General features: G+C 43.8%; 1 protein-coding gene and 3 long non-coding RNA genes across 10 annotated transcripts; 1 reads left to right on the forward strand and 3 right to left on the reverse strand.

Annotated features, from left to right (window-relative positions):
- Positions 1–8,158: 8,158 nt before the first annotated feature.
- On the reverse strand, positions 8,159–49,589 carry LOC135260458 (galactose-binding lectin l-1-like). Of its 7 annotated transcripts, none has more exons than XM_064345679.1 (5): positions 49,452–49,568; positions 29,708–29,753; positions 15,609–15,688; positions 15,329–15,500; positions 8,159–8,542 (listed from the first exon to the last, which is right to left on the reverse strand). In XM_064345679.1, exons 2-5 carry the CDS (start codon positions 29,711–29,713, stop codon positions 8,396–8,398), a joined length of 405 nt encoding a protein of 134 aa, XP_064201749.1. In that variant the 5' UTR covers positions 29,714–29,753; positions 49,452–49,568; the 3' UTR covers positions 8,159–8,395. The 7 variants fall into 7 exon arrangements, with proteins under 7 accessions (XP_064201749.1, XP_064201747.1, XP_064201750.1 ...); XM_064345677.1 differs by lacking the exons at positions 15,329–15,500; positions 15,609–15,688 and adding exons at positions 29,000–29,171; positions 29,280–29,359; XM_064345680.1 differs by lacking the exon at positions 49,452–49,568 and adding an exon at positions 30,312–30,409.
- On the forward strand, positions 21,069–36,162 carry LOC135260461 (uncharacterized). Its single transcript, XR_010331578.1, has 3 exons — positions 21,069–21,324; positions 34,720–34,923; positions 35,449–36,162. It is a non-coding gene; the product is annotated as an uncharacterized LOC135260461 (long non-coding RNA).
- Positions 41,433–43,343, reverse strand: LOC135260457 (uncharacterized). Its single transcript, XR_010331576.1, has 2 exons — positions 42,850–43,343; positions 41,433–42,803 (listed from the first exon to the last, which is right to left on the reverse strand). It is a non-coding gene; the product is annotated as an uncharacterized LOC135260457 (long non-coding RNA).
- Positions 47,129–48,269, reverse strand: LOC135260460 (uncharacterized). The gene is made up of 2 exons (XR_010331577.1): positions 48,132–48,269; positions 47,129–47,515 (listed from the first exon to the last, which is right to left on the reverse strand). It is a non-coding gene; the product is annotated as an uncharacterized LOC135260460 (long non-coding RNA).
- Positions 49,590–72,089: the final 22,500 nt, after the last annotated feature.

The raw sequence follows: 72,089 nt of genomic DNA on the forward strand, positions 1-72,089 counted from the left end.
TAAACATTAAAAAGCTTACCCTTTTTAAATAGCTAAATGCATTCTGTAGTCAGGAGGAAACAGACAGGAAGAAATAACTACTCTACTCCAGCCAACACATTTGAATGCAACATGCATTAATACTTCATCTCTGGAACACTTAACGGCTTTAACCATGTTGAGGATGATTATTCCTTTTCCAGATGCAGACCCGTTCTCGCCTTGGGCTGCGGTGAATACAGCCGTGGAATCACGCGCGGTGTACAGCGGAAGCCCGCGGAAACCCGCGGAAGCACGGCGGAGTTCGCGCTGTACCGCTGCTCCTGAAATGTCAAAAACAGACCCACAACCACCCGAGTGCGACGCACAGTAAAACAGCTTCTCAGCTTGGCCATTTCATTTCCGCATTTTCTGTCCAATTCCGTGCGCAGCTGGAAAAGTGTGTATCTGGGTGTAGTGTCCGTGTCTTCGTCCCATGCAGGAGTTCAGCTAGCTGTGATTGTGAAGACGAGCAGGGGCTGGTGTAACATTCACAATCTGCCAAGGGGTTTGTGGAGGGATTAAAACCACGATCTCCCTGCGCGCCAAACCGTACTCCTGAAAAAGCACGTTAGCACGTTAGCCCATCCAGCTAAAGACACCTGTCCCACCGCTGAGGGGCTAGCGATGCTTTTCGGGCCAGGGGGGCTGACTCAGAGCCGGACCCAGGGATTTGCTGGTCTAAAAGAGGAATGTCGTTGTGGCCCCAAAGTTGTCCAACATAAATCTCACCCACCACTTAACCCTGAGCTGTGTGGCGCAGGGAGAGCTGTGGCCGTGAGCGCCTGAGTGTTTACGCCAGCGGCCGGCTCTGACGTGACATAGCTCAGGAGGTAAGACCGATTGTCTGGCAGTCGGAGGGTTGCCGGTCAGGACACTCGCTTGGGCGCTTATCGAGTCCTTGAGCAGACACCTACGCCCTAACTGCTTTGGCGAATGAGAGCATCTTAAAGCGCTGATAAGCTATAAATGCGTCTTACCCAGAAGTCATTTGACGCAGCCTACGCCTTACTGCTGAACGCAATGCGCTCCACAGCGCCAGCACAGATCTGTTGACTCCTGAGCTCCGCGTGCACCTGAATGCAAGCGGATAGGACCGCTCTGTAGCAATTTAGTATACACAGGCTTGCTCCTGTGTGGGTCTAGGCCAGGGTTGTCTGTGAAGCGTATTGTGACAATTGCTGTGAAATATGCTATATAAATAAAATTTGACTGATTGAATGATTGATACTGTGAAGTGGCTCAGAAGGTTTGTTTCCAATCTGTTACCTTAATCCATGAACTCTTAGCTCTCCAGATGTGAGTGATTTCCTGCTGTCCTACCTTCAGGCCCTGTATTTCAACACTGCTTCACAGGGACAGATTTACTGTTTTTTCAGCTTCTGAATCCTCTCCTAACAGCAACACTTGGGACCTGAGGTCTTCAGGCTTCAGGCTAAATCAGTATAAAACAACAGTATGGCTGCAGTGGAGTATAATGGGTAATACAGAGGATTGATACCCAGGTAGGACACTGCAGTTGTACCCTTGAGCAAGCTACTTAACCTGCACAGCTTCAGTGTATATCCAGCTGTATGGATGGATGCAGTGTAAATGTTGTGTAAAAAGTTGTGTAAGTCGCTGTGGATAAGAGCGTCTGCTGAACGCCTGTAATGTGACGTAATGTTCTCCTGTGCAAAGCACTCTGTAAACGAGCGTTAACGAGCAGGTTAATTAAATGACCGGAGGCCCGTTTCCCCCTCCACAGCTGAGGGCTGTGTAGCAGAAAGAAAACACTGGCTCACGCAGCTCGTTCTGCCAGCGTCTCGCCATCCGTCTCTGCAAATTACCGGCCGCGTGTCGCTCGCCGACCTGAGCTCGAATTCGCGGGCTGGAAACCTCCGTTTTGTTTTGTTACGCTTTTCCCGGCCAAAGAAAATACAAAATTTAAAAAATCACAACCGATCCCGTTTATAGAAAGCTACCATCTGATTTTGTGGGAAAGCCATACTCAACCAAAAGTAAACAAAATCTACAAAATGTCTATGTTCTAACCATGGCCCTGGTACCGTTTCAATGTTATGATCTTTGGTATAAAATTAGGGGAGGAACCCTCTGCTTCTACAAAATGGGTTTCTTCTGTTTTCGTAAGCGGCAATTTCAGAATCTGTTCTACAGCTCAAAGCCGTTTTAGCCTGACTGAGCGTTTAATGATAGAGCAAGCCCTGGACAGCGCTGGACCGCGCGTGTGTGCCGCTGAAATGTGCGTGTATTTCTCATGTGAAATCAGAGAGAAATGTCAAACAATCACACACAGATTTGCTGCGAGACCACAATGAGTGCTCTCTCCAAAAGAAGGGGAAAAAAACTTCAAATTTACTATGCCATTTCATAAACGGTATATCATCATATATTTTATGAAAACAACTTTTTTTTTTAACTTGACATTTTTACTGTTTGACTTGACTCATTTCCACAAGACTTTCCTCAAGAAATGAAGAGTCCCATATTCAGTTATCCAAAATATATGCAATTGGAGAAATAAGAAAATGCACGCCCTTCAAACATAACTATGCTTATTGTACTGATGGTTTGATTTCATGTGGCAAGGACTAACAAACTAACATGCTGTGATTATAAATTCAGATTAGAATTTATATAAAAATTGGGATTAAATTCCACACTATGCACTGTAGGACACTTTGGTGCAGCAGACTGGAAAATAATAAAGGGCATGATTAAGTGTGAACAGGAAGTGTGAAGTGTGGCAGCACTGTTCGAGGACAGCAGGCTTCAGTTAGTGTGGTACCTCATTTCTCACTGCGCACCAGTGCCCCCTTCTGGTTAATTAAATTACTGCATGCTCTGCTGGCAACAGCTGCCTTGCAAGAAAAGCTTTTACCATCTTGAAGGAAGTTTATAACTATATGGTATTTATATCATAGACACTTTTTTCAAAATGTCTAAAACAACAATATTTGCTTAGAAATAATAAGATGTTAAATTGGGACTGATGAAGTCTGATCTTGTTTACTCTTACAAGCTGTTTAATAATTTAACTTCTTTGTAGCCACAAAAAATCGAAATCTATGATAAAGTAATAATAATCATAGTAATAATAATAATTATTATTAGTATTATTCATATTTTTTCAATAAATAAGCCCCTTTTACATAGAGCTACACCCCCACCTCTCTTACTGAATCTATCCTTCCTAATGAGTTTGTACACTTCTATACTATATTCATCCCCATCCTCATCCACAAGCCATGTCTCTGTAATCCCAACTATATCATAAACCACCTATGTATAGCAGCCTCAAGTATTTTTTGATACTTATAGCATTTAAACAAAGACATTTCAGATTATTACTTCTACACATGCTCTCCCGTTCCCTCACCCCCTGCTGTCCCAAGCCACCCTTACCACAACTTTGCTTTAAAAAGACTTCATTAGCATTCACACTGTTATAGGAAGCCTTGACAGCTTCCATCCTGGCAGTCTGCACCTCTCTACCCTTTTCACTTTCTGACCTCCCTGCCCCATAATTCCCTAGTTTAAATAATCCTGTGCTACCCTGAGCATACGATGGCCCAGTGCAGCAGTACCCTTCAGGTTCAGGTGCAGCTTGTCGCACTTGTACAAGTCACCCCTGTCCCAGAAGTAGTCCCAGTGCCCCATAAACCAGTACCCCATAAACCTGTTTCATACACCAGGTCTGTAGTCAAGGGTATTAAAAAAAAAAAAAAATGTTGCTTTCCTCTACTTGCACGTGGTACCAGTTGTATTCTAGAAAAAAAACTACTGTGGAGGTTATGCTCCTAATCTTTTCTGCTAGCTCCACAAATTTGTCCTGCAGAACCTCAAGCCTACCCTTACCTATGTCATTGGTTCCTAATAATAATAATACATTTATTTTATATAGCGCTTTTCATGGACTCAAAAACGCTTTACAATAAGTGGTACATACATACATACAATGAAATGAACAATGAATCACCTATGTGAACCATGACCACTGGATCCCTCCTCACTCTGGCCAGAAGCTTGGTCCGGACGCTCCAGGAGATCTCCTACCTGGGCACCAGGCAGGCAACATACCGTACAAGACTGACTCCTTTTCATGCGAACAGACTATGCTGTCTACCCCCTAATAACTGAATCCCCACTATCAATAACTCCCTTTTCTGGGAGGATGTGGCCACCTGGGTGCCCATTGGCTCCTCAGCCCTCCCACTCTCAGGGTTAAGAGCCAGATGCAATTCCTGCAAGGGCTGGAATCGGTTGGACACCACAACCGCTGGAGATGTCGCCCCTGTGTGGTGTGCATGCCCTTTTCTGCGGCTGCGCCCCACTGTCACCCAACTATCTCTGTCTTCTCTGGGTTCACCCCCCTTCCCAGCTGTGGCGTGCACACTAAACCCTCAGAGGACAAGCTACTCAGTTCCTGGAACTCTGCTAATTGCGAACTGTGGAGTCCAGCAAGCTGGCCCTCAAGATCTAAAATCTTGCTCTACCCGTTGGCAACGGTGGCAGACGAACTCGCCCTGGAAATTGCTTTCCAGACGCGCGATCATCCCGCAACCCTCATACAGCTTTGGCCACATTTTTAGCCCCAAACTATCACCCTATCTCTCCCTATGTCTAGAGTAAGTTACTGCCGAAAATGGAAGCATCAAGACCACACTTTAAAAAACGTGAGGGAGGCTCCGGACAACTATCTGCAGAAACCGGACAGTAAAAATGAGTGAATGAATGAATGAATGAATGAATGAAGGCACTTTTATCTAAAAGTTAAGTGTTGAATACGTAACAAGAAACAAAACTACTCAGATTGGAATCACTCCAATTATAATCCAACTAGCTAGCTTTATACTAAATAGCAATGACTGAAGGAACACTTGTATTAGGAAATAATTTGTTGATCTCAGAACAGAATACAACCAAAATTGAAATGATAAATGGACGGCATTTATATAGCGCTTTTATCCAAAGCGCTTTACAATTGATGCCTCTCATTCACCAGAGCAGTTAGGGATTAGGTGTCTTGCTCAGGGACACTTCGAAACGCAGGGCGGGGATCGAACCGGCAACCCTCCGACTGCCAGACAACCACTCTTACCTCCTGAGCTATGTCGGAATCAGATCAATAATGTTCGAACAACAGATAATGTTAGCATGCAACAATAAGGAAAAAACCATCTAACTACAATAATATTTTCTCATGGGAGGTTGAAAAACCACACAAAAACCTCAGCAAGACAGAGGCCAAATGATCTAACCGGCTAGTTTGACAGCCGAGTGCATAACGGAGAGAAACAGAGGAAAAGCCCTCCTGTCCCCTAACGGCAACAAGATTTTCACCTTAGGAGCAAAACAGTCTTACCTTACTTGTAATATGGAGTTTAGAAAAAAACAAAAAAACATATCAAATACACACTTGAAAGCACGATACAACCCTGTAACAAACTTCTTCAAACAGCCCTCACTCTTTCCACCACAAACAGGAAGTGCGTGACAGACACGAGCAAGAGAGCAATCAGATCGCCTACAGCCTACAGATCGCCTATTGCCAACAGTAATACGGCAGATTCTTCGGAAATCATTCAGAATAACAGTCCGCTTTCGCAAACGTGAGAAATGCGCATCTCTAAGTTTGTTTTCAAACCTAGCGACGTTTTGACATGTAAAAATACTCATTCGTTATAATCATAATCCCATTTTCTTTTCTAGAGTGACGATTACGCGTAAAAGCCATAAATGTGAAATACCAAGATCACTCTGTTTTAGGAGCATATAAAACTGATTCCAACATCTTTGTCACAATTAACAGGTCATGTTACTTCTGAGGTGTTCTTACAACTCTAGATATGCTAGTTTATCCTTTAACACTTAGCCAGTAGGCTATGTGGCGTGGGTCTAACTATGGTGTGATGCAGTGGGCATGAGTAATGTACTATATATGCCCAGTGCTATGAAAATGAATTGTGTATATCATGTATACATCATCAGAAAATTCTGTGGATACAGAATAACGTCATTCTGATTTCCTAAGACTTTCTACCACATAGAACTTCATTGAAAATGAGATATCAATATATCATGACAAATGATTGCCAGTTTTTCAACAATTCTATAGAATACTAATTAGGTCAATTAAGTCCCCGATGCTTGATAAATGCACCCGGAATCTGGGGAGGCTGTAGATCAGAGGAGCAGCAGTGTTGTGGAGGAGCTGCAGGGGTCTGATAGTGGAGGCAGGGAGGCCAGCGAGGAGGGAGGTGCAGGAGTCCAGATGGGAGGTGATCAGCGCCTGGACTAAGAGCTGGGCTGAGTAGGTGGTGAGGAAGGGGCGGATTCTCTGGATGTATTACACAAAGAATGTGCACGCCATACAAACTGCCATGATGTTCTCAGAGAGGGACAGTCTGTTGTCCAGTGCCACTCAGATTCCTAACAGATGAGGAGGGTGACACTGTGGAGCCATCCAGGGTGAAGGACAGGTACAGCAGGGGGAGGACTTGTATTTATAGGAGATTCTTGAACAGTCTCTCATGGAAGAATGGTGCTGTATCCTTCCTGAAGAACTGCAGATACAGCTGGACTCTATGCTGTGGCAGGTATATATGAATATGTATATTTGTGCTTACACCTTTTTGGCCACTGCTTTTAACTACAGAATGGGAACCTGGTTATAAACAAAGCCAGAATAATGAAAGTGATGATTCCACGAAATGATTGAAATGAAGAATGAGGCAGCTCTTCGTTAGGACTGTTTTCCTCATCAAACAAAAAGGGTGACAACAAAAGCCCAGAACCCAGGTTGTGAATGCGGAGGTGCTCACCACTGAATGATGGTGAGTCAAGGCTGACATCTAGTGGTGCTTCTAGTGAAATGCAGCAGAGCAAAGAGCAGCGGGGGTGATTTCAGAAACCACAGAGCAGTGGTTCAGTCTCGGCAAAGAGCCTCTCTGTCTTCCCATTGGTTCTCTGTCGCTCTGGGTCTTCTCATTGGCCATAATATTTGCGTGCGTGTGATCTCATTTTTTTAACCATATAAATGTGGAAGTTAGAAACATAATTCGTAGACAAGGAAAGAGTCCAATCTGCCAAAGAAATATTTATTTATGAATGAATATATTTTCCATAGAGTATGTTTGATAAACACAGAATGACTTTTCTTGAGTGGCTCAGATACTGAAAGCACTCACTCCAAGAGCAAGATGACCCACTGTGAGTCTGACAGGACAACCAGGCTTTCTTTAACCACTTTTGGAGCCACTTTCTTAAACTGTTATTAAGCCAAAAGATGAAGATGGACATTTACTTTTTTCCAAATTAAAAAGAAGAAATAATTATTATCACATTATATAAGCCAAATTATTCTTTTTCTGTGCATGTCCGTGTGGCCACTAGTTAGGGAATTGCAGTTGTGAGGTGCACGTTCAGTGAGGTGAAAGTTCAGGTTCCAGGTCCCTCAACATCACCTCCTTTTATGGAAAAACCTGACCTGAATGTCCTCAGATAACATCCAGCTGAGTTAATGAAGAATGTGTGAAATGTAATCGGTATTAAAGATCCAGAATAAACACCATTAACTAGCCTAAAAAATACTGTAAACCATGTTTATCCTGTTCTGACTGAAGGGTGAATTTGAGACAGTCACATGCCGATGTTTCACCCCTGGGAGCAAGATGCAGCAGTTCTGGGTTTGCACCGTCGTTTGCCGCTTGGAGAGAGAGAGAGCGCTCCCATACCAACGCAAAAAATTCATAAACACCTTCACCCTTCCCTCTCACGGGTTCTGAGCGAAATCAATGAACTAAAACAATAAAAACAATTACAAAGACAAAACAAAAACAGCTTTTCAGCTGACCAGATCCACTAGCTTTTTTGAAGAAGCGAAAACTTAGAAACATGCTCTCTCAGTGTGTACTCCCAGTCGCGACCCCAAACTGTAGAGAGGAACACACCTTTAAGCACCTGGGCTGATTGGTTAACGCAGCCCAGGTGCATGTGCTCTCTCCACCAGCCAGTGGGGCTGAGACCAATCCGTTCCACTGGACCTAATGCTACAGTGACCCTTAAAGTGTGTTGATGCACAAGATCTGTAGTAAGAACTGGACCCCCCTCCCCCCAAAGAACAGCCACACACGATGAGTAAATTTGCTCATGAGAGATTTATTATTGATGCTGGAATGATTCTCATACTCAGTGAGTTTGGACAGACGCCAGAGGGGGTCTGTTAAATGTTGCAGAGAAGCACAAGATTAAAGGCACTGATGTCTGGGAGAGACAAAGTGCAGTCATAGCACAGCTGTAGGAAGGAAGCAGGAAGCAGAAGCAGATCAGCAAATCAGGAGCCAAAAAGGGATGGCTAGCAGCTCCTGATTGGTCTTTAGTTCACATGTATGCGTTTGACTGTGACATCTCCTTCAATCCAAATGTAATCATATTCTTTGTCACCCGGACGGTTGGGGAACTGCACCACATGGCCATTATGTTGATTAATGTAAAATTTGTCATCGGCGAAGATAATGGTCACCTGGAAGAGAGGAGGAGAGATCATAGGAAAGTTAAAATGAGGCTGGGGAGAGTAGCAGGAGAGTTAAGTTACCAAAGAAGAAACAGTCCCGTTCACATAGAACTCACTACAACTGCAGTATAAAACAATTAAACAAGCCAATGAGTGATCTAAGTATAAATATTGTGGCGTGGATCGGGGCATGCCCCCGCAGTGCCCCTCCCAGCCGGATGGTCATCAGCTCAAACCTACCACTAGGCTCGCAGTTCAGGACCCAGGACAGCACCACTCTGCGAAGCCCAGCCACAGGACCCTGGAGAGCGGCAACCGGGAAATTCCCCAACTCCCTCATTGGCATTCATCACACCTGAAGTCAATGAGGCCACACAGCTGCCGCTACTCCAGGGAAACGAGCTGGGAGCTTAAGAGGAGGCCTTTGTCTCCCTTGAGCAGAGGGGGTTTTCGGGCGAGAACAGAGCGGTGAAATATCTGTTTGTAAATTTGCACTTGTTTTTACAGAGCCAGCGGAGACGCGGGACCACATCCCTCTTCGCGCTTCAAAGAGGGATCCCCTAAGCTGTCTCCGGGTCGTCACTACTTTAATTTCAGTTATTTTACTTTACTTTAATTTAATTTAAAGAAGAAACTTTTGTTGTTGAGTACGGCTGTGAGTTGCGTGCTTAATTTGGTTTGATTAAAGAGCCCTGTTGGGCTATTTTTCCCCAAACCTCCGGTCTGTGTATTTCTGTGCCGCCCCGCCTGCACCGTCACACCCAGTACGGTGCCACAGTGGTGGAGAATGCGGGCATAGGCACGGAGTAATAGCAGACTGCAGCTAACTACCCCGAGCTCGAGTATTACACTCGTTCTCGCGGTAGAGTTAAAAAAAAAAAAAAAAAAAAAAAATTTTTTTTTTTTTTTTGGTTTGTTTGTTTCTTCCCCCCCCCCCCTTTCATTAGTCTTGTGTTCCCCAATTTAGCTGCGACATGGAGGACCTCTTACGGGCGCTCGTGGAGGCTAACCTGGGACAACAACATGCTGCCCAGGTCATGGCTGAACAGGTCATCCGGCTCACCGAGGTGGTCCAGGCCCACAGCGCATCGGCCGTACCGCTCCCGGGTAGCAGGACGAAGGCTAAGGATGTCCTGACAAAAATGACTGAAGCCGACGACGTGGAGGCCTACCTCCACACCTTTGAGCGGGTGGCCGAGCGCGAGTTATGGGATCCCCGGGAGATGGCAGACACCCTTGCTCCCTTCCTCACCGGCGAGGCCCAACAAGCATACCAAGACCTGGGCGCAGCAGAAGCCCGGGACTACCACAGGCTGAAGAGGGAGATACTAGCCAGAGCCGGTGTATCCCCCACATCCGCTGGACAACAGGTCACCACCTGGGCCTACCAACCGGGGGTCAACGCGCGCAGCCAGATGGCGTCACTCCGGAGGCTGGTTACCCGTTGGCTCCAACCTGAACGCCTGTCCGTGGAGCAGATCCTCGACCGGGTCGCCATGGATCGGTACCTCCGGGCATTACCGCATGAGGCAAAGAAGCTGGCCGGACAGCATTCACCACAGAGCCCTGAGGACCTGGTGGAGCTGGTGGAGCGAGTCGAAGCCACGCAAGAGATGCTGAAGGCAGGACCGACCGAGCGCTCCCTCTTCCGTCCCCAGACTGGAGGTGACCGGAAGCCGACCCCACCGGACTCGGCCCAGGCCCGAGGGAAAATACCCACCCTGCTGCCCACCTCTGGAAAGTCGCCCTCAGATGTGTCCATGCCCACCGACCCGGCCCCCATTCCAGCTCGCTTGCCCCATGGACGGAGTTGCTTGCCTGCGGAGCAATTCGACGCCCTGTACCAGGCTGCCAGAATTGTCCAGAGGGGGGGCAGAAGAGCCCGAAGGAAGGGAACCGGGTCATGGCCCCGACGAGCCAAACCTCGTGTCCATCCATCAGGCCAACCCTATTCTGCCTGGCTGGGAGAACGGGTTGGAGTAAGCGAGGTGGCAGAAGAAGCTGATGGGGAAGGTGAGCTCGTACCCCCCTTAACGATGTCCAATCTCCCTCCCCAGGCACAGCGTAAAGGACAGTTTGGCACCGCGCAGGTCCAGGATGACCGGTTGCGCCACTGCTGGAGCCAGGTGCGGGTCCTTGAAGGGGTAAAGAGGGGAGAAGGACCCCTAGAAGCAAATTACTTCTCGGTGCAACACGGGCTGCTATACTACAACACCACGAGACGGGAGAAGTCCGGGAGCTGTTGGTCTTACCCCGCCAGTACGTGGCCACCGTCCTACAGCTGGCCCACACACACATCCTGGGAGCTCACCTGGGCATGCAGAAGACCCTAGAGCGGGTGGCAGACCGCTTCCACTGGCCAGGAATGCGCAGAGCGGTGGAGGATTACTGCCGCAGTTGCGAGGTGTGCCAACGCACCTCCCCGGTAAGGCCACCACCCGCCCCTCTAATCCCTCTCCCCATTATAGAGACCCCCTTCGAGAGGATCGGCCTGGACCTGGTCGGACCCCTGCCCAAGTCAGCCCGGGGACACAATTACATCCTGGTCATCCTGGACTATGCCACCCGCTATCCGGAAGCCGTGCCCCTCCGCGTCGCCACCTCCAAGGCCATTGCTCGCGAGCTGGTGCACCTCGTCAGCCGGGTCGGCATACCAAAAGAAATTCTTACGGACCAGGGCACTCCATTCATGTCCAAGATAATGGCGGACACATGTCACCTGCTGCGAGTACAACATCTCCGTACGTCAGTCTATCACCCGCAAACGGATGGGCTGGTCGAGCGGTTCAACCAGACGTTGAAGCGGATGCTCCGGAAGATCGTCGCTGCTGACGGCAAGGACTGGGACCAGGTCCTGCCGTATGTGCTCTTCGCCATTCGGGAGGTGCCCCAGGCTTCCACTGGCTTCTCCCCTTTTGAGCTACTGTATGGGCGGCGGCCGAGAGGACTCCTGGACCTCGCCAAAGAAGCCTGGGAGGAACAGCCATCACCGCACCGGAGCCTGGTCGAACACGTAGAGGAGATGCGCTCCCGCATATCAAGTGTCATGCCAGTGGTGCGAGAGCACATGGTGGAAGCACAACGCGCCCAGCAGCGGACATATAATCGGCCCGCCCAACCCCGAGAGTTCCGGCCAGGTGACCGTGTCCTTCTACTCGTACCCACCCCTGAAAATAAGTTTCTAGCCACCTGGCAGGGACCCTACACAGTCAAAGAGCGAGTGGGACCAGTGAACTACCGCGTAGACCAGCCCGGACGCCGGAAACCGCAGCAGGTGTACCATGTGAATCTGCTCAAGAGGTGGGTAGAGGGTCCTGCAGCAGCAACGGCGGCGATGTTCACCACCGAAGAAACAACCCCTGCGCCCCGGGAGACTGTGCGATATGGTGCTGACCTGAGCCCCCGCCAGGTCCAAGAGGTAAGAGAACTGGTGGACCAAAACCGTGATGTGTTCTCCCCTCTCCCAGGTCGTACCACCTTAACGGAGCACCATATCCGTACGCCAGAGCGCACCGTGGTGAACATACGCCCGTATAGGATCCCAGAAGCACGGAAAGCGGCCGTCGTGGAGGAGATTGAGAGGATGAGAGCAATGGGAGTCATTGAGGAGGCCTGCAGCCCTTGGTCGAGCCCCATAGTCCTCGTGCCTAAACCCGATGGCTCCCTGCGCTTCTGTAACGACTTCAGACGTCTCAACGCTGTGTCCGACTTTGACGCGTACCCCATGCCCCGGGCGGATGAGTTACTCGAGCGACTGGGTGAGTCTCGCTTTATTACAACCCTGGACCTAACCAAAGGTTATTGGCAGGTCCCCCTCACCCAGTCGGCCAAGGAGAAGACTGCCTTCACCAGCCCGGTGGGCCAGTTCCAGTATCGGGTCCTGCCGTTCGGGCTCCATGGGGCACCAGCAACGTTCCAGCGCTTGATGGACGTCGTACTCCGGCCACACCAGCGCTATGCAGCAGCCTACTTGGACGATGTGGTAATCCACTCCCGCACTGGGCTGTCCACCTGATTCATGTCCAGGCTGTTTTGGGGGCGCTGCGACAAGCTGGCCTCACCGCCAATCCCGCCAAGTGCTGCATAGCGCAAAACGAGGCACAGTATCTGGGCTACACCATCGGTCGGGGCCTGCTCAAGCCCCAAGATAAGAAGGTGCAGGCTGTGAAGGACTGGCCCCGGCCGCCACCAAGACCCAGGTACGTGCCTTCCTGGGGTTGGCCGGGTACTACAGGCGTTTATCCCTCATTTCTCCTCCACAGCCGCTCCCTTATCTGACCTCACACGAAAAGGGTCACCAGAGAAACTGCTGTGGGGCCCCAGAGCAGGAGAGGGCGTTCCAGGACCTGAAGGCCGCCCTGTGCTCGGACCCGGTCCTCCATACCCCGGACTTCGACCGGCCCTTCCTGGTCCAAACGGATGCGTCGGAGACGGGGGTGGGCGCGGTTCTGTCCCAGGTACACGGCGATGAGGAGACCCCGTGTTATTTCTGAGCCGTAAGCTCCGCCCGAGTGAATCCCGGTATGCTGCTGTGGAGCGCGAGGCCCTTGCCATTAAATGGGCCCTCTCCGCACTCCAGTACTACCTGCTCGGGCGGAAGTTCACTCTGGTTACAGATCACGCGGCCCTCCAGTGGATGGCCCGGGAGAAGAACACCAATGCCAGGGTGACCCGCTGGTTCCTGGCACTCCAGCCCTTCGACTTTGAGGGGTCCACCGTCCGGAAGGCTCCATGGGAACGCTGACGCCCTGTCCCGCCTGCACACTCTGGGCGGCCGCGGCAAGCACTGGTGGCGGTTCGCTTAGGGGGAGGGATGTGGCGTGGATCGGGGCATGCCCCGCAGTGCCCCTCCCAGCCGGATGGTCATCAGCTCAAACCTACCACTAGGCTCGCAGTTCAGGACCCAGGACAGCACCACTCTGCGAAGCCCAGCCACAGGACCCTGGAGAGCGGCAACCGGGAAATTCCCCAACTCCCTCATTGGCATTCATCACACCTGAAGTCAATGAGGCCACACAGCTGCCGCTACTCCAGGGAAACGAGCTGGGAGCTTAAGAGGAGGCCTTTGTCTCCCTTGAGCAGAGGGGGTTTTCGGGCGAGAACAGAGCGGTGAAATATCTGTTTGTAAATTTGCACTTGTTTTTACAGAGCCAGCGGAGACGCGGGACCACATCCCTCTTCGCGCTTCAAAGAGGGATCCCCTAAGCTGTCTCCGGGTCGTCACTACTTTAATTTCAGTTATTTTACTTTACTTTAATTTAATTTAAAGAAGAAACTTTTGTTGTTGAGTACGGCTGTGAGTTGCGTGCTTAATTTGGTTTGATTAAAGAGCCCTGTTGGGCTATTTTTCCCCAAACCTCCGGTCTGTGTATTTCTGTGCCGCCCCGCCTGCACCGTCACACCCAGTACGGTGCCACAATATCTAAATCTACATGCCGCAGCTCTTGATCTTCATTTATTTTATGTATGTTTAATTCCATTGCTGTAAGAACTTATTTCACATAATTGGTCTTGAATAAAAATCATAATGTAGTAAGAGATTAAGTAGTATATGAGTTGAATGATTTAACACTGAATAATTTGGCTGGAATATTTCTCATGAAGCTCTGCTGTGTGGGTACATTATTTCTGCCCTCCCCCCTTAAAGGGTCCATGTCTCTAACATGCAGGGTTGTGAAGGGCAGTTTTCCTGAGAATGGAGGCTAAAGATTTCTGGGTGAAGTGTCTCATCTCATCGTATTATGCAAGTGCTTTTGCTTTAGTAGTTGCAGCAGGTTCAGCATCAGGGTATTTCAGATGGGCAGGTGTTTAAGGTCACTTGACTTTGCAAATGTTATTTACATGAATATGATAAGACATTGAAGAACTCTGCACACATTAAAATAGTTTAGATCACCAACCGAGGGTGGAGTAATTTGTTATAACAATCTAAGATATGGGGGGGGGGGGGGGCAGTGCCCCTCAGTGCCCCCCTATGATGCCGATAACAAATTGCAGACTGATCGGTTGAATACGGGTACAGAGGACTGAACAAAGTGTGACGGTGCGGGTGCTGGGACCCAGGCGCAGAGTGGAAAAAACACGAAACTCAAAAGGGAGAAAATTAACAAAGACTTTACTTACAGAAAGGCAAACAAACAGGGAACAGAAAGGACACGAAGGGCAAAAACACAAACTCAAAAAATATCTAAATAAAACAGAAAACAAGAGGAACTCACAAACATGGGCAGGGCAGAACACAGGCAGGTAGAGGACAAGGGCAGGTCAAACAGAGCACAAGGGCAGGTCAAACAAAACAGGCAGGTATAATACGGTCAGGAAACAAACACAAACAGATAAAAAACGCAGGCAGGTACAATGGGTCTGAGGAAACGCAAATCGGGAACAAACACCAGCAGGGCAGAACACGGGAAGGCAGAGCACAAGGGAAGGTCAAACAAAACACAGTCAGGCACAAAATACAAGCAGGTACATACGGTTTGCAACATTGGAAACAAACACAAGAAGGCAGGTACGTGAAAGTCGGGAAACAAACACAAGGAACCAGCACCCGAGTCAAGGGAACAGAGAACTTAAATAGACAGGGGTAACAAGACACAGGTGAACTCAAAAAACAATCAAACCAGAAGGAGGGGATAAGACACAGGTGGGAACAATGATGGGATAACGAGACAATGAAACAATCATACAATTAACAGGGGGGGAGCAGGACACAAAACAGAAGTGCCGCCTTCTGGCGGCCCAACAGGGGAAACACAGACAGGAAAACAGGACCATGACACAAAGTCTCCTCACCTCAAACTCCATCCTCAGCCGGAAAGGGAAGTATTTCTCTTTCACTTCTTCTTGCCAGCACCCATCCTTACAGGAGTTAATAACGGTGACTTCTTGGTCACCACCATAGTGGAAGCGCGGGTTAAAGTGCAGTGCAATGTTTTCTTTGGAGTGGCCCACATTGATCGAGAAACTGGGAGAGAAAGAAACACACATGGATGGATGATCATGGATGAAGGTGGGAAAAGATTTAGCGAGAGTGTAAACTGTCCTAATAGAGACAGAGGCACCAGTGACTCACCGGGAGCAACACGGTTTGGTGACTCCTGTGACCTTCAGTTCCATTCCTGACTCGAAGGCCATATTTTTCAACTCCACATCCTGTTTAAAACAGGAAACTTTTAACATGTAAATGTATCTGCATTTCACATACTGACTTTTTCACTTGTCTTGGACAGTAGACATTAGAAACCATCCCACAGTTTAATCAGCAGGGAGGCAGAACTGTGTAAGGAATCTCCTGCATGTTAGACAGAGCTGGGGCCAGCAACACACTGAGACACAAGGACTGAATAACTATCAAACAATTAACAAAATAACCTCTCCCTTAACTTTATCTATTGTGCAAGTATCTTCTTTATGTCACGTTAACATTATATCAATGATAAGACAAACCTGGATATTCTATTTTTCAGCTTTAAAAAAAAATCCAAAATCCTTCACACTTACGCTCATCTTGGCGGTTCAGTTGCTGAGTCTGCACTGTTGTATGGCTCTGGTTACAAAGCAAAGCAAAATAAAATGTGTGATTTTAGTATTTATGAGCTTGTGAGACAATTAACTAGCTTGGACAAGCTCTAACGAATCAAATCAATGGCTGGATCCTTCTGAGTGTGTACTGAGCACTGCCGATGGAAATCATAAGCTTCTTTTGCAATTTCTTACTGGGAATAACCTTGCCTAACCTAAGCCTAACTCCTCCTCCTGTGCATGTGTGTGTGCGTATGTATGTATGTATGTACATATATATATATACATACATATATAAATATATATATATATATATATATATATATATATATATATATATATATATAAGCACGTAAGAAAAAGACACCCAAATTCATATTTGACAAATGTATATTTCATAAATCACATCATTTGTTAGAACTTACCTTGATGTAAAAGATTATAGAATACAGGCTTCAGCTACACATAACTAATGGCAGAAAGGTAATATTTATCTATCCCATGGTGAACACTGCCATTTTTATAAAATGGACGCATTGTAAGACAGGCTTCTCTGCACTTGATCTCACCTGCTCAGGTAAGTGGCTGGGTGTGGTCACAGGTGGAGGTCTCAGGCTGGTGTAGAGCTGAAGATCAGAGGTATTCTGGATGCCCTTCTCTCTGTGCACCTGGCCTTATATTCTCTCTGGGGATAAAGGTGTGGCCAGTAATCGCTCATACGTTTGGGGAAGTCACAATTTCTAAGAATAATTCACTTCACAAGATTAAATTTCAAGTCGTCACACTCATGGTCTCATTGGAAATGTAAGGCATGATGAAATATTTGTGATATTATTGCATTGTAACGTGCTTAATGCATGCCATACACTCATTTGGCATTGTATGTGAAATGCAAATGGTGCTTTCATGGTAAAAATAGTACAACATTCATTTTAAAAAATATGTTTTGAAACACACTGGAAACTATTACTTTCAAGCTAGGCTTTTGCCATACATACAATACATTCTATAAGTTCAGTAGCATAATTACAGACTATAGCATGCATTTCAATGTGGGCATGCAATTAGACTGCAGTACGCACAGTCAATGGAAATTAAATTGAACTACATTTCAATTAGTTAATTAAGCCATTAATGCTTTGGGCATTTATTGATTTACAGTTATCCAGTAACTGCAATAAATTAGACTCATGTTAATGAAATTCACTATATCTAACATGTGCAGAAAATACACTACATACATCCATCCATAATTGATACCCACTTATTCCTGGTCAGGGTTGTGGCAGGTACTGTAGCCTATCCCAGCATGCATTGGACCACCCAGAACAGGGCTGCCCAATCCTGTTCCTGGAGATCTACCATCCTGTAGATTTTCATTTCCATCCTCATTTGGCACACCAGTGTCTACTATTAGCAGTTTAAGGAGGTGTGCTTTGTTAGGGCTGGAGCAACTAACACAGAGCAACTAACACAACTTTCTCATTTTTACGTAGTATCCATTTTGGGTTTGCAAAAAGGCCCTTTGCAGACTCCAAAAGAACACTTGGTAACTAACAAAACAATACCATGGGTCTTCAGAGGTGTAAAATACTGTATATTGTATGCTTTATTCTTATGGAAGAAGTGTGCTAGCTTTTGACCATGGCCCCTAACAGCCGCTTCCACAATTCAGGTTTTCTTGCCTTCTCCGGGACACGGGAAAAGTTGTCTCAGATGTGAGAGTTGAAATCCTTCTAGACAGAATCCTCCACCGGGCATTCCCAACATACTCTCACTACATTTTTGGGCCTACCTGGTCTGTCTCGCAGCTTCCCCCACCATCGACTAACTGCCACCACTCTGTGAATCATGTCACTTTAAATCCCCGCTTTCATGGCACTCATGTTACATGTACCCCCATTCCAGCACTTTTGGTAATTTGTATTTGTCCTAATATTGTAGCTTGTTCTTCTCTCTAAATTGGCTTGGCATCAGTTAGGTCAGAATAGTGTTCACTGTGTGAACTGAACTGTGTCCTTGGCTAGAAATAGCTGTACGAAATGAGTATCGTACCTTATTGAACCTGTGTTTTGTAGTTGTCCATGACCATGAAATGCACTTTTGTACGTCGCGTTGGATAAAAGTGTCTGCTAAATAAATGTAATGTAATGTAATGTAAACAATGTGAACTCATCAAATTAAAGCTACATACAGGGTATAATGCATTTACTTTGGTGGATATATAGGCCCCATCAGGTGTGGCTGACACACTTGGTGACTTAGCTGCTTTCTTGTTTCTTCTTATATTGACTCTGAAATTATTATCTTGGGAGATTTTAACTTGATTGGCTATGTGATGTCTCTGATAAATTTAAGGAATTTTGTTTGGATCTCAATTTAATTCAGATAATTACTGAACCAACTAGACCTACAGTGAAAAATCCGGCTAAATTGACCTAATCCTGTGTAATAGACTAGAAAAAATGTGAAAGAAATGTGAGTGGTGTGTTCAAATGATGTGTTAATAATCACTGTCCTATTGCATGTTTCAGAAGCATTAAAGGAAGAGAAGCACAACCTCGGTTCATAAATAAGAGAAACATCAGGAATTTTAATGAGCGACCCTTTATGCATGATCTTTACCATATTGATCTGCATCATTCTGCTCAAATATCTGATGCTGAATTAGCTCTGACTTCACTACATGTACACTTAACACATTGGCCACTTTTAACAGACATTATATTGCTGCTGGACATCTTTTTGAGATGGAAAAGGATAACATTTCTGTGGGACAAAATCCTCCCTTGTCTGAACTTTCCATGACCTCCTATGATGGTGATTTTACTTCTCATTTTGCTCTTACTCCTTTTGCTTTTTATACATTTTTGTTGCACTTTTTTTGATTGACAAACCACTGGACCGGATTGTCTGGATCCACAACTTGCTGCCCTGTAGATTGCAGAGCACTTATTACATATTTTAAATCTGTCTATTACATCAGGACATATTCCAAATATGTGGAAAGCTGCTCCAATTGCATGAAGGAGGTGATTAGTTTAATCTTAATAATTACCATCCAGTTTCTAATAATAACAAATATTCAGAAAAATATAACATTTAATTTACTGTAAATCTTAAACCTTGTTTTCAGAAAATAAATATTTATTTTCAAAAAATATTTTTAGGTTACATCATACATCTTAGTTTTCTAAGATGTCATTAATATATCTGTTTTTAATCACAAATCTGAGTTTAAAAGTTAAGTATTTAACAAAAATATTTATTATATCTTAAATTTTGGATTTCAAATTAAATATGTAGCTTTATATTAAAACCATGATTTGACATTTAACTTCATGTTTATTTTGCCACAAATTATGGGCAAAATATTTAGCCCTTCATTTCAAAATGAGCATTTCTACTTTACATGCATTGGATACAGTTTGCCATACTGATCTAGGCTGAATCTTTATCTGCGCCGATTGATTCATTGGTATGTGTTCATTGATAAAATAATAATTTGGCTATTTCCTTCTGACCTCAGCTGTCTCCGAATTAGAATTTACATAATTATCAACTCCGGTCTATGGAAGTGATACTCTTTAAAGTCCCTTGTCCCTCTACTGAATTCAGAAAGCTGGGCTTGAGATATTTTGTATCTTATAGTTGGAACAATCTGAAAAAAAATCTTAAAGTAGATAAATTAATTTAATTTCATGATTTTAAACGTGTAATTCATGACTGTATGAGTGAAGTATGATCCTGCTGTTCACCTCAGCTTTGTTTTTTTAGTTCTGTTATACTATTGTTTCATTTCCCATTTGATGCTTGTAAGTTCTTTGTCAATTGTGTTGTTGGGCAATTTTGTGTTTTATGTTTTAATCCCCCTTGGAATAGTGATTTTGATCTGAATTTGGTGTTCCTGGTTACCTGAAGGTTGACTAAATGAAATAGATTTGAACATTTAACTCCATATTTATTTAATTCCAAGTCTTGGTGAAAAATGTAAATATTTACCCAAAAATAAATATTTGTTTAAATTTTCTGTTCCACATTAAATATTTAGCTTTTATCTTAAATTTTGGTTTTTATTGAAAGCTATAACAAATCTAACAGATTTAATCCAACACAAATTTTAGTTAAGAATTTATATATTTAACCAAAAATAAATATTTATTCATATTTTCAATCTTATCTCATATCTTAAACTAAAACTAAATTTGTCCATTTAAATCTTTTGAGAGATATGGTAATTAGTCCCACCACTTAGTGACTGGCATCCAGTGGAGGGAGGAGGAGAAATGTCTTGCTTTAGTGATGGGGATACTTGAGGGTCCTCTAACGAGGATGTGAAACTTCACCTTACAAGGACTATATAAATTCATGTTTGGCACAGACTACTTATATACAGTCAGCTCCATGTTTGGGACAAAGTCATATTTTCTTTTATTTTCACAGTATTTCTCCACAGTATTCCACAATTTTAGTTTAGTGTAATCAAACAATTCACATGTAGGTAAAGTGCACATTATCAGCTTTTATTTAAGGGTATTTTTATGCATTTACATTTCACCAAATGAAAGCTTACTAAACACACAGAAAGTATTTATGCACACAAAGTTGACTTTTGTAGAGTGTATTCCCATCTTACAATTGCACCGTTGAAGTTAAAATGTCACATTACATATATAACATGACTAGTCAGTATTATCCATAGCTCATAATTACTAACATTGTGGGTTAGATGGGAGGGGCAACAGACTTCCTCTCTCTCTAAAACAGTAAATATAACATTATTGACCTTATTTGGTAGAACAGTGAATGTAACAAATGATTATTTGCTAAGCTGAAGGTGAACACCAAGTGATATGATCTGAATGTCGTAAATTGTCAGAGGGATATGCCCCTCCATTGTTTTGTGTGAACTGTCTCATATTCTACAGAATCAAGGACACTGTTTACAGTTCCTGCGTCATATCTTTTACTTGGAATCTTAACAGTTTTACAACACAACCATTTCCTTTTTATTTTTCTGAGGAATTATTACCTCACATGTTTGTCTTTGTTTTCTAATTCAGAAATGCCACAAACTGCAAACATGCTGGAGACCTGACTGAAAAATGACAGGCCAGTTCTTGGCCACAAGCTCACCCAGGCCAGCAGCCAACGAAGGGCCCCATGGACTCCCTGGAGCTGGGACTCCAGGGCAACACCAAACCTACCCCCAGGAAAGACCTCACTGGGCAGTCAGGTGGGGAGACCAGAGGGGTGGAGAAAATCAGGTGAGCAGCTGCCTAAATTACCTGCATACTGTCGTGGAATAGTTCATTTTTTTCAGGAGCATTGCTGACAATAAGTAAGCAATTTACTTGACAAACCTAAACATTAAACTTTTCATGTGTCTAACCATCCCTATACACTCAGCAATAAAAGTGCAGTGGAGTTTTATTGTTTCAGCATCAAATGTACCCTGATTCATGAACGTAAATCCTGAGTCAGACACACAAACACACAAACCCCCCAACTTTGGGAAAACATCACATGGTCCCCCTCAATATTATCATGTTGCATTGGGTGGTACTATTAGTATCCCCCCCCCCCCCCAAAAAAAATAAATAATCCGAAAGCAAATTTCCTGTGTGTTTGACCCACCCCAATGTTTAAATGAGATCTACATCCTTACCCTGAAAGTACAACAATATTCTATTTGGCTACTGATAAGTACCTTTTACAAATTAATTCAGTATTGCTAGCAAGGGGTAACATTGTATGTACCTATAAAGTTCCACTCCAGTGACAAGCATGCGCACATCTCTTTGCACTTCTATTTCCATTTTTCTGAGAGTGTACCATAAATACATGCAGTATTACGGATCAACAAGAAATGAAGTATTTTCTCCATTTTTACAACAGCTGCCCTCAGATGTCATCCTTCTCTAAGAATATGGAGTACCATTCAGGACTGTGGATGAAGGTTTGATGGGGGAAATGAGTGTGGGAGACTCCCTCTGGTCAAGCTCGAATGTTGCATGAACACAGGCAGAAATAACTTCATACAATATCACAGAGAGGGCTGAACCCTCAGCCCCATTTATGATGTTGTGGTCAAACATTATGAAAGGGTATCCATGGTTTACCTTCCAGACTACTTTTCTTGTAGGAATTTGAATAAGACACTAGAGGAGGTAATGTTTTGAAAATCCTTGTGTGACATGAAATGGTTGCCATTGCCAATCCTCAGATCTGAACCCAAGAGTGCATTTTACATTCCATCACACTACAATCACTTAGCAGACATGCTTATCCAGAGGGATGTACAACAGTGGAGAACATCAGTTTAACTCTCAGGAACACAAAAATGTGATACCACCAAGAAGGCACATTTATAATCAATAAGTGTAATAAAAAATATATATTTGTATTGTAACTGAACAAAGTGCGACTTGATTACACAGCTAAAACTATAGCATTACTCAAAAGAAAGAAAGAAAAGAAAGAACAAGAGAAAAAAGGTTATCTAAAGGGGGTCAGGGGAGCTATGGTGCAGTCTGAAGAGGTCTGAACTGCCATGATGTTCTCAGAGAGGGACAGTCTGGTGTCCAGTGCCACTCTGAGAATCCTGACAAATGAAGAGGGTGACACTGTGGAGCCATCCAGGGTGAAGGACAGGTCCAGCAGGGTGAAGGACAGGTCCAGCAGGGTGAAGGACAGGTTCAGCAGGGTGATGGACAGGTCCAGCAGGGTGATGGACAGGTCCAGCAGGGTGAAGGACAGGTCCAGCAGGGTGATGGACAGGTTCAGCAGGGTGAAGGACAGGTCCAGCAGGGTGATGGACAGGTTCAGCAGGTTGAAGGACAGGTCCAGCAGGAGTGGGAGGACTTAGCATTTATTGGAGATTCTTGAACAGAGTCTCTCATGGAAGAATGGTGCTGTATCCCTCCTGAAGAACAGCAGATACAGCTGGACTCTGTATAAATACCTCTGCATTTATGTGTACATTTTTTTGGCAAAAGCAAACACTTCACATTAAATGCAGTTTTCTTTTTTTCAGTTTTAAATGCAGTTGATTAATTACCTTAGTTTTTACATTGGGATGTTTATTATGCATGCTTATTATGCACGTAACCTTCATTGGATATTATTACCATTTGCAATATAAAAACATTCTAAAACAAGTATTATATTGTATGGTAGTGTATTAAATGTTTAACTCATATTTTCTATAGCACTGCACTACATGTGTACAATCATCATAGTTTTGAGATATATCCCTCCCAAAGTTACTTGCCTATAAGCCCACATTCAATACTTCCATGTGGCACAAAGTCACCCATTAACAGGCCCCAACCTACCATGGTACTTTACATGAGTAATCAACCTCACAAAAGCTTTGAATTTCCCATCTACACAAACATTTAACATTCACGGATCGAATGTAATGTAATTTACCATTAATAAGAAAAACTCACATTTGTTATGTTTGTTCTTCACAAAGCCATGCTCCTACGTTAAACTACACAAAACAAAACGGAAAACTCATAGTAACCCAGATAGCCAGCGACTCTGGGCCGGATCTGAGCCGTGTCCGGCCCGGCAGTGCTGACTTTGGGCCAGAACTGGCCCAGATCCGGCAAGGAGTCGCTGGCTATCTGGGAACAAACCGTTTTCCAGAAACATAAACTTGAAGATGTCATCTGTCCAACTTGGTAAAAAGAGGGACAGGACAACAATAGACTGAAAGCAACAGAAGCAGTTTTATTCCTGAACGTGTCTTTTCGTAATACAATCACCTAGTTAAATAACACTACAGCATTGCGTATCCGCGGCATCCTGCGGTTTGTGTGTGCGCTGTTGGGCAATGTTTTTGCTGGCTCAGCCTGTTTTAGGGATCCTGCTGCCACTGTGACTGTATTTTACTTCTCTTTTTTTGCAGGGTTGGACAGGAGATGTGCTTTTGCAATCTGTCATGCAGTTCACTGGAAATTTTGCACTCATGTTTTCATTACATTACATTACATTCATTTAGCAGACGCTTTTATCCAAAGCGACGTACAAAAAGTGCATTTTCATGATCGTAGACAACTGCTGAACACGGGTTCAGTAAGGTACAATTACTTATTTTGTAAAGCTATTTCTAGCCGAGAACAAAGAACACTATCCTGGTCTAACATCTGCAAAGCCAAACTAGGCAGAAGAATAAGCTAGAGTATTAGGACAAATACAATTTACCAAGAAGTGCAGGGATGGGGCAACATGTAACAAGTGACTGGAAAAAGGGTTTTTATTTATTTATTTATTTAAAAAAAAATATATATATACACAGCGTGGTGGTGGTTATTCTAGGTATAGTCTGAAGAGATGAGTCTTCAGGCCACGGCGGAAGATGGATAGTGAGGGGGAGGTTCAGAGAGGGACGGGGAGTTCGTTCCACCACTGGGGAGCTAGGGCGGAGAAGCTCTGTGATCCCTTTGGGCGGGTGGGAGGGGTTGCAAGACGCCCTGCTGCCGCAGAGCGGAGTGGTCGAGCAGGCACATAGAATTGAGTCATGTCCTGCAAGTAGATGGGGGCTGTCCTGTTGGCGGCAGTGTAGGCAAGGGTCAGGGCTTTGAATCGGATCCTGGCAGCAACCGGTAGCCAGTGAAGTGATCGCAGCAGAGGAGTGACGTGGGAGAATTTGGGGAGGTTGTAGATGAGTCGGGCAGCGGCATTCTGAATCATCTGTAGTGGCTGTATGGCACAAGCTGGCAGGTTTGCAAGGAGAGAGTTGCAGTAATCAAGGCGAGAGGTCACCGTAGCCTGGACGAGCAGCTGGGTGGAGTGCGTCGTCAGGAATGGTCGAATCCTCCTGATGTTGTATAGGAGGAATCTGCAGGACCGTGATGTTGCCTTGATGTGCTCCTTGAGGTCCAGCTGGTCATCCAGGACCACCCCCAGGCTCTTTGCAGAGTGAGAGGCAGTCACTGTGGTGCCATCAACTGTGATTGAGAGTTCACGAAGCAAGGAGGTCTTGTACGGGAAGAAGAGCAGCTCAGTTTTGTTGAGGTTGAGCTTCAGATGGTGGCTGGCCATCCAAGTGGAGATGTCAGCCAGGCAGGAAGAGATCTTATCATTGATCTGTGTGGCCGAGGGGGGAAAGAAAAGAAGAGTTGTGTGTCATCTGCATAACAATGATAGGAAAAACCATGTGAATTAATGACTGAACCAAGAGATCTGGTGTATAAGGAGAACAGCAGAGGACCCAGTACAGATCCCTGCGGCACTCCCGTAACAAGTGGATGAGAGGCAGAGGCAGACCCCTTCCAGGTGACCTGGTAGGTCCTATCTGCAAGATAGGAAGAGAACCAAGACAGGGCAGTCCCGGCAATTCCCATCCCAGCCAAGGTGGAGAGGAGTATTTTATGGTTGACCGTGTCAAAAGCTGCAGACAGGTCAAGAAGGATCAGGACAGAGGAGAGGCGTGAGGCTCTTGCAGTGGCAAGTGCCTCCGTCACAGCTAGTAGTGCAGTCTCTGTTGAGTGCCCGGATCGGAAGCCAGACTGGTGAGGGTCTAGCAGGTTGTTCTGATGGAGAAAAGAGGTTAATTGTTTAAGAACTGCTCGTTCGAGGGTTTTGGACAGAAAGGGTAGAAGGGATACGGGTCGATAATTTGTTACATCGGAGGGGTCTAAGGTGGGTTTTTTGAGTAGTGGGGTAACACAAGCCGTCTTAAAAACAGAGGGAACATGACCAGAGGAGAGAGAGGAATTAACAATGGAAGACAGATAGGGAAGGAGCTCGCTGGAGATAGATTGGAGAACTAAGAACTAACTTCATTTAGTGGCTGTGTAAGTCATACAACATCTAGTATTTTAAACAACCAGAAAAGTTAATTGCCTGCAAGTCCATGCTTGTTATTTCATGATGACTTGTCCTTGCAAACCTGCATTCGTGCAAAGTCTAAACAAATGAACAGCAGATGACCAGGATAATGTTCATTTTGATGATGTTGTGGTCAAACATTATGAGTTAACCATGGCTCACGTTCCACCCTACACCCTGCTCGCTGGCCATATCAAAGTATACACTGTTAGCTAGTTAGCCTAGCTGAGTTAGCTAGCTAGCAAGATATGAAAGTTGCCACGAAGATCCTACTAAAAGATACCAACCGTAATTTTCTAGCTAACAGACAGCAAAGACAATACGGCACCGAACGTTAAACTAATATAACTGGCTAACAACACGGTTTCCCTTGCTTTATTGGATCCGACACGTTATCACAGTGCTTGTCACTTCCGACAAAGCCAGTGATGTGACTGCGGTGTGCCTAGCTATCTGCTGCCTGGCTGTGACTGCGACGACTGGACACAACGGCCTCCCGTTGTTCATATCTAATGTTTGTTTAGAACTTTAGAACGATGGGATCATTTAAACTGGGAGAGCCTGATCTAGTAAGTTAGCATTGTGTCTCCCCATGTGTCCCCATTTCGGCGTCCAAATTTAGAACTTTGCGGTCTCATTCAAATTTAATAAAGTCTACAGCCATGGAAATAGAAAAATCAACCATGTCTCAAAATGACCGATAGAATGAATAGAATTATGTCAGGATCCGCTGGGTTTAAATGGAGTTACGTAAGCGCAAAAAAGTATGATTTGTTATGCTAATTCTTTAAGGGTATCCACGACACAGCAATGGCGTAACGTAATTATACCAAAACCGGTAGTTCACGAGCCCATATGGATTGTAGCCCACATGCGAAATGTACTGAGACTGGTTTTGAAACGGCGGAGATATCGAGGATCAAAAACCGCTGTTTTACATGGGAGAGCTGACCAATATAAACATACACTGAGAATGTATCTGTATTTGTGCTTCCACCTTTTTGGCCACTGCTTTTAACTACAGAATGGGAGCCTGGTTAAAACAAAGCCAGAATAATGATAGTGATGATTCCGTAAAATGATTGAAATTAAAAATGAGGCAGCTCTTCGTTAGGACTGTTTTCTTCAGCAAACAAAAAGGATGACAACAAAAGCCCACAACCCAGGTTGTGAACTCAGAGGTGCATTTTCACTCAAGGCTGACATCTAGTGGTGCTTTTAGTGAAATGCAGCAGAGCAAAATGCAGTGGCGGTGATGTCTACAACCACACAGCAACGGGCCCAGAGCCGTAGATAGAAAGAGTTGCTATCGACGGCTCTGAACGGACCAATCTCGGCAAAGAGCCCATCTGTCTTCTCATTGGCCCTCTGTCCCTCCCTGTCTTCTCATTGTCCCTAATGTCTTTGTATGCATCATCATTTTTAAAACATATAAATGTGGAAGTTAGAAACATAATTCATAGACAAGGAAAGAATCCAGTCTGCTAAAGAAATATTTATTTATGAATTAATATATTTTCCAGAGAGTATGCGTGATAAACCTAAAATGACTTCTCTTGAGTGGCTCAGATAATGGAAGAAAACTCACTCCAAGAACAAGGTGACCCGTCCCACTGTGAGTCTGACAGGACAACCAGGCTTCCTTTAACCCCTTTTGGAGCCACTTTCTTAAACTGTTATTAAGCCAAAAGATGAAGATGGACATGTACTTTTTTCCAAATTCCAAAAAGAAGAAATAATTATTATCACATCATATAAGCCAAATTATTCTTTTTCTGTGCATGTCCGTGTGGCCACTAGTTAGGGAATTGCAGTTGTGAGGTGCACGTTCAGTGAGGTGAAAGTTCAGGCCCCAGGTGCTTCAACATCTCTCCTTTTATGGAGAAACCTGATCTGAATGTCCTCAGATAACATCCAGCTGAGTTGATGAAAAATGTATGAAATACAATCAGCATTAAAGAGCCATTATAAACACCACTAACTAGCATGGAATATATTGTAAAACATGTTTATCAAGTTGACTGAAGGCTGAATTTGTGATCCTTGACATACGTTCATGTTCATTCATGAGAGACAAAGTGCAGTCATAGCACAGCTGTAGGAAGGAAGCAGGATGCAGAAGCAGATCAGCCAATCGGGAGCCAGAAATGGGCTGGCTAGCACCTCCCGATTATTTGATATTTATGCCACTGACTGTGGCTTGTTCAATAAAAATGTAATCATATTGTTTGTCACCCAGACGGTTGGGGAACTGCAACACATGGCCATTATGTTGATTAATGTAAAATTTGTCATCGGCGAAGGTAATGGTCACCTGGAAGAGAGAGGGAGAGATCATAGGAACAGTTAAAATGAGGCTGGGGAGAGAAGCAGGAGAGTTAAGTTACCAAAGAAGAAACAGTCCAGTTCGCATAGAACTCACTACAACTGCAGTGAAAAACAATTAAATAAGCCCATGAGTGATCTAAGTATAAATATCTAAATCTATATGCCGCAGCTCTTGATCTTCATTTATTTTATGTATGTTTAATTACATTGCTGTAAGAACTTATTTCACATAATTGGTCTTGAATAAAGATCATAATGTAGTAAGAGATTAAGTAGTATATGAGTTGAATGATTTAACACTGAATAATTTGGCTGGAATATTTCTCATGAAGCTCTGCTATGAGGGTACATTATTTCTGCCCTCCCCCCTTCAAGGGTCTATATCTCTAACATGCAGGGTTGTGAAGGGCAGTTTTCCTGAGAATGGAGGCTAACGATTTCTGGGTGAAGTGTCTCATCTCATCGTATTATGCAAGTGCTTTTGCTTTAGTAGTTGCAGCAGGTTCAGCATCAGGGTATTTCAGATGGGCAGGTGTTTAAGGTCACTTGACTTTGCAAATGTTATTTACATGAATATGATAAGACATTGAAGAACTCTGCACACATTAAAATAGTTTAGATCACCAACCGAGGGTGGAGTAATTTGTTATAACAATCTAAGATATGGGGGGGGGGGGGCAGTGCCCCTCAGTGCCCCCCTATGATGCCAATACCAAATTGCAGGCTGATCGGTTGAATACGGGTACAGAGGACTGAACAAAGTCTCCTCACCTCAAACTCCTTCCCCTGCCGGAAAGGGAAGTTCCAGTCTCTCACTTCTTCTTGCCAGTACCCACCCTTACAGGAGTTCAGAACGGTGACTTGTTGGTCACCGCCACAGTCGAAGCGTGGGTTAAAGTGCAGTGCAATGCTTTCTCTGGAGTGGCCCACATTGATCATGAAACTGGGAGAGAAAGAAACACACATGGATGGATGATCATGGATGAAGGTGGGAAAAGATTTAGCGAGAGTGTAAACTGTCCTAATAGAGACAGAGGCACCAGTGACTCACCGGGGGAAACTGGATTTGAGAACTCCTGTGACCTTCAGTTCCATTCCTGGCTTGAAGGATATGTTTTTCAACTCCACATCCTGTTTAAAACAGGAAACTTTTAACATGTAAATGTATCTGCATTCCACATACTGACTTTTTCACGTGTCTTGGACAGTAGACATTAGAAACCATCCCACAGTTTAATCAGCAGGGAGGCAGAACTGTGTAAGGAATCTCCTGCATGTTAGACAGAGCTGGGGCTAGCAACACACTGAGACACAGGGACTGAATAACTATCAAACAATTAACAAAATAACCTCTCCCTTAACTTTATCTATTGTGCAAGTATCTTCTTTATGTCACGTTAACATTATATCAATCATAAGATAAACCTGGATATTCTATTTTTCAGCTTTAAAAAAAAATCCAAAATCCTTCACACTTACGCTCATCTTGGCGGTTCAGTTGCTGAGTCTGCACTGTTGTATGGCTCTGGTTACAAAGCAAAGCAAAATAAAATGTGTGATTTTAGTATTTATGAGCTTGTGAGACAATTAACTAGCTTGGACAAGCTCTAACGAATCAAATCAATGGCTGGATCCTTCCGAGTGTGTACTGAGCACTGCCGATGGAAATCTTTTGCAATTTCTTACTGGGAATAACCTTGCCAGAATATGTTTACCTGGCTCCGCACGTCTAAGCCTAACTCCTCCTCCTGTGCATGTGTGTGTGCGTATGAATGTATGTATGTACATATATATATATATATACATACATACATATATATATATATATATATATATATATATATATATATATATATATATAAGCACGTAAGAAAAAGACACCCAAATTCATATTTGACAAATGTATATTTCATAAATCACATCATTTGTTAGAACTTACCTTGATGTAAAAGATTATAGAATACAGGCTTCAGCTACACATAACGAATGGCAGAAAGGTAATATTTATCTATCCTATGGTGAACACTGCCATTTGTATAAAATGGACGCATTGTAAGACAGGCTTCTCTGCACTTGATCTCACCTGCTCAGGTAAGTGGCTGGGTGTGGTCACAGGTGGAGGTCTCAGGCTGATGTAGAGCTGAAGATCAGAGGTATTCTGGATGCCCTTCTCTCTGTGCACCTGGCCTTATATTCTCTCTGGGGATAAAGGTGTGGCCAGTAATCGCTCATACGTTTGGGGAAGTCACAATGATGAAATATTTGTGATATTATTGCATTGTAACGTGCTTAATGCATGCCATACACTCATTTGGTATTGTATGTGAAATGCAAATGGTGCTTTCATGGTAAAAATAGAACAACATTCATTTTTAAAAATATGTTTTGAAACACACTGGAAACTATTACTTTCAAGCTAGGCTTTTGCCATACATACAATACATTCTATAAGTTCAGTAGCATAATTACAGACTATAGCATGCATTTCAATGTGGGCATGCAATTAGACTGCAGTACACACAGTCAATGGAAATTAAATTGAACTACAATTAGTAGTTCAAGTAGTTAATTAAGCCATTAATGCTTTGGCCATTTATTGAGTTACAGTTATCCAGTAACTGCAATAAATTAGACTCATGTTAATGAAATTCACTATATCTAACATGTGCAGAAAATACACTACATACATCCATCCATAATTGATACCCACTTATTCCTGGTCAGGGTTGTGGCAGGTACTGTAGCCTATCCCAGCATGCATTGGACCACCCAGAACAGGGCTGCCCAATCCTGTTCCTGGAGATCTACCATCCTGTAGATTTTCATTTCCACCCTCATTTGGCACACCAGAGTCTACTATTAGCAGTTTAAGGAGGTGTGCTTTCTTAGGGCTGGAGCAACTAACACAGAGCAACTAACACAACTTTCTCATTTTTACGTAGTATCCATTTTGGGTTTGCAAAAAGGCCCTTTGCAGACTCCAAAAGAACACTTGGTAACTAACAAAACAATACCATGGGTCTTCAGAGGTTTAAAATACTGTATATTGTATGCTTTATTCTTATGGAAGAAGTGTGCTAGCTTTTGACCATGGCCCCTAACAGCCGCTTCCACAATTCAGGTTTTCTAGCCTTCTCCGGGACACGGGAAAAGTTCTCTCAGATGTGAGAGTTGAAATCCTTCCAGACAGAATCCTCCACCGGGCATTCCCAACATACTCTCACTACATTTTTGGGCCTACCTGGTCTGTCTCGCAGCTTCCCCCACCATCGACTAACTGCCACCACTCTGTGAATCATGTCACTTTAAATCCCCGCTTTCATGGCACTCATGTTACATGTACCCCCATTCCAGCACTTTTGGTAATTTGTATTTGTCCTAATATTGTAGCTTGTTCTTCTCCCTAAATTGGCTTGGCATCAGTTAGGCCAGAATAGTGTTCACTGTGTGAACTGAACTGTGTCCTTGGCTAGAAATATCTGTACGAAATGAGTATCGTACCTTATTGAACCTGCGTTTTGTAGTTGTCCATGACCATGAAATGCACTTTTGTACGTCGCGTTGGATAAAAGTGTCTGCTAAATAAATGTAATGTAATGTAATGTAAACAATGTGAACGCATAAAATTAAAGCTACATACAGGGTATAATGCATTTACTTTGGTGGATATATAGGCCCCATCAGGTGTGGCTGACACACTTGGTGACTTAGCTGCTTTCTTGTTTCTTCTTATATTGACTTATTATCTTGGGAGATTTTAACTTGATTGGCTATGTGATGTCTCTGATAAATTTAAGGAATTTTGTTTGGATCTCAATTTAATTCAGATAATTACTGAACCAACTAGACCTACAGTGAAAAATCCGGCTAAATTGACCTAATCCTGTGTAATAGACTAGAAAAAATGTGAAAGAAATGTGAGTGGTGTGTTCAAATGATGTGTTAATAATCACTGTCCTATTGCATGTGTCAGAAGCATTAAAGGAAGAGAAGCACAACCTCGGTTCATAAATAAGAGAAACATCAGGAATTTTAATGAGCGACCCTTTATGCATGATCTTTACCATATTGATCTGCATCATTTTGCTCAATTATCTGATGCTGAATTAGCTCTGAGTTCACTACATGTACACTTAACACATTGGCCACTTTTAACAGACATTATATTGCTGCTGGACATCTTTTTGATATGGAAAAGGATAACATTTCTGTGGGACAAAATCCTCCCTTGTCTGAACTTTCCATGACCTCCTATGATGGTGATTTTACTTCTCATTTTGCTCTTACTCCTTTTGCTTTTTATACATTTTTGTTGCACTTTTTTTGATTGACAAACCACTGGACCGGATTGTCTGGATCCACAACTTGCTGCCCTGTAGATTGCAGAGCACTTATTACATATTTTAAATCTGTCTATTACATCAGGACATATTCCAAATATGTGGAAAGCTGCTCCAATTGCATGAAGGAGGTGATTAGTTTAATCTTAATAATTACCATCCAGTTTCTAATAATAACAAATATTCAGAAAAATATAACATTTAATTTACTGTAAATCTTAAACCTTGTTTTCAGAAAATAAATATTTATTTTCAAAAAATATTTTTAGGTTACATCATACATCTTAGTTTTCTAAGATGTCATTAATATATCTGTTTTAATCACAAATATGAGTTTAAAAGTTAAGTATTTAACAAAAATATTTATTATATCTTAAATTTTGGATTTCAAATTAAATATGTAGCTTTATATTAAAACCATGATTTGACATTTAACTTCATGTTTATTTTGCCACAAATTATGGGCAAAATATTTAGCCCTTCATTTCCAAATGAGCATTTCTACTTTACATGCATTGGATACAGTTTACCATACTGATCTAGGCTGAATCTTTATCTGCGCCGATTGATTGGTATGTATTCATTGATAAAACAATAATTTGGCTATTTCCTTCTGACTTCAGCTGTCTCCGAATTAGAATTTACATAATTATCAACTCCGGTGTATGGATGTGATGCTCTTTAACGTTCCTTGTCCCTCTACTGAATTCAGAAAGCTGGGCTTCAGATATTTTGTATCTTATAGTTGGAACAATCTGAAAAAAAATCTTAAAGTAGACAAATTAATTTAATTTCATGATTTTAAACGTGTAATTCATGACTGTATGAGTGAAGTATGATCCTGCTGTTCACCTCTGCTTTGTTTTTTTAGTTCTGTTATACTATTGTTTCATTTCCCATTTGATGCTTGCAAGTTCTTTGTCAATTGTGTTGTTGGGCAATTTTGTGTTTTATGTTTTAATCCCCCTTGGAATAGTGATTTTGATCTGAATTTGGTGTTCCTGGTTACCTGAAGGTTGACTAAATGAAATAGATTTGAACATTTAACTTCATATTTATTTAATTCCAAGTCTTGGTGAAAAATGTAAATATTTACCCAGAAATAAATATTTGTTTAAATGTGAAATTTTCTGTTCCACATTAAATATTTAGCTTTTATCTTAAATTTTGGTTTTTATTGAAAGCAATAACAAATCTAACAGATTTAATCCAACACAAATTTTAGTTAAGAATTTATATATTTAACCAAAAATAAATATTTATTCATATTTTCAATCTTATCTCATATCTTAAACTAAAACTAAATTTGTCCATTTAAATCTTTTGAGAGATATGGTAATTAGTCCCACCACTTAGTGACTGGCATCCAGTGGATGGAGGAGGAGAAATGTCTTGCTTTAGTGATGGGGATACTTGAGGGTCCTCTAAAGAGGATGTGAAACTTCACCTTACAAGGACTATATAAATTCATGTTTGGCACAGACTACTTATATACAGTCAGCTCCATGTTTGGGACAAAGTCATATTTTCTTTTATTTTCACAGTATTTCTCCACAGTATTCCACAATTTTAGTTTAGTGTAATCAAACAATTCACATGTAGGTAAAGTGCACATTATCAGCTTTTATTTAAGGGTATTTTTATGCATTTACATTTCACCAAATGAAAGCTTACTAAACACACAAGTATTTATGCACACAAAGTTGACTTTTGCAGAGTGTATTCCCATCTTACAATTGCACCGTTGAAGTTAAAATGTCACATTACATATATAACATGACTGGTCAGTATTATCCATAGCTCATAATTACTAACATTGTGGGTTAGATGGGAGGGGCAACAGACTTCCTCTCTCTCTAAAACAGTAAATACAACATTATTGACCTTATTTGGTAGAACAGTGAATGTAACAAATGATGATTTGCTAAGCTGAAGGTGAACACCAAGTGATATGATCTGAATGTCGTAAGAGGGACATGCCCCTCCATTGTTTTGTGTGTACTGTCTCATATTCTACAGAATCAAGGACACTGTTTACAGTTCCTGCGTCATATCTACTTGGAATCTTAACAGTTTTACAACACAACCATTTCCTTTTTATTTTTCTGAGGAATTATTACCTCACATGTTTGTCTTTGTTTTCTAATTCAGAAATGCCACAAACTGTAAACATGCTGGAGACCTGACTGAAAAATGACAGGCCAGTTCTTGGCCACAAGCTCACCCAGGCCAGCAGCCAATGAAGGGCCCCATGGACTCCCTGGAGCTGGGACCCCAGGGCAACACCAAACCTACCCCCAGGAAAGACCTCACTGGGCAGTCAGGAGGGGAGACCAGAGGGGTGGAGAAAATCAGGTGAGCAGCTGCCTAAATTACCTGCATACTGTCGTGGAATAGTTCATTTTTTTCAGGAGCATTGCTGACAATAAGTAAGCAATTTACTTGACAAACCTAAACATTAAACTTTTCATGTGTCTAACCATCCCTATACACTCAGCAATAAAAGTGCAGTGGAGTTTTATTGTTTCAGCATCAAATGTACCCTGATTCATGAACGTAAATCCGAGTCAGACACACAAACACACAAACCCCCAACTTTGGGAAAACATCACATGGTCCCCCTCAATATTATCATGTTGCATTGGGTGGTACTATTAGTATCCCCCCCCCCCCAAAAAAAAATAAAATACTGATAAGTACCTTTTACAAATTAATTCAGTTTGCTAGCAAGGTAAATTGATGCACCTATAAGTTCCACTCCAGTGACAAGCATGCCATCTCTTTGCACTTCTTGTTCCATTTTTTCTGAGAGTGTACCATAAATACATGCAGTATTACGGATCAACAAGAAATGAAGTATTTTCTCCATTTTTACAACAGCTGCCCTCAGATGTCGTCCTTCTCTAAGAATATGGAGTACCTTTCAGGACTGTGGATGAAGGTTTGATGGGAGAAATGAGCGTGGGAGACTCCCTCTGGTCAAGCTCCAATGTTGCATGAACACAGGCAGAAATAACTTCATACAACATCACAGAGAGGGCTGAACCCTCAGCCCCATTTATGATGTTTTGGTCAAACATTATGAAAGGGTATCCATGGTTTACCTTCCAGACTACTTTTCTTGTAGGAATTTGAATAAGACACTAGAGGAGGTAATGTTTTGAAAATCCATGTGTGACATGAAATGGTTGCCATTGCCAATCCTCAGATCTGAACCCAAGAGTGCATTTTACATTCCATCACACTACAATCACATAGCAGACATGCTTATCCAGAGGGATGTACAACAGTGGAGAACATCAATTTAACTCTCAGGAACACAAAAATGTGATACCACCAAGAAGGCACATTTATAATCAATAAGTGTAATAAAAAATATATATTTGTATTATAACTGAACAAAGTGCGACTTGATTACACAGCTAAAACTATAGCATTACTCAAAAGAAAGAAAGAAAAGAAAGAACAAGAGAAAAAAGGTTATCTAAAGGGGGTCAGGGGAGCTATGGTGCAGTCTGAAGAGGTCTGAACTGCCATGATGTTCTCAGAGAGGGACAGTCTGGTGTCCAGTGCCACTCTGAGAATCCTGACAAATGAAGAATATGACACTGTGGAGCCATCCAGGGTGAAGGACAGTTCCAGCAGGGTGAAGGACAGGTCCAGCAGGGTGAAGGACAGTTCCAGCAGGGTGAAGGACAGGTCCAGCAGGGTGATGGACAGGTTCAGCAGGGTGATGGACAGGTCCAGCAGGGTGATGGACAGGTCCAGCAAGGTGAAGGACAGGTCCAGCAGGGTGATGGACAGGTTCAGCAGGGTGAAAGACAGGTCCAGCAGGGTGATGGACAGGTTCAGCAGGCAAAAAGCAAACACTTCACATTAAATGCAGTTTTCTTTTTTTCAGTTTTAAATGCAGTTGATTAATTACCTTAGTTTTTACATTGGGATGTTTATTATGCATGCTTATTATGCACGTAACCTTCATTGGAGATTATTACCATTTGCAATAAAAAAACATTCTAAAACAAGTATTATATTGTATGGTAGTGTATTAAATGCCAGAACTGGCCCAGATCCGGCAAGGAGTCGCTGGCTATCTGGGAACAAACCGTTTTCCAGAAACATAAACTTGAAGATGTCATCTGTCCAACTTGGTCAAAAGAGGGACAGGACAACAATAGACTATGGAAGCAACAGAAGCAGTTTTATTCCTGAACGTGTCTTCTCGTAATACAATGACCTGGTTAAATAACACTACAGCATTGAGTATCCGCGGCATCCTGCGGTTTGTGTGTGTTCGCTGTTGGGCAATGTTTTTGCTGGCTCAGCTTGTTTTAGGCATCCTGCTGCCACTGTGACTGTATTTTACTTCTCTTTTTTTGCAGGGTTGGACAGGAGATGTGCTTTTGCAATCTGTCATGCAGTTCACTGGAAATTTTGCACTCATGTTTTCATTTAGTGGCTGTGTAAGTCATACAACATCTAGTATTTTAAACAACCAGAAAAGTTAATTGCCTGCAAGTCCATGCTTGTTATTTCATGATGACTTGTCCTTGCAAACCTGCATTCGTGCAAAGTCTAAACAAATGAACAGAAGATGACCAGGATAATGTTCATTTTGATGATGTTGTGGTCAAACATTATGAGTTAACCATGGCTCACGTTCCACCCTACACCCTGCTCGCTGGCCATATCAAAGTATACACTGTTAGCTAGTTAGCCTAGCTGAGTTAGCTAGCTAGCAAGATATGAAAGTTGCCACGAAGATCCTACTAAAAGATACCAACCGTAATTTTCTAGCTAACAGACAGCAAAGACAATACGGCACCGAACGTTAAACTAATATAACTGGCTAACAACACGGTTTCATTTGCTTTATTGGATCCGACACGTTATCACAGTGCTTGTCACTTCGGACAAAGCCAGTGATGTGACTGCGGTGTGCCTAGCTATCTGCTGCCTGGCTGTGACTGCGACACCTACTGGACACAACGGCCTCCCGTTGTTCATATCTAATGTTTGTTTAGAACGATGGGATCATTTAAACTTGGAGAGCCTGATCTAGTAAGTTAGAACTGTGTCTCTCCGTGCTAAGTCTACGGACATTTCGGCGTCCAAATTTAGAATTTTGCGGTCTCATTCAAATTTAACAAAGTCTACACCATGGAAATAGAAAAATCTACCCTGTCTCAAAATGACCGATAGAATGAGCGGTGGTATGTCAGGATCCTCTGGGTTTAAATGGAGTTACGTAAGCGCAAAAAAGTATGATTTGTTATGCTAATTCTTTAAGGGTATCCACGACACAGCAATGGCGTAACGTAATTATACCAAAACCGGTAGTTCACGAGCCCATATGGATTGTAGTCCACATGTGAAATGTACTGAGATTGGTTTTGAAACGGCGGAGACATCGAGGATCAAAAACCGCTGTTTTACATGGGAGAGCTGACCAATATAAACATACACTGAGAATGTATCTGTATTTGTGCTTCCACCTATTTGGCCACTGCTTTTAACTACAGAATGGGAGCCTGGTTAAAAACAAAACCAGAATAATGATAGTGATGACTCCATAAAATGATTGAAATTAAAAATGAGGCAGCTCTTCGTTAGGACTGTTTTCTTCATCAAACAAAAAGGATGACGACAAAAGCCCACAACCCAGGGGTGCATCATGACTCAAGGCTGACATCTAGTGGTGCTTTTAGTGAAATGCAGCAGAGCAAAGAGCAGTGGTGGTGATGTCTACAACCACACAGCAACGGACCCAGAGCCGTAGATAGAAAGAGTTGCTATTGACGGCTCTGAACGGACCAATCTCGGCAAAGAGCCCATCTGTCTTCTCATTGGCCCTCTGTCCCTCCCTGTCTTCTCATTGGCCCTAATGTCTTTGTATGCATCATCATTTTTAAAACATATAAATGTGGAAGTTAGAAACATAACTCATAGACAAGGAAAGAATCCAGTCTGCTAAAGAAATATTTATTTATGAATTAATATATTTTCCAGAGAGTATGCGTGATAAACCTAAAATGACTTCTCTTGAGTGGCTCAGATAATGGAAGAAAACTCACTCCAAGAACAAGGTGACCCGTCCCACTGTGAGTCTGACAGGACAACCCAGGCTTCCATTTAACCCCTTTTGGAGCCACTTTCTTAAACTGTTATTAAGCCAAAAGATGAAGATGGACATGTACTTTTTTCCAAATTAAAAAGAAGAAATAATTATTATCACATCATATAAGCCAAATTATTCTTTTTCTGTGCATGTCCGTGTGGCCACTAGTTAGGGAATTGCAGTTGGGAGGTGCACGTTCAGTGAGGTGAAAGTTCAGGCCCCAGGTGCTTCAACATCTCTCCTTTTATGGAGAAACCTGACCTGAATGTCCTCAGATAACATCCAGCTGAGTTGATGAAAAATGTATGAAATACAATTGGCATTAAAGAGCCATTATAAACACCACTAACTAGCATGGAATACATTGTAAAACATGTTTATCAAGTCGACTGAAGGGTGAATTTGTGATCCTTGACATACGTTCATGCACAAGATCTGTAGTACGAACTGGACCCCCCCCCCCCAAAGAACAGCCACACACCATGAGTAGATTTGCTCATGACAGAGATTTATTATTGAAGCTGGAATGATTCTCATACTCAGTGAGTTTGGACAGACGCCAGAGGGGGTCTGTTAAATGTTGCAGAGAAGCACAAGATTAAAGGCACTGATGTCTGGGAGAGACAAAGTGCAGTCATAGCACAGCTGTAGGAAGGAAGCAGGATGCAGAAGCAGATCAGCCAATCGGGAGCCAGAAAGGAGCTGGCTAGCACCTCCTGATTATTTGATATTTATGCCACTGACCGTGGCTTGTTCAATAAAAATGTAATCATATTGTTTGTCACCCAGATGGTTGGGGAACTGCAACACATGGCCATTATGTTGATTAATGTAAAATTTGTCATTGGCGAAGGTAATGGTCACCTGGAAGAGAGAGGGAGAGATCATAGGAACAACATGCAGGGTTGTGAAGGGCAGTTTTCCTCAGAATGGAGGCTAAAGATTTCTGGGTGAAGTGTCTCATCGTATTATGCAAGTGCTTTTGCTTTAGCAGTTGCAGCAGGCTCAGCATCAGGGTATTTCAGATGGGCAGGTGTTTAAGGTCACTTGACTTTGCAAATGTTATTTACATGAATATGTAAATAATGGATGAATAAGACATTGAAGAACTCTGTACACATTAAAATAGTTTAGATCACCAACCAGGGATGGAGTAATTTGTTATAACAATCTAAGATATGGGGGGGGGGGGGCAGTGCCCCCCTATGATGCTGATACCAAATTGCAGGCTGATCGGTTGAATACGGGTACAGAGGACTGAACAAAGTCTCCTTTCGGCACGTCCAACTCAGTGCCTCCCTGTCCGAGGCCTCACCTCAAACTCCTTCCCCTGCTGGAAAGGGAAGTTCCCGTCTCTCACTTCTTCTTGCCAGTGCCCATCCTTACAGGAGTTCAGAACGGTGACTTGTTGGTCATCGCCACAGTGGAAGCGCGGGTTAAAGTGCAGTGCAATGCTTTCTCTGGACTGGCCCACATTGATCATGAAACTGGGAGAGAAAGAAACACACAAGGGATGGATGATCATGGATGAAGGTGGGAAAAGATTTAGCGAGAGTGTAAACTGTCCTAATAGAGACAGAGGCACCAGTGACTCACCTGCGGTAACTGGATTTGGGGACTCCTGTGACCTTCAGTTCCATTCCTGACTTGAAGGACATTTTTTTCAACTCCACATCCTGTTTAAAACAGGAAATTTTTAACATGCACGCGTATACACTGCTGGCAACATTCTAAAGCTTCGTTTTGCCCTCCCTAGTATCATGGCAAAAAAACACACTTCTGGACGGACGAGGAGACCAACTTCATGCTATCGCAACTAAAGGAGTTAAATATCCTAAAATACATGGATGGAAGAAAAACGCGGAATGGCGAACTATTCAAAAAAGTTGCAACAAAATTGGAGGAAGCAGGATTTATAATAAGCCTTCGTCAGACACACCTCGGTCAATAATTAGATTCTTTCCGAGTCATATATATTGGGACAACGACAATAATTCAGTTAAATCCGAGGCGACATAGCTCAGGAGGTAAGAGCGATTGTCTGGTAGTCGGAGGGTTGCCAGTTCAAACCCTGCCCTGGGCGTGTCAAAGTGTCCTTGAGCAAGACACCTAATCCCTAACTGCTCTGGCGAATGAGAGGCATCAATTGTAAAGTGCTTTGGATAAAAGCGCTATATAAATGCAGTCCATTTACCAAATCTCATCTTTGGCCAGATCAATGCAGTGTGTAAAATGTAAGGCGAGGTTTGCGTATTTATATGCTTCTGGGACAATGGGGGGGGGGGGGGTTCCTGGAATCTGAAAGCAAAACTATAAGTTAATTTTATTCAGTTTTGCTTCCAGTTGCGGCGTGCTTGGGGTCTCTCTCTCTCTGTCCTCAGATAACATCCAGCTGAGTTACAGTTTTTTTTGATTGCCATTTCTTGAAATTATGCTCCATTTTCCACAACTCTAAACACAAATGCATAACTGCACACTCATCTTCACAAACTTCAAACTTCCATGTCAAAACCAAACTCTCCACTCAGAACCATGTAATCTTACATCTAAACCAAACTTTGCCTTCAGACATCACACAAAAGCCATCAAATACACATACACTACAAAATAGCCATTACACACTGGTGAGATCAATTCAAAACACTACCGTAAAAACCTGTTACTGCAATGAATAATGGCGCTTATGGTTTTCCCCCAGAACAACCTCTTTACATGATGAACACAATATAAAGACACAACACATGTATAAATTTGCAAAATTTTTAATTCCTCAATGTACTGTAGTAAAATAAACTGAAATTGAGTGGAAAAGTAAATGTTCTATAAAAATATGCAACTGATACATAAAGAACGTAGAATACAGTAAAATAATTTCCATGTATTTACCAATATAAACCAATGAAAAAAAACTGTTTGTACATAAAGAAAGAAATCACATTCATTCTGCCTCAGCATCCCTTCCCTGGTCTGGGTCAGACCAGAGATTCTCATCAACATCACATTAATATTAGCCCCAGCCAGGCAGAGGGGGAAAAAACCCCTTGCATGTCTTATCCACCCCTGGCGAGCCTCAACTGTAATATCTAAACAAGCCTCCTCCATGGCCTGGAGGAGGTGAACACGGATGTAGGGGTCTCGGTCATAGACCTTCCACCGCCATGCCAAAAAACTCCTCTATGGGGTTTAGGAAGGGAGAATATGCAGGTAGAAAGATGTTGCTGAATCTTGGGTTGTTCGTGAACCAGTCACGAACGAGAGCAGCCCGGTGGAAACTGACATTGTCCCAAATGACAACATAGCATGGCTGCCCTGGTTGTGCTGGCTCCCTCTGGTCAAGTCGGTATACATGATCTCGCGGACCATCGAGGAAAGGCAGAAGATTCATGGTGTTGTATGGACCAAGGGTGGCATGGCGGTGGAGGACCAATTATGTTCCTCCCCCTTCTCCTCCTTTTGGTAAGATTACAGTAAATCCTGCTTCATCAAAAAGATGAGTTTGTGAGGAGTGTCTCTGGCATCAATATCAAAGATTCTCTACAAAAGAGATGAAACTCAGTACAGTAATGACTACTCTGAAACACATTGCTATAGTACACAAAAGTAGGCCATCATATAGCCTGTACTACAGTATATACTGCTGTAATACATAACTGTATTCAAATACTGTATCAAGTATGAAAAAGCATACTTGCACATATTTCAAGCGCTGGTCTTTGACTCTATTGGAGTTCCTTTCAAAAGGAACACGATAGGCCTGTTTCATCCTCAACCAGTTCCAGAAACTATTTGTCTCCTTGCCCTTGCCCTTCCTCTTCCTCCTCCTCCTCTCCTGTGTTGTCATGGTCCTGTTTTCCTGTCTGTGTTTCCCCTGTTGGGCCGCCAGATGGCGGCACTTCTGTTTTGTGTCCTGCTCCCCCCCTGTTAATTGTATGATTGTTTCATTGTCTCGTTATCCCATCATTGTTCCCACCTGTCTTATCCCCTCCTTCTGGTTCGATTGTTTTTTGAGTTCACCTGTGTCTTGTTACCCCTGTCTATTTAAGTTCTCTGTTCCCTTGACTCGGGTGCTGGTTCCTTGTGTTTGTTCCCGATATCTGTTGGTTTCAAGCGTATGTACCTGCCTGTGTTTGTTCCCGATATCTGTTGGTTTCAAGCGTATGTACCTGCCTGTGTTTGTTCTGACTTGTGTTTTGTTTGACCTGCCCTTGTCTGCTACCTGCCTGTGTTCTGCCCTGCCCATGTTTGTGAGTTCCTCTTGTTTTCTGTTTTATTTAGATATTTTTTGAGTTTGTGTTTTTTCCCTTTGTGTCCTTTCTGTTCCCTGTTTGTTTGCCTTATTTAGATTTTTTGAGTTTGTGTTTTTGCCCTTCGTGTCCTTTTCTGTTCCGTGTGTTTGCCTTTCTGTAAGTAAAGTCTTTGTTAATTTTCTCCCCTTTGAGTTTCGTGTTTTTTCCACTCTGCGCCTGGGTCCCAGCACCCGTACCGTCACAGAAGGAACCAGCCAGTTTGGGACCCAGCAGAGGTTTTTTTTTTTTTTTTTTTTGTTTAAAATGCCATCGGGGTGGTGGGAGCTTCAACCTCCCAGTGCCCGGGGCGGGCGGTCGCGGAGGCGCCGTGGTCGGGCTGCCTCCCGGTCGGCCAGACCTCCAGCTGATCAGCCGGCGAATCCTGACCCTTTTGAGGGGTCGCGGCTTGCAATCTTCCCAGGGTCCGGCCCGCGGGGTCCCGCCGGTCCGTCCGGCTGCCCAGCCGGGTTCCCTACAGCTGTGGTCTGTGTTCCTGTCCCCTGCCCAGCCCAGATGGCAGGGCCCTCGGCCTGCTCCACCCCAAGTCCCAGAGGGACCTTCACGGCCTGCTCTGCCCCGAGTGCCGGAGGGACCTTCACGGCCTGCTCGGCCCCGAGTGCCGGAGGGACCTTCACGGCCTGCTCGGCCCCGAGTGCCGGAGGGACCTTCACGGCCTGCTCGGCCCCGAGTGCCGGAGGGACCTTCACGGCCTGCTCTGCCCCGAGTGCCGGAGGGGCCTTCACGGCCTGCTCTGCCCCGAGTCCCGGAGCGGCCTTCACGGCCTGCTCTGCCTCAAGTCCCGGAGCGGCCTTCACGGCCTGCTCTGCCTCAAGTCCCGGAGCGGCCATCACGGCCTGCTCTGCCTCAAGTCCCGGAGGGGCCCCCAGAACCGCCTCGAGCCCCGGAGAGGCCCCCAGATCCGCCTCGAGCCCCGGAGAGGCTCCCAGATCCGCCTCGAGCCCTGGAGAGGCTCCCAGATCCGCCTCGAGCCCCGGAGAGGCTCCCAGATCCGCCTCGAGCCCCGGAGAGGCCCCCAGAGCCGCCTCGAGCCCCGGAGAGGCCCCCAGAGCCGCCTCGAGCCCCGGAGAGGCCCCAGAGCCGCCTCGAGCCCCGGAGAGGCCCCCAGAGCCGCCTCGAGCCCCGGAGAGGCCCCCAGAGCCGCCTCGAGCCCGGAGAGGCCCCCAGAGCAGCCTCGAGCCCCGGAGAGGCCCCCAGAGCAGCCTCCAGCCCCGGAGGCCTCGCCTGCTCTGACCCTTCCGCGGAGGCCGCCTGCTACACCCAAGTTTCGGGCTGTACTTGTGCCTCGAGCCCCGGGGGGGCCTCCGGAGCCGCCTCAAGCCCCAGGGGAGCCTTCGCAGCCGCCTCGAGTCCCGGGGGGGCCTCCGGAGCCGTCCAGAGCTCCGGAGAGGCCTCCAGAGCCGTCCAGAGCCCCGGAGAGGACAACGGTCCCATGTGTTGTCCCGCAGGGGCCGCCGCAGACTGCTCTGGCCGCCCCGCAGGCTAAGCCGCCTGCCTTGCCCCCTAGCGTTCATGCTCCCCCTGGCGTTCGTTCTCCCCCTAGCGTTCGTGCTCCCCCTAGTGTTCTCGCGCCCCCCAGTGTCCGTTCTTCCCCTAGTGTTCTTGCTCTCCCTAGTGTCCACACCTTGCCCCCTGGCGTTCGTGCTCCCCCTGGCGTTCGTGCTCCCCCTAGTGTTCTCACGCCCCCCAGTGTCCGTTCTTTCCCTAGTGTTCTCGCTCCCCCTAGTGTTCGCCCTTCCCCCAGTGGTCGTCTCTCCCCCGGTGTCGGTCCTTCCCCCAGTGATCGTCTCTTCCCCGGAGTCCGTCCTCCCCCCAGTGGTCGTCCCTCCCCCGGTCTCGTCACTCCCCCTGGTGTCCATTCTCCCTTTGGTGTTCGTCCTCCCAACCGTGTGTCCGTGTGTTCCCCGGCCCCCCTGTCTAATTGTCTGCCCGCCTGTTTGTCTGTTGGTCTACCCGTATGTGTGTCAGCCAGTTTGTTGGCCTGTTTGTCTGCCCCCCAAGCCGTCAGCCCATCGGCCAACGTGTTTGCCCGCCTGTCTGCCTGTCTGTCAGTGTGCCAGTCCGCGTGTGTTTTGTCTTGTTTGCCTGTGTGTCAGTCCCTATGTCAGTTGTTGGGCTCCCCCCTCGCCTTCCCTGTCTGCCTGTCCCTTTGTGTGTCCGTCGGTGTCGCCGTGTGCCTCCCCGCCTGCTTGTCCCTGTGTCTGTCCTTGTAGGTCTCCCGATTGTGCCAGTATCTGGCAGTCTGTTTCCCCCTCAGTCTTGTCCAACCCAGTCCAGTGTTGTCGTGCCCCGTCTCAGTCCTGTCCTGTATGTCTGCCTTGCCCCTGTCCAAGTCCCCCCTGGTTTCCTGAGTCCCCCCTGGTTTCCTGAGTCCCCGTGTCGCCGGAGTGCGGGGCCTGAATTTCCCCATGTCGCCCGATGTGCGGGCCCTGAGTTTCCCCCGTGTCGCCCGGAGTGCGGGCCCTGAATTTCCCCGTGTCGCCCGATGTGCGGGCCCTGAGTCTCCCCCGTGTCGCCCGATGTGCGGGCCCTGAGTCTCCCCGTGTCGCCCGATGTGCGGGCCCTGAGTCTCCCCCGGTCGCCCGATGTGCGGGCCCTGAGTCTCCCCGTGTCGCCCGATGTGCGGGCCCTGAGTTTCCCCGTGTCGCCCGATGTGCGGGCCCTGAGTTTCCCCCGTGTCGCCCGATGTGCGGCCCTGAATTTCCCCGTGTCGCCCGATGTGCGGCCTGAATTTCCCCGTCGCCCGATGTGCGGGCCCTGAGTCTCCCCGTGTTGCCCGATGTGCGGGCCCTGAGTTTCCCCCGTGTCGCCCGATGTGCGGGCCCTGAGTTTCCCCCGTGTCGCCCGATGTGCGGGCCCTGAGTTTCCCCCGTGTCGCCCGATGTGCGGGCCCTGAATTTCCCCGTGTCGCCCGATGTGCGGGCCCTGAGTTTCCCCGAGTCCTGCCCAGCCCTGAGTCACCCCGTGTCGCCCGAGTCCTGCCCAGCCCTGAGTCTTCCCGTGTCGCCCGTGTTTGCCTTTCTGTAAGTAAAGTCTTTGTTAATTTTCTCCCCTTTGAGTTTCGTGTTTTTTCCACTCTGCGCCTGGGTCCCAGCACCCGTACCGTCACATGTGTCCTCTTCCTCTACCTTCAGGTCTTTGTGGATCCATTGTTCCAAAACAAGTGAACTGACCCATGGCCCTTTTATCTATCTATCCTGAGGTTCTGATTGGTGTGTGAACAATTTTGACTCTTAGTGTTTCCACCTCGGGAACTGTGTGTTAATTGGGTTTGAGCTGTGATGACTTGAGTTAATGATATTGAATGCCAGTGCTTTCTAAATGAGCACATGGTGAGCACCAGTGATATATGAAGGAATTTGTGTGTAGAGTTTTGCACAAAGAGTTCAACAAATCTGAATAATGTGTGAAAACAGGGGAATAGTGTTTATAGTTTTGGGAAATGGGTCTGTCTTTTGGTAGATGGTTTGGGATGTTCAGTTAATAGGCCCAGTTATAGTGTGTAAGCGATCGAGAAAAACTGTAATGAAAAATGTGTGAAATGTAATTGGTATTAAAGATCCAGAATAAACACCACTCACTAGCCTAGAAAATACTGTAAAACATGTTTATCCTGTTCTGACTGAAGGATGAATTTGAGACAGTCACAAGCCGATGTTTCACCCCTGGGAGCGAGATGCGGCAGTTCTGGGTTTGCACCGTTGTTTGCCTCTTAGAGAGAGAGAGAGAGAGCGCTCCCATACCAACACAAAAAATTCATAAACACCTTCACCCTTCCCGCTCACGGGTTCTGAGCGAAATCAATAAACTAAAACAATAAAAACAATTACAAAGACAAAACAAAACTGAGCTTTTCAGCTGACCAGATCCACTAGCTTTTGTGAAGAAATGAAACATGCTCTCTCAGTGTGTACTCCCAGTCGCGACCCCAAACTGTAGAGAGGAACACACCTTTAAGCACCTGGGCTGATTGGTTAACGCAGCCCAGGTGCATGTGCTCTCTCCACCAGTCAGCGGGGCTGAGACCAATCCGTTCCACTGGACCTAATGCTACAGTGACCCTTAAAGTATGTTCATACACAAGATCTGTAGTAAGAACTGGACCCCCTTCCCCCAATGAACAGCCACACACCATGAGTAGATTTGCTCATGACATAGATTTATTATTGAAGCTGTACTGATTCTCATACTCAGTGAGTTTGGACAGACGCCAGAGGGGGTCTGTTAAATGTTGCAGAGAAGCACAAGATTAAAGGCACTGATGTCTGGGAGGGACAAAGTGCAGTCATAGCACAGCTGTACGAAGGAAGCAGGTTGCAGAAGCAGATCAGCCAATCAGGAGCTGGAAAGAGGATGGCTCGCACCTCCTGATTGGTCTTTAATTAACATATATGCCTTCGATTGTGACTTCTCCCTTAATCAAAATGTTATCATATTGTTTGTCAGCCAGACGGTTGGGGAACTGCAGCACATAGCCATCATGTAGATTAATGTAAAATTTGTCATCGGCAAAGATAATGGTCACCTGGAAGAGAGAAGGAGAAATAATAGGAAAGTTAAAAGGGGGCTGGGGAGAGAAGGCGAGTTAAGTTACCAAGAAAGAAAGTTAACACAGTCCAGTTCACATAGATCACACTGTGACTACACTGAAAAACAATGAAGTAACAAGCCTACAAAGAATAGATATCAAAATATATTTGATGCAGGACTTACTCTTCATGTATATTAGTTATAGTTATATTTATATCAGTTTCTGTAAAAACTTACTTAATTGGAAACTAACGTTATAGTTAATTTCATTGAACATTTGCAGCAGGGTCAACACCAGGGTATCTCAGATGGACGGGTATTTCAGGCTTATGGGGCCTATTCACTTGCCTTTGCAAATGTTATTTACATCACATGGACAACTCTGTACACATTAATATTGTTTAGCCTGCCAACCAGGGCTGGGCGAATTTACTATTGCCGTCTGTGTTTGGGGGGGGTACAAGTACCTATTTGGGGGGAAATTGCCCCTCAGTGCCCCCTATGACGCTGATACCAAATTGCAGGCTGATCCATTGAACACAGGTACAGAGGACCGGACAATTTCTCCTTTCGGCACGTCCAACTTAGTGTCTCCCTGTCCGAGGCCTCACCTCAAACTCCTGCCCCCAATGGAAAGGGAAGTTTCTCTCTTTCACTTCGTCTTGCCAGGACCCATTTTCCATGGAGTTCAGGATGATGACTCGTTGGTCAACGCCATAGTCGAAGCGTGCGTCAATGTGCAGTGCAATGTTTTCTCTGGAGTCGCACACATTGATCGAGAAACTGGGAGAGTAAGAGAGACACACAAGGGATGGATAATGGATGATCAATTATGAAGATGGCAAGTGATTTAGCAAAAGCATTAACAGTTGGCACCAATGACTCACCGATCGATATTGGGTTTGGGGACTCCTTTGACCTTCAATTCCATTCCTGGCTTGAAGGACACAATTTTCAACTTCAACTTCCGTTCAAACAGAAAAAAAGGAAAATTTATGGTGAAAAATGGTTTGTTTTCTTGTGATTACGTACTGTGAAGACATGCAAATTTATCTGGATTCCATACATTGACTCTTTCACGTATCTTAGGCAGTAGAGATTAGAAAGTCAATAGTATCACAGTTTAATCAGCAGGGAGGCAGAACTGTGTAAGGAATCTCCTGCATGTTAGACAGAGCTGGGGCTAGCAACACACTGAGACACAGGGACTGATTAACTATCAAACAATTAACAGAATAACCTCTCCCTTAACTTTATCTATTGTGCAAGTATCTTCTTTATGTCACGTTAACATTATATCAATGATAAGATAAACCTGGATATTCTATTTTTCAGCTTTAAAAAAAAATCCAAAATCCTTCACACTTACGCTCATCTTGGCTGTTCAGTTGCTGAGTCTGCACTGTTGTATGGCTCTGGTTACAAAGCAAAGCAAAATAAAATGTGTGATTTTAGTATTTATGAGCTTGTGAAACAATTATCTAGCTTGGACAAGCTCTAACGAATCAAATCAATGGCTGGACCCTTCTGAGTGTGTACTGAGCACTGCCGATGGAAATCATAAGCTTCTTTTGCAATTTCTCACTGGGAATAACCTTGCCAGAATATGTTTACCTGGCTCCGCACGTCTAAGCCTAACTCCTCCTCCTGTAAGTGTGTGTGCGTATGTATGTATGTACATATATATATATATATATATATAAGCACGTAAGAAAAAGACACCCAAATTCATATTTGACAAATGTATATTTCATAAATCACATAATTTGTTAGAATTTACCTTGATGTTTCATGTAACAGATTATAGAATACAGGCTTCAGCTACACATAACTAATGGCAGAAAGGTAATATTTATCTATCCCATGGTGAACACTGCCATTTGTATAAAATGGACGCATTGTAAGACAGGCTTCTCTGCACTTGATCTCACCTGCTCAGGTAGGTGGCTGGGTGTGGTCACAGGTGGAGGTCTCAGGCTGGTGTAGAGCTGAAGATCAGAGGTATTCTGGATGCCCTTCTCTCTGTGCACCTGGCCTTATATTCTCTCTGAGGATAAAGATGTGGCCAGTAATCGCTCATACGTTTGGGGAAGTCACAATTTCCAAGAATAATTCACTTCACAAGATTAAATTTCAAGTCATCACAGTCATGGTCTCATTGGAAATGTAAGGCATGATGAAATATTTGTGATATTATTGCATTGTAACATGTGCTTAATGCATGCCATACACTCATTTGGCATTGTATGTGAAATGCAAATGGTACTTTCATGGTAAAAATAGTACAACATTTATTTTTAAAAATATGTTTTGAAATACACTGGAAACTATTACTTTCAAGCTAGGCTTTTTCCATACATACAATACATTTTATAAGTTCGGTAGCATAATTACAGACTATAGCCTGCATTTCAATGTGGGCATGCAATTAGACTGCAGTACACACAGTCAATGGAAATTAAATTGAATTACAATTAGTAGTTCAATTAGTTAATTAAGCCATTAATGCTTTGGCCATTTATTGAATTACAGTTATCCAGTAACTGCAATAAATTAAACTCATGTTAATGAAATTCACTATATCTAACATGTGCAGAAAATACACTACATACATCCATCCATAATTGATACCCACTTATTCCTGGTCAGGGTTGTGGCAGGTACTGTAACCTATCCCAGCATGCATTGGACCACCCAGAACAGGGCTGCCCAATCCTGTTCCTGGAGATCTACCATCCTGTAGATTTTCATTTCCACCCTCATTTGGCACACCAGAGTCTACTATTAGCAGCTTAAGGAGGTGTGCTTTGTTAGGGCTGGAGCAACTAACACAGAGCAACTAACACAACTTTCTCATTTTTACGTAGTATCCATTTTGGGTTTGCAAAAAGGCCCTTTGCAGACTCCAAAAGAACACTTGGTAACTAACAAAACAATATTATGGGTCTTCAGAGGTGTAAAATACTGTATATTGTATGCTTTATTCTTATGGAAGAAGTGTGCTAGCTTTTGACCATGGCCCCTAACAGCCGCTTCCACAATTCAGGTTTTCTAGCCTTCTCCGGGACACGGGAAAAGTTCTCTCAGATGTGAGAGTTGAAATCCTTCCAGACAGAATCCTCCACCGGGCATTCCCAACATACCCTCACTACATTTTTGGGCCTACCTGGTCTGTCTCGCAGCTTCCTCCACCATCGACTAACTGCCACCACTCTGTGAATCATGTCACTTTAAATCCCCCCTTTCATGGCACTCATGTTACATGTACCCCCATTCCAGCACTTTTGGTCATTTGTATTTGTCCTAATATTGTAGCTTGTTCTTCTCCCTAAATTGGCTTGGCATCAGTTAGGTCAGAATAGTGTTCACTGTGTGAACTGAACTGTGTCCTTGGCTAGAAATAGCTGTACGAAATGAGTATCGTACCTTATTGAACCTGCGTTTTGTAGTTGTCCGTGACCATGAAATGCACTTTTTGTACGTCGCGTTGGATAAAAGCGTCTGCTAAATAAATGTAATGTAATGTGATGTAAACAATGTGAACTCATCAAATTAAAGCTACATACAGGGTATAATGCATTTACTTTGGTGGATATATAGGCCCCATCAGGTGTGGCTGACACACTTGGTGACTTAGCTGCTTTCTTGTTTTCTTATATTGACTCTGAAATTACATTACATTACATTACATTACAGGCATTCAGCAGACGCTAATTATTATATTATATTATAAATTATTATCTTGGGAGATTTTAACTTGGTTGGCTATGTGATATCTCTGATAAATGTAAGGAATTTTGTTTGGATATCAATTTAATGCAGATATTTACTGAACCAACTAGACCTACATTGAAAAATCTGGCTAAATTGACCTAACATTTCTGTAGGACAAAATCCTCCCTTGTCTGTACTTTCCATGACCTCCCATGATGATGATTTTACTTCTCATTTTGCTCTTACTCCGTTTGCTTTTTATACATTTTTGTTGCACTTTTTTTGATTGACAAACCACTGGACTGGATTGTCTGGATCCATGTTTTCTTAAACTTGCTGCCCTGTAGATTGCAGAGCACTTATTACATATTTTAAATCTGTCTATTACATCAGGACATATTCCAAATATGTAGAAAGCTGCTCCAATTGCATGAAGGAGGTGATTCGTTCAATCTTAATAATTACCATCCAGTTTCTAATAATAACAAATATTCAGAAAAATATAACATTTAATTTCCTGTAAATCTTAAAGCTTGTTTTCAGAAAATAAATATTTATTTTCAAAAATTATTTTTAGGTTTACATCATACATCTTAGTTTTCCAAAACCATGATTTAAGATGTCATTAATATATCTGTTTTTAATCACAAATCTGAGTTTGAAAGTTAAGTATTTAACAAAAATATGTATTACATCTTAAATTTTGGGTTTCAAATTAAATATGTAGCTTTATATTAAAACCATGATGTAACATTTAACTTTATGTTTATTCTGCCACAAATTATGGGGAAAATATTTAGCCCTTCATTTCCAAATGAGCATTTCTACTTTACATGCATTGGATACAGGTTTTACCTGATAGCTGATCTTATGGCTGGAATCTTTATCTGCGCCCGATTGATTGTACTGTTATTTCATTGATAAAACAATAATTTGTTTATTTCCTTCTGACTTCAGCTGTCTCCGAATTAGAATTTACATAATTATCAACTCCGGTGTATGGATGTGATGCTCTTTAACGTCCCTTGTCCCTCTACTGAATTCAGAAAGCTGAGATTCAGATATTTTGTATCTTATAGTTGGAACAATCTGAAAAAACTTCCAGACAGAGGCGTATATTTGCTGCCACTGAGGTTCTGTCCCAGATCTTGGAGGGTGAAAGTGATTTAGATGAGGATATGTCTGAGACTGAGGATAATGTTGAGGAGGACCCTGATCATGTGGCATCCTCCTCTGATGATGAGAATGAAGCCTTTGCGATACCATATTCTGACCCTCCTGTTGTTTCTCAACCACCAATAAACCGTCCTGTCATCTCTCAACTGCCAAAAGGCCCTCCTGTTGTTTCTCAACCACCAATAAACCGTCCTGTCATCTCTCAACTGCCAAAAGACCCTCCTGTCATCTCTTAACCACCAAGAACTGACATGTTCACTTCCAAAAATGGAAAACTACTATGGTCCGTATCCCCAGTTGAAAGACAGGGTAGACTTTGTGCTGCTAATGTCATCAAAATGGTTCCAGGCCCCACCAGATATGCTAGCAGTCATGTACAAGACATAAAATCTGCATTTGAACTCTTCATAACACCATCAATGCAAAAGGATATTCTTGAGATTACAAACTTGGAGGGGAGGCGTGTGTATGGTGACAATTGGAAAGAGCTGGATGTAACCTGCTAACAATCCTATATTGGGTTGCTTATTTTGGCAGAAGTGTACAAGTCAAAAGGTGAAGCAACAGAAAGCCTTTGGAATCTGACTGTGGCTTTCACACAATGTCTTGGGACATTTTTCCATTAATCTGTGACAGAGAACAGGCAGGTCACGGCGTGACAAACTTGCATCTATCTCGTCTGAATGAAGAATTGATACCCACAGGTACCTAGATGAGCTGTTATGTTCATTTTTTTTATCAAAACTCAATTCTGGTGACTAATTTACTTTTTATTGGTGTTTCTTCATTATTGAATAACTCTCATGTGTTACTTATTGATGCTCTGAAGTGTTTTCTGAACCTAAACGTTGGAAATGTTTGACATTTTTTATATTTTTTCCTGGGGTCAAATTAACCCCGAACATAAAATGTTACTATGCTTGATAATAAAATGTGTGTTTCTTTCCAAATGTTATTTTTCTTTTTTAATTTGCACTTAATACCAACATAAAGCCCTGCAAACATCCAAAACATACTTTGTTTTCCATTTTAGGTCAATGAATGAGATTGTACAGTCATTTGCATATTTTGAAATAGTCATATAAAATCAATACTTGATGTATAAGGGGAGGATGGGGGGAGTCATGTTTTGTTTACTGGGCTATTAAGATGGTCAGTAGAAAGGCCAAAAGTAGCTGAGAGAGAAACTTGGCTAACACTTTCAGTTACAATTATTTTCCACAGGTTTATATTGCTGGGGTCAAATTGACCCCAAACATAAAAGTTAACATGACTAGTCAGTATTATCCATAGCTCATAATTACTAACATTGTGGGTTAGATGGGAGGGGCACCAGACTTCATCTCTCTAAAACAGTAAATACAACATTATTGACCTTATTTGGTAGAACAGTGAATGTAACAAATGATGATTTGCTAAGCTGCAGGTGAACACCAAGTGATATTACATTACAGGCATTTAGCAGACGCTCTTATCCAGAGCGACTTACACAACTTTTTACATAGCACTTTACATTGTATCCATTTATACAGCTGGATATATACTGAAGCAATGCAGGTTAAGTACCTTGCTCAAGGGTACAACGGCAGTGTCCTTACCCGGGAATCAAACCTGCGACCTTTCGGTTACAAGCGCAGTTCCTTACCCACTGTGCCACACTCCAATCCTCAGATCTATACACTCAGCAATAAAAGTGCAGTGGAGTTTTATTCTTTCAGGATCAAATGTACCCTGATTCATGAATGCAGATCCCGAGTCAGACAGGGGACACACAAACCCCCCAACTATGGGAAAACATCACATGGTCCCCCTCAATATTATCATGTTGCATTGGGTGGTACTATTAGTATCCACTCCCCCCCCCCCCCCCAAAAAAAAATAATCCGAAAGCAAATTTCCTGTGTGTTTGACCCACCCCAATGTTTAAATGAGATCTACATCCTTACCCTGAAAGTACAGCAATATTCTATTTGGCTACTGATAAGTACCATTTACAAATTAATTCAGTATTGCTAGCAAGTTGTAACATTGTATGTACCTATAAAGTTCCACTCCAGTGACAAGCATGCGCACATCTCTTTGCACTTCTTGTTCCATTTTTACATGTACCATAAATACATGCAGTATTACGGATCAACAAGAAATAAAGTATTTTCTCCATTTTTACAACAGCTGCCCTCAGATGTCGTCCTTCTCTAAGAATATGGAGTACCTTTCAGGACTGTGGATGAAGGTTTGACGAATGTTGCATGAACACAGGCAGAAATAACTTCATACAATATCACAGAGAGGGCTGAACCCTCAGCCCAATTTTTGATGTTGTGGTCAAACATTATGAAAGGGTATCCATGGTTTACCTTCCAGACTACTTTTCTTGTAGGAATTTGAATAAGACACTAGAGGAGGTAATGTTTTGAAAATCCTTGTGTGATATGAAATGGTTGCCATTGCCAATCCTCAGATCTGAACCCAAGAGTGCATTTTACATTCCATCACACTACAATCACTTAGCAGACATGCTTATCCAGAGGGATGTACAACAGTGGAGAACATCAATTTAACTCTCAGGAACAAAAAAATGCGATACCACCAAGAAGGCACATTTATAATCAATAAGTGTAATAAAAAATATATATTTGTATTGTAACTGAACAAAGTGCGACTTGATTACACAGCTAAAACTATAGCATTACTCAAAAGAAAGAAAGAAAAGAAAGAACAAGAGAAAAAAGGTTATCTAAAGGGGGTCAGGGGAGCTATGGTGCAGTCTGAAGAGGTCTGAACTGCCATGATGTTCTCAGAGAGGGACAGTCTGGTGTCCAGTGCCACTCTGAGAATCCTGACAAATGAAGAGGGTGACACTGTGGAGCCATCCAGGGTGAAGGACAGTTCCAGCAGGGTGAAGGACAGGTCCAGCAGGGTGAAGGACAGATTCAGCAGGGTGATGGACAGGTCCAGCAGGGTGAAGGACAGGTCCAGCAGGGTGATGGACAGGTTCAGCAGGGTGAAGGACAGGTCCAGCAGGGTGATGGACAGGTGCAGCAGGGTGAAGGACAGGTCCAGCAAGGTTAAGGACAGTTCCAGCAGGAGTGGAAGGACTTAGCATTTATTGGAGATTCTTGAACAGAGTCTCTCATGGAAGAATGGTGCTGTATCCCTCCTGAAGAACAGCAGATACAGCTGGACTTTGAATAAATACCTCTGTATTTATGTGTACATTTTTTTGGCAAAAGCAAACACTTCACATTAAATGCAGTTTTCTTTTTTTCAGTTTTAAATGAAGTTGATTAATTACCTTAGTTTTTACATTGGGATGTTTATTATGCATGCTTATTATGCATGTAACCTTCATTGGAGATTATTTCCATTTGCAAGTATTATATTGTATGGTAGTGTATCAAATGTTTAACTCATATTTTCTATAGCACTGCACTACATGTGTACAATCATCATAGTTTTGAGATATATCCCTCCCAAAGTTACTTGCCTATAAGCCCACATTCAATACTTCCATGTGGCACAAAGTCACCCATTAACACGCCCCAACCGACCACGGTACTTTACAGGAGTAATCAACCTCACAAAAGCTTTGAATTTCCCATCTACAAAAACATTTAACATTCACGGATCGAATGTAATGTAATTTACCATTAATAAGAAAAACTCACATTTGTTATGTTTGTTCTTCACAAAGCCATGCTCCTACGTTAGACTACACAAAACAAAACGGAAAACTCATAGTAACCCAGATAGCCAGCGATTCTGGGCCGGATCTGACTTTGGGCAGTGCTGACTTTGGGCCAGAACTGGCCCAGATCCGGCCTGTAGTCGCTGGCTATCTGGGAACAAACCGTTTTCCAGAAACATAAACTTGAAGATGTCATCTGTCCAACTTGGTCAAAAGAGGGACAGGACAACAATAGACTATGGAAGCAACAGAAGCAGTTTTATTCCTGAACGTGTCTTCTCGTAATACAATCACCTGGTTAAATAACACTACAGCATTGAGTATCCGCGGCATCCTGCGGTTTGTGTGTGTTCGCTGTTGGGCAATGTTTTTGCTGGCTCAGCTTGTTTTAGGCATCCTGCTGCCACTGTGACTGTATTTTACTTCTCTTTTTTTGCAGGGTTGGACAGGAGATGTGCGATTGAAATCTGTCATGCACTTCACGGAAATTTTGCACTGATGTTTTCATTTAGTGGCTGTGCAAGTCATAACATACAACATCAATTATTTGAAACGACCAGAAAAGTTAATCACCTGCAAGTCCATGCTTGTTATTTCATGATGACTTGTCCTTGCAAACCTGCATTCGTGCGAAGTCTAAACAAATGAACAGAAGATGGCCATGAGAATGTTCATTTTGATGATGTTCTGGTCAAACATTATGCGTTAACCATGGCTCACGTTCCACCCTACACCCTGCTCGCTGGCCATATCAAATTATGCACTGTTAGCTAGTTAGCATAGCTGAGTTCGCTAGCTAGCAAGATATGAAAGTTGCCACGAAGATCCTACTAAAAGATACCAACCGCAATTTTCTAGCTAACAGACAGCAAGGACAATACGGCCCCTAACGTGAAACTAATATAACTGGCTAACAACACGGTTTCCCTTGCTTTATTGGATCCGACACGTTATCACAGTGCTTGTCACTTCCGACAAAGCCAGTGATGTGACTGCGGTGTGCCTAGCTATCTGCTGCCTGGCTGTGACTGCGACGACTGGACACAACGGCCTCCCGTTGTTCATATCTAATGTTTGTTTAGAACTTTAGAACGATGGGATCATTTAAACTGGGAGAGCCTGATCTAGTAAGTTAGCATTGTGTCTCCCCATGTTAGGTCTACGGACATTTCGGCGTCCAAATTTAGAATTTTGCGGTCTCATTCAAATTTAATAAAGTCTACAGCCATGGAAATAGAAAAATCAACCATGTCTCAAAATGACCGATAGAATGAATAGAATTATGTCAGGATCCGCTGGGTTTAAATGGAGTTACGTAAGCGCAAAAAAATATGATTTGTTATGCTAATTCTTTAAGGGTATCCACGACACAGCAATGGCGTAACGTAATTATACCAAAACCGGTAGTTCACGAGCCCATATGGATTGTAGTACACATGCGAAATGTACTGAGACTGGTTTTGAAACGGCGGAGACATCGAGGATCAAAAACCGCTGTTTTACATGGGAGAGCTGACCAATATAAACGTACACTCAGAATGTATCTGTATTTGTGCTGTCGTGTCTAGGAACCGACAGAATTCAAAGTCCAATCATTAATTTGTATAAAACAATTTCACAAGGGAAAAGATACCACAGCAACAAGCTTTTCAGAAAAGTTAGACTTTATTTGCACAGGTGCACAAAGTGCACAAAATTGAACCTCGATTGTCAGTTTTACATTCATATACACAAATGTACCCCACAACTCCCCTTAACACATTTCTAAAAATACCAGCCATCTGTCCTTCTTGGCACCACAATGATTTTGATTTCCTGCTCTTGGGTCGACCTGACCTTCTAACCACCACAATGATTTTCTGTTCTTAGGTGATAACGTTATTGTGGAATGATACCCCAACTTTCCCTTAAAAAATATTAGTCTTTATTCTGTAATTTTCCATTATGCATACAAGTCACAGCCTCCTGTAATTTTCCATTGAGCATACAAGTTACAGAGTTATAGCCTCCTGTAATTTTCCATTGTATTCAGGTTACATAGGGGTCACTGTAAAATATTAGTCTTCTAGCACTTTTATTTGGCAATAGCGTTTTGTTAGTTTTGGATTATTGTTCTCTGCTGTATTTTGGCAGTAGTGTATGATTAGTTTTTGGTTAGTGTTATCTGCTGAAGTTATTGGCAGTAGTGTATGATTAGTATTTGATTAGTGTTTTCTGCTGAGTGAGTAAGTGTGATTTTTTTAAGCCTTCTGCGTTCTCTTGCTTTTTTTTCTACAGTTGATACTGTGGTTTCTTGCGTTTCCATAAGCTTAGCTGCAACTACTGATATAGGTTTATTGGATTACATATTGATTATATGAGTGTATAGTTATACATGTGATATATTTTTATCATGAAGCATCGAGAGTTTGGAGGAAACAGTTTGATCAACATTGATGGGAATACCCTAACTTTAACATGTGACGTCATCTCAATCATGGGGAATCTCAAAATTTTCCTACAGTGCTTCCACCTTTTTGGCCACTGCTTTTAACTACAGAATGGGAGCCTGGTTAAAACAAAGCCAGAATAATGATAGTGATGGTTCCATAAAATGATTGAAATTTAAATTAAAGGCAGCTCTTCGTTAGGACTGTTTTCTTAATCAAACAAAAAGGATGACAACAAAAGCCCACAGCCCAGGTTGTGAACTCAGAAGTGCATTTTCACTGAAGGCTGACATCTAGTGGTGCTTTTAGTGAAATGCAGCAAAGCAAAGAGCAGTGGCGGTGATGTCTACAACCACACAGCAACGGGCCCAGAGCCGTAGATAGAAAGAGTTGCTATCGACGGCTCTGAACGGACCAATCTCGGCAAAGAACCCATCTGTCTTCTCATTGGCCCTCTGTCCCTCCCTGTCTTCTCATTGGCCCTAATGTCTTTGTATGCATCATCATTTTTAAAACATATAAATGTGGAAGTTAGAAACATAATTCATAGACAAGGAAAGAATCCAGTCTGCTAAAGAAATATTTATTTATGAATTAATATAGAGTATGCGTGATAAACCTAAAATGACTTCTCTTGAGTGGCTCAGATAATGGAAGAAAACTCACTCCAAGAACAAGGTGACCCGTCCCACTGTGAGTCTGACAGGACAACCAGGCTTCCTTTAACCCCTTTTGGAGCCACTTTCATAAACTGTTATTAAGCCAAAAGATGAAGATGGACATGTACTTTTTTCCAAATTAAAAAGAAGAAATAATTATTATCACATCATATAAGCCAAATTATTCTTTTTCTGTGCCGTGTGGCCACTAGTTAGGGAATTGCAGTTGTGAGCTGCACGTTCAGTGAGGTGAAAGTTCAGGCCCCAGGTGCTTCAACATCTCTCCTTTTATGGAGAAACCTGACCTGAATGTCCTCAGATAACATCCAGCTGAGTTGATGAAAAATGTATAAAATACAATCAGCATTAAAGAGCCATTATAAACACCACTAACTAGCATGGAATATATTGAAAAACATGTTTATCAAGTTGACTGAAGGCTGAATTTGTGATCCTTGACATACGTTCATGTTCATTCATGAGAGACAAAGTGCAGTCATAGCACAGCTGTAGGAAGGAAGCAGGATGCAGAAGCAGATCAGCCAATCGGGAGCCAGAAATGGGCTGGCTAGCACCTCCCGATTATTTGATATTTATGCCACTGACTGTGGCTTGTTCAATAAAAATGTAATCATATTGTTTGTCACCCAGACGGTTGGGGAACTGCAACACATGGCCATTATGTTGATTAATGTAAAATTTGTCATCGGCGAAGGTAATGGTCACCTGGAAGAGAGAGGGAGAGATCATAGGAACAGTTAAAATGAGGCTGGGGAGAGGAGCAGGAGAGTTAAGTTACCAAAGAAGAAACAGTCCAGTTCGCATAGAACTCACTACAACTGCAGTGAAAAACAATTAAATAAGCCCATGAGTGATCTAAGTATAAATATCTAAATCTATATGCAGACTCTTGATCTTCATTTATTTTATGTATGTTTAATTACATTGCTGTAAGAACTTATTTCACATAATTGGTCTTGAATAAAGATCATAATGTAGTAAGAGATTAAGTAGTATATGAGTTGAATGATTTAACACTGAATAGTTTTTCACTGCAGTTGTAGTGAGTTCTATGTGAACTGGACTGTTTCTTCTTTGGTAACTTAACTCTCCTGCTCCTCTCCCCAGCCTCCTTTTAACTGTTCCTATGATCTCTCCTTCTCTCTTCCAGGTGACCATTACCTTCGCCGATGACGAATTTTACATTAATCAACATAATGGCCATGTGTTGCAGTTCCCCAACCGTCTGGGTGACAAACAATATGATTACATTTTTATTGAACAAGCCACAGTCAGTGGCATAAATATCAAATAATCGGGAGGTGCTAGCCAGCCCATTTCTGGCTCCCGATTGGCTGATCTGCTTCTGCATCCTGCTTCCTTCCTACAGCTGTGCTATGACTGCACTTTGTCTCTCATGAATGAACATGAACGTATGTCAAGGATCACAAATTCAGCCTTCAGTCAACTTGATAAACATGTTTTTCAATGTATTCCATGCTAGTTAGTGGTGTTTATAATGGCTCTTTAATGCTGATTGTATTTCATACATTTTTCATCAACTCAGCTGGATGTTATCTGAGGACATTCAGGTCAGGTTTCTCCATAAAAGGAGAGATGTTGAAGCACCTGGGGCCTGAACTTTCACCTCACTGAACGTGCACCTCACAACTGCAATTCCCTAACTAGTGGCCACACGGACATGCACAGAAAAGGAATAATTTGGCTTATATGATGTGATAATAATTATTTCTTCTTTTTAATTTGGAAAAAAGTACATGTCCATCTTCATCTTTTGGCTTAATAACAGTTTAAGAAAGTGGCTCCATAAGGGGTTAAAGGAAGCCCGGTTGTCCTGTCAGACTCACAGTGGGACGGGTCACCTTGTTCTTGGAGTGAGTTTTCTTCCATTATCTGAGCCACTCAAGAGAAGTCATACTCTATATTAATTCATAAATAAATATCTATTTAGCAGACTGGATTCTTTCCTTGTCTATGAATTATGTTTCTAACTTCCACATTTATATGTTTTAAAAATGATGATGCATACAAAGACATTAGGGCCAATGAGAAGACAGGGAGTGACAGAGGGCCAATGAGAAGACAGATGGGCTCTTTGCCGAGATTGGTCCGTTCAGAGCCGTCGATAGCAACTCTATCTACGGCTCTGGGCCCGTTGCTGTGTGGTTGTAGACATCACCGCCACTGCATTTTGCTCTGCTGCATTTCACTAAAAGCACCACTAGATGTCAGCCTTGAGTGAAAATGCACCTCTGAGTTCACAACCTGGGTTGTGGGCTTTTGTTGTCATCCTTTTTGTTTGCTGAAGAAAACAGTCCTAACGAAGAGCTGCCTCATTTTTAATTTCAAACATTTTATGGAATCATCACTATCATTATTCTGGCTTTGTTTTAACCAGGCTCCCATTCTGTAGTTAAAAGCAGTGGCCAAAAAGGTGGAAGCACAAATACAGATACATTCTCAGCGTATGTTTATATTGGTCAGCTCTCCCATGTGAAACAGCGGTTTTTTATCCTCGATATCTCCGCCGTTTCAAAACCAGTCTCAGTACATTTCGCATGTGGACTACAATCCATATGGGCTCGTGAACTACCGGTTTTGGTATAATTACGTTACGCCATTGCTGTGTCGTGGATACCCTTATTGAATTAGCCTAACAAATCATACTTTTTTGCGCTTACGTAACTCCATTTAAACCCAGCGGATCCTGACATAATTCTATTCATTCTATCGGTCATTTTGAGACATGGTTGATTTCTCTATTTCCATGGCTGTAGACTTTATTAAATTTGAATGAGACCGCGAAATTCCAAATTTGGACGCCGAAATGTCCGTAGACTTAACATGGGGAGACACAATGCTAACTTACTAGATCAGGCTCTCCAAGTTTAAATGATCCCATCGTTCTAAAGTTCTAAACGAACATTCGATATGAACAACGGGAGGCCGTTGTGTCCAGTCGGTGTCGCAGTCACAGCCAGGCAGCAGATAGCTAGGCACACCGCAGTCACATCACTGGCTTTGTCCGATAACGTGTCGGATCCAATAAAGCAACGAAAACCAGTTAGCCAGTTATATTAGTTTAACGTTCGGTAACTTTGGGAGGGATTTTAAGTAACTAGTTAGTTTAAGTAACTTTGGGAGGGATATATCTCAAAACTATGATGATTGTACACATGTAGTGCAGTGCTATATAAAATATGAGTTAAACATTTGATACACTACCATACAATATAATACTTGTTTTAGAATGTTTTTTATTGCAAATGGTAATAATCTCCAATGAAGGTTACACGCATAATAAGCATGCATAATAAACATCCCAATGTAAAAACTAAGGTAATTTGAAGGCCAGTGTTTTCCATGTGAACAAACAAGGCTTGATTATGAAAATTGTGCTAAATTATGAGATTTTGTGTGTAGAGATGTGCAAAAATGTGATTTAGAATTGCTATTTGAGTGAAAACAAAGGAATTGTGCTTAGAGTTTTGCAGAAATAGTCTTTGTTGTTGACACGTGTCATGGTCCTGTGTTTCTGTCTGCGTTTTCCCTGTTGGGCCGCCAGATGGCGGCACTTCTGTTTTGTGTCCTGCTCCCCCTGGGTTAAATGTATGATTGTTTCCAATTGTCCAATCATTGTTTTCTGGCTGTCTCGTTTTCCCTTCCCCTTCCGTGGCCTGATTGTTCATGGTGCCCTCCTGTGTCTCGTCAGTGTGTTCTATTTAAGTTTCCCCCTCCCTTGACTCAGGTGCTGGATCCTTGTGGTAATATGACATTGTTTGTTCGTAAGCCTCTGCTCCTTGTGTTCTTGCCTATGCCCTGATCTTCTAGTGTTTTTGGATTTTTCCTTGTTCCATGTTTTAAAGTTTTCCTTGTTTGTTTTAGGTTGCCCTGAGAGGTTTTTTGTTCCCTTTTGTTCCCTCGTTAAGTAAAGTCTTTTGTTCTCCTTCCATTTTGGAGTTTTGTGTTTTTTGCCCTCTGCGTTTGGGTCCAAACCCCCCACGCAATCCTAACAACATGAGCTTCAAGTTTTCACTATCGTGTGCATAGTTCCAGTTTTAGTGTGTAAACATTTGAGAAACTGTAATCAACTGCATTTAAAACTGAAAAAAGAAAACTGCATTTAATGTGAAGTGTTTGCTTTTGCCAAAAAAATGTGTGCACATAAATACAGAGGTACTTATACAGAGTCCAGCCTGTACTACAGTATATACTGCTGTAATGCATAACTGTATTCAAATACTTGATACGTTATGAAACACCATACTTGCACATATTCCAAGCGCTGGTCTTTGACTCTATCGAAGTTCCTTTCAAAAGGAACACTATAGGCCTGTTTCATCCTCAACCGGTTCTAGAAACTATTTGTGCCCTTGCCCTTGCCCTTCCTCTTCCTCCTCCTCCTCTCCTGTGTCCTCTTCCTCTACCTTCAGGTCTTTGTGGATCCATTGTTCCAAAACAAGTGAACTGACCCATGGCCCTTTTATCTATCTATCCTGAGGTTCTGATTGGTGTGTGAACAATTTTGACTCTTAGTGTTTCCTCCTCGAGAACTGTGTGTTAATTGTGTTTGAGCTGTGATGACTTGAGTTAATGATATTGAATGCCAGTGCTTTCTAAATGAGCACATGGTGCAGCCAGTGATATATGAAGGGGTTTGTGTGTAGAGTTTTGCACAAAAAGTTCAACAAATCTGAATCATGTGTGAAAACAGGGGAATAGTGTTTATAGTTTTGGGAAATGGGTCTGTCTTTTGGTAGATGGCATCATGGTTTCATGTTAAGTTAATAGGCCCAGTTAGTGTGTAAGCGATCGAGAAACTGTAAAAGAAGAGGCAGAAAAGCACAATCCACCTCTAACAAAACTCAGTACAGACTGAGAGAGCTCACTCTCCGTGTTCAGTAGAGTACAGACTGAGAGAGCTCACTCTCCGTGTTCAGTAGAGTACAGACTGAGTTAGCTCACTCTCCGTGTTCAGTTCAGACTGAGAGAGCTCACTCTCCGTGTTCAGTTCAGTTCAGACTGAGAGAGCTCACTCTCCGTGTTCAGTTCAGTACAGACTGAGAGAGCTCACTGTCTGTGTTCAGTTCAGTACAGACTGAGAGCTCACTCCATGTTCAGTAGAGTACAGACTGAAAGAGCTCACTCTCCGTGTTCAGTAGAGTACAGACTGAGAGAGCTCACTCTCCCTCACTCTCCGTGTTCAGTTCAGTACAGACTGAGAGAGCTCACTCTCCGTGTTCAGTAGATTACAGACTGAGAGAGCTCACTCTCCGTGTTCAGTAGATTACAGACTGAAAGAGCTCGCTCTCCGTGTTCAGTAGAGTACAGACTGAGAGAGCTCACTCTCTGTGTTCAGTTCAGTACAGACTGAGAGAGCTCACTCTCTGTGTTCAGTTCAGTACAGACTGAGAGAGCTCACTCTCCCTCACTCTCCGTGTTCAGTTCAGTACAGACTGAGAGAGCTCACTCTCCGTGTTGAGTAGAGTACAGACTGAGAGAGCTCACTCTCCGTGTTCAGTAGAGTACAGACTGAGAGAGCTCACTCTCCGTGTTCAGTAGAGTACAGACTGAGAGAGCTCACTCTCCGTGTTCAGTACAGACTGAGAGAGATCACTCTCCGTGTTCAGTTCAGTATAGACTGAGAGAGCTCACTCTCCGTGTTCAGTACAGACTGAGAGAGCTCACTCTGTGTTCATTTCAGTACAGACTGAGAGAGCTCACTCTCCGTGTTCAGTACAGTATAGACTGAGAGAGCTCACTCTCCGTGTTCAGTACAGACTGAGAGAGCTCACTCTCTGTGTTCATTTCAGTACAGACTGAGAGAGCTCACTCTCCGTGTTCAGTACAGACTGAGAGAGCTCACTCTCTGTGTTCAGTTCAGTACAGACTCAGAGAGCTCACTCTCTGTGTTCAGTAGAGTACAGACTGAGAGAGCTCACTCTCCGTGTTCAGTAGAGTACAGACTGAGGGAGCTCACTCTCCCTCACTCTCCGTGTTCAGTTCAGTACAGACTGAGAGAGCTCACTCTCCGTGTTGAGTAGAGTACAGACTGAGAGAGCTCACTCTCCGTGTTCAGTAGAGTACAGACTGAGAGAGCTCACTCTCCATGTTCAGTAGAGTACAGACTGAGAGAGCTCACTCTCCCTCACTCTCCGTGTTCAGTACAGACTGAGAGAGCTCACTCTCCGTGTTCAGTAGAGTACAGACTGAGAGAGCTCACTCTCCGTGTTCAGTTCAGTACAGACTGAGAGAGATCACTCTCCGTGTTCAGTTCAGTACAGACAGAGAGCTCACTCTCCGTGTTGAGTAGAGTAGACTGAGAGAGCTCACTCTCCGTGTTCAGTTCAGTACAGACTGAGAGAGATCACTCTCCGTGTTCAGTAGAGTACAGACTGAGAGAGCTCACTCTCCGTGTTCAGTTCAGTACAGACTGAGAGAGATCACTCTCCGTGTTCAGTTCAGTACAGACAGAGAGCTCACTCTCCGTGTTGAGTAGAGTAGACTGAGAGAGCTCACTCTCCGTGTTCAGTTCAGTACAGACTGAGAGAGCTCACTCTCCGTGTTCAGTGCTAATGTTATCAATAACTCCCTAATTCTGAACCAAACACAGAGCTTATATATAGCCATCGGTGAAAAGAAGCCTTTTTATTGGCTGAAATGTGTTGGCGACAGACAGCATGGGTTAGTTCCACCCCTCTTGGGATGAAATTTCTATTCAGTTTTTTTTATTTGTATAGTGCTTTTTACAGAGAACTGTCTCAAAGACACTTTACAGGGAAGCAAGGCCAGAGTCTTTCCCGTGACTGAGGGTGTCTGCAGAGTGGGTGAGCAGTGTTCAGTGTAATATAATTCATATAATGTAATACTCGGCATTCCAGTGAAGTGTGGGAGAGTGAGGGCATTGTAGTGAAGATGAGCAGAGCATGCAGTACGGCCCACAGGGTGTCGCTCTGTTCAACACCCAGGGGCCTATAATCACTCGCACACACACGCGCACATACGCACACACACACACACTCGCGCACACACACACACACACAGTGCACATGACACACTCCTAGCTCGCACATACGCACACACACCGCCACATACAACTTGCACATACGCACACACACTCGCATATACGCACGCACACTCGCACACACGCACGCGCGCATACGCACACACACTTTCACATACGCACACACACTCGCACATACGCAGGCACACTCGCACACACGCACGCACACTCACACACACACACACATACGCACACACACACACTCACAAAGGCTTTATTTACAGCCTGTGCCACACGCAGAAGCGGTAAACTCATTCTTTTCACCGAAGCACATCATTGGTCGGTTCAATTAACACATAGAACTATGGGAAGAGTCCTCCAGGAGCCGTGTGTGGAATTTTGGCTTTTGTTCCGGCCCCCCAAACCTCACACAGCCAGACCAGCCCCACATATCAGCCGTTTGAAAGAGCAGAGCAATCTGTAAGCTTCCTTTTATACAGAAGAGCCACACTTCCCTGAACACAGCATGTACAACTGTATCATGGAGCTGCGATTCTTACATTCAAAACCACCACAGGATTTGGCACGCTGGCAAATTTTGCCATACGCACAAAAATATTAACATGTATTGAAACATGCTCAAGCTTGACAGGAGAGAAAATCAGTTTTGGTTTGAATTCAACTGTTGCAATGTGACATTGGGTTTGAGATTCAAGTTCAGGTTTGAGTTTGAATGTGGATTTAGATTTGAACGCACGTTTGGGGTTGAGGGTTGGGGTTAAATGTGCAGTTTAAGCTCCTGAGCCTAGGACAGGAACAGACTACCATCGGGGGGAGGGGAACGTTGGGGGTGTGTTTGGGCCGAGTCGCCATGGATACGGGCTCGCAGGCGGTGATTCATGGTCACCAGAGAGGAACTAATTCCCCCACTCTGCGCCGTTCTCAAATTCTGCCTAACTGGGCCCTCACACTGCCTGTCCGAATGGACTTTGTGCCGTTCGCTTTGCACTTTTAGGAACTCAGCATTAACATTCTTATCCTGAGCAACTAACACAGCTTACACGGAGAGCGTCCATTTACAATTCAGGTTAGGCAGTTTACTCAGATTGCATAAGGGCAATGCCCCAACCTGGGATTAAAACCTGCAACTTATATATTTCACAAGCGACAGAACCACCCCTCTCAACTCCTCACAAAATATAGCCCCCCTCCTGTCCCCCTTCAGACAGAAGAGATACATCTTTCTTTTTTCTCACTTTCAGACCCCTTGTCTCCCCCCCCCCCAACCCTAACCCTAACCCCCCCCCCCCCAGTCTTTCAGAGCGACCACCACGAAGCCGCCGCCCCAAAGGGGTGGAGCCTGGCCTCAGAAATGACATCTTTCACCCAAAAGACCCGCCCCCCAGCCGACACGCGTCCACATCGCAGATAAATGGAAATGTCCCGCAAGTCAAATGCCACATTCTTTGATGTGTCACCAAGCCCTACACAACAGTTACACAATAGTTACACAACAGAAATAAGGGGGCTGACATGGGACAGCTATGCTCAGAGCTGTCAATCACAAACCTCCTCTGTACTGGCCCCGCCCATCCAGCCTGCCTCTGGCACACAGAGTCCACTGTCCTGCGCGAGGAGCTCCCCCCCGCCCCCCACTTCAGACACCAGACACCAGACACATTTCCTGTTCAAATTCACTAAATGTTCTGACACTCATGTTTTTTCTTTTATTTTTCTTTTTTTTTTTTTTTACAAAATGAATTATTCCCTGCAAGCGCTTCTTATTAAAATGGTGAAATTAATGGGTTTTTCCCCATCCATAACTGGGTTTGCTTTACATTACATTACAGGCATTTAGCAGACGCTCTTACCCAGAGCGACTTACGCAACTTTATACACAGCATTTACATTGCATCTGTTTATACAGCTGGATATACACTAAAGCAATGCAGGTTAAGTACCTTGCTCAAGGGTACAACGGCAGTGTCCTAAATGGGAATCTAACCTGTGACCTTTAAGTTACAAGCCCAGCTCCTTACCCACTATAACACACTGCTGCCTATACTGTGGATTGTTAATACACATAATGTCCCAAAGCTTGTTTGCTCATTCACCTGCTGTTCTATATTCTTTTAGCAGCTGACTCATGTCCCCTACAGGGGAGAAAAATGAACTGGAGGAGGATATAATGTTTTCACAAATGAGTATGATACAACTCAAACTTAAATTTCAAACTCAAACCCATATCTAATCCCAAATTCAGAACTCAAATACAAACTCAAACCCTATGCCGGCGCCAAGCAAAATCTCAACCTGAAATTAAAACTCAAGCTCGAACTCAAACTCAAACTTCAAACTCAAACCCATATTCAAAACCTGAATTCAAGCTTAAGCCCAAACCCATATTCAAACTTGAATCCAAGCCTGAATAACTTCAATCAAGTTTCTGACACAAAAACACATCAAACTAACTGTAACTCACAATCAAGCTTTAAAAGAACAATCCTGTCATACACCTGAAAAAAACCTCACAAAAATAAAGATCAGTCTCCTTCTTCAGGAAAGAAAGTGTCATCAGTAGAACTCAGCTTCTGAGAGTCCCTCCTCATCTAATGGGAGATAAAAAGAGCAAAGGAGGTCAGCTGATTGGCCCCTGAAGGTGCAACAGCAGCAGCGTACTTCTCCTTGTGTGCCTGAGCCCAGAGCTAGGCTCCAGGGACTACAGGCCTTTCATCCCTCCACAGTCAAAGACCTCATTATACTCTTCTCCATGTCCCAAAATTACCCTCTTTACAGACAGTGAGCCACTTTCTGTAAACACCTCTTCTTTGCCAGGGTTTGCACGGAGAATTGTGCTTTTTTAAACAGGCTGAAGACTAGGTCGATTAATAAAGGCTGACCATTAAACCACTCTTCACTCCTGAGGATAGTTTCACTTCTCTGTTTCGATATTTTTTTTTCCTCGTGAAGGGAATTTGGCATTTCCAGCCCCACCCGAGTTTTGCGAACGCCGTAGAAGGTCGTCTCCACTCTCCCGCGGCTGCCTCGCGAGAGCAGAGACGAATTTCGGTTCTCCTCTGACAGGCGCACGCCAGCCAGCCTCCTCTTCGCACACCGCAGGCACAAGACTGGGGGAGGGGACCCAATCATAAGCAGCGCACAGATTCACTCAGCGTTTGATTCGTCAGACCCCCGCGTGTCTCTGAGATGGACCATCGGACTGCCGGGGGTAAAATGGCGCAGACCAATCCACAGCGAGCCCTCTGATGACCGCTTCAGTCCCACCAACGCTAGTGTAATGCCCCCTTACGCCATCTACAGCTTCACACAGGTACTTTAGGAATAAGAATAAAGCGTTCCTATCTTCATCTTCACCATCTTCATTGTCATCATCATCATCATCATCATCATCATCATTATAATCATGATCATCATCATCCTCGTCATCCTCATCATGATTCCAGTTTCCACACAGTAGCTGTGGGGGGAGCAGGTAGACTCTTTCAATGAGACTGCTGTCAGGCTAACCCAATGTTTTCAGGCTAACCCAATGCTGTCAGGCTAATCCAATGTTTTCAGGCTAACCCAATGCTGTCAGGCTAATCCAATGTTGTCAGGCTAACCCAATGCTGTCAGGCTAACCCAATGCTGTCAGGCTAACCCGATGCTGTCAGGCTAACCCAATGGTGATGTCAGGCTAACCCGACGGTGTCAGGCTAACCCAATGTTGTCAGGCTAACCTGATGCTGTCAGGCTAACCCAATTGTGTCAGGCTAACTCGATGCTGGAGGAGCAGGCAGACTCTCTCAGTCAGACTGATGTAAGGCTAACCCGATGCTGTCAGGCTAACCCGATGCTGTCAGGCTAATCCGATGGTGTCAGGCTAACCCGATGCTGTCAGGCTAACCCGATGCTGTCAGGCTAACCCGATGCTGTAAGGCTAACCCGATGGTGTCAGGCTAACCCGATGCTGTCAGGCTAACCCGATGCTGGCAGGCTAACCCGACGGTGTAAGGCTAACCCATGCTGTCAGGCTAACCCGACGGTGTTAGGCTAACCCGATGCTGTCAGGCTAACCCGATGCTCTCAGGCTAACCCGATGCTGGCAGGCTAACCCGATGCTGTCAGGCTAACCCGATGCTGTCGGGCTAACCCGATGCTGTCAGGCTAACCCGATGCTGTCAGGCTAACCCGATGCTGTCAGGCTAACCCGATGCTGCTTGTCTCTCATTACCTCCGCAGCCAAACAAAGGCTCTGCCTGTTCCCTGCCCCATCTCTGTGTTCATTACATCGAGTTTAACAGAATCTCTCCCACCAGACCACCACACCCTGCTACATGAATATGGCTACACACCAATCTCACACACAGAATACTGCTACACACCAATCTCACACACAGAGTACTGCTACACACCAATCTCACACACAGAATACTGCTACACACCAATCTCACACACAGAGTACTGCTACACACCAATCTCACACACAGAATACTGCTACACACCAATCTCACACACAGAGTACTGCTACACACCAATCTCACACACAGAATACTGCTACACACCAATCTCACACACAGAGTACTGCTACACACCAATCTCACACACAGAATACTGCTACACACCAATCTCACGCACAGAATACTGCTACACACCAATCTCTCACACAGAATACTGCTACACACCAATCTCACGCACAGAATACTGCTACACACCAATCTCACACACAGAATACTGCTACACACCAATCTCACACACAGAATACTGCTACACACCAATCTCACACACAGAATACTGCTACACACCAATCTCACACACAGAATACTGCTACACACCAATCTCACACACAGAATACTGCTACACACCAATCTCACACACGGAATACTGCTACACACCAACGTCTCACACAGAATACTGCTACACACCAATCTCACACACAGAATACTGCTACACACCAATTCCACACGAATACTGCTACACACCAATCTCACACACAGAATACTGCTACACACCAATCTCACACACGGAATACTGCTACACACCAACGTCCCACACAGAATACTGCTACACACCAATATCTCACACAGAATACTCCTACACACCAATCTCACACACAGAATACTGCTACACACCAACCTCACACACGGAATACTGCTACACACCAATCTCACACACAGAACACTGCTACATGCTAATGTCACACATTAGGATACTGTACATACACCCCATTTACACTGTACACACACACATTTTGCACCCAAACCACCACATTATTTTTAATTAAGCAGAAAACAAGCTCCATTTCAGTATGTGCTAAAACACTACTGATCCAGAGAGCAAGGCATGCACACTGGACACAGTGGGAGAGTTTGGAGGCGTTTGGAAGCACCACATACAGTGCTGTCACACACACACACACACACACACACACAGTGCTGTCACACGCACACACACACACACACACACACACAGTGCTGTCACACGCACACACACACACACACACACAGTGCTGTCACACGCACACGAACACACACACACACACACAGTGCTGTCATACGCACACACACACACACACACACACACAGTGCTGTCACACGCACACACACACACACACACACCAGTGCTGTCACACGCACACACACACACACACACACAGTGCTGTCACACGCACACACACACACACACACAGTGCTGTCACACGCACACACACACACACACACAGTGCTGTCACACGCACACACACACACACACACACACACACAGTGCTGTCACACGCACACGCACACACGCACACACACACACGCACAGTGCTGTCAGTGCTGTTAGTCAAATGTGAAAGGGGGTAGGGTTCACTCCAAGCAACCGTTGCTGCTTACAAT

Source organism: Anguilla rostrata, chromosome 8 (genome assembly GCF_018555375.3).
Source record: "Anguilla rostrata isolate EN2019 chromosome 8, ASM1855537v3, whole genome shotgun sequence".
NCBI lineage: Eukaryota > Metazoa > Chordata > Actinopteri > Anguilliformes > Anguillidae > Anguilla > Anguilla rostrata.

Bases quoted from the DNA above. Each gene is read 5' to 3' on its own strand.
- LOC135260458 (XM_064345679.1), bottom strand. The intron at 15,501-15,608 runs GTGAGTCACTGG...TTTCTCTCCCAG, and splicing joins ACCAAACCGTGTTGCTCCCG to TTTCTCGATCAATGTGGGCC. The intron at 8,543-15,328 runs GTGAGGAGACTT...CCTCTCTTCCAG, and splicing joins GGCTGAGGATGGAGTTTGAG to GTGACCATTATCTTCGCCGA.